Below are 72,089 nucleotides of genomic sequence, written 5' to 3'. Positions count from 1 at the left end.
AGTTGGAATTAAGGTAGGAAAAGATTAGGATAGGATAAGACAAGATAAGGTTGGATAAGGTTTGGATAAGATAAGGAAATTTGGGTAAGGTTCTTATTTTTTGCTCTTTCCTTATCTTCTTTGCACTTGGACTTCTTTCTCCAGATTTTTAGCCTTTCCTAGCATCTCTTGACTTGAATTTCGTCCATCCACATTGCTCCATAGTTAAGCTATCCAATCCATGCCCAAAACTGCTCCAAATAGCCTCAAAATGCACTTTCTTGCTCCTTTTGCCATTAGGACCTAAAAACATACGAAAATAGCTTAAAAGACTAAAATAGATAGTAATTAAGTAACTAAATGCATGGAAACAACATAACTAACTAGCATAAATATGCTCCTATCAACTACAATTGTCAAAAGAGGGTTTTAATTTGTGTGCTTATATATTTCGCATCACACATATTGAACACATAACATCAAGATAGAAGTTAAGGGTTGTAACGAGGCTAAGGTATTGGCTAACAAAGAAAGGTAAGGATAAACAAAAGTTCTTAAAGCAATAGCAAGCAAAGTAATGAATTTGACACTTAAACTCACTTCTAATGGCAAAAACCAACTTTTAAACACAAGGGAAGATTCATGCAACATTTAGGGTCAAAATCACTCTTTTGGACCCTTCCTTCAACAACCAACACTTGTGAGTTCATTCTCAATTATTTTCAACTCCTTTTCTTTCTTTTGAACACTTTTCTATTTTCTTTTGATTTTTCCACGAATTTTCTTCTCTTTTTTTTTTTTTCTTTTTTTCTTCTCTTTTCTTCTTTTGTCGTGCCCTATCATCTTCCCCCACACTCATTTTCGGCCATATATTGACCAAAGGAGTTCACTCTAAGTCATGCTTCACTATCCTTTAAGAACCAAGGTATGGAAAGTCCTAATCTAGGCTAGGTGAGGGTAATGTGGCTAACAACGAAAATAGGCTTTGAAAAGGCTCAAGAGGGTTGATCCTACAATACATATGAAAAGGGATAGGCTTTTTGGCTCTGGCTTGACTAACAACTTCATCTTATTGTATGTTATGCAATCAATACCATGCTTTGAATGAAATGGGCATGAGTTCTAGTATTTGGAACTAAAATGAAATGCATTCTAAATAGCAACCAAGCAAAGAAAGATGAGATCATGCAACGACTTTAGAAAACAAGAAATCACAGATTATACTCTCCAAAGAACGTTATAGGCTCAAGTCTCTCAAGGATGTAGCGTTAGTTTGAGTTTCTTCCTTCAAGCATGTTACAAAAACTGATTTTCTCTTTGTAATTACATGTGAATTCATAAGCTATAACCATAACCAAGCATAAACCAAAGCATAAATCAACTTCCAGCCATGTTTACAACATTTTTTAATAGTCATGCAATTAAAAACCAAATCCTCATCATTGTGTTGGAAGGTACCTAAGACACAAACAAACACACAAAAACAACTAAAAAACAACTCTTTTTGGGCTTTTCAAAACTGTTTTGCAATTTTTTTTGTAAATTTTCGGATTTTCTGATCAAAAGTCATAAAAACACTTCAAAACACTCTAAAAACACTTCAAAACGGTGAGAAACAACATTATAAGTGATAGGTGATAAAATCCCACGAAAATCATGTAAAATCATGCAAAAGCAATTTGTTTACCCCCCCCCCCCACACTTAAATCAAACATTGTCCTCAATGTTTCACACAAAGACTCACATCCAAACAAACAATATAAACGAACTAACATGACAAAATAAAAATAATAAAGAGATAGAGATTGAGGAACGCAAATCTGATTTTGTAGCATGAATTGGTGAATTGCCCACATCCTCTCTCGTTGAATGCATGGGTTGCCTCCCAAGAAGCGCTTGCTTTAACGTCGTGCAGCCGAACGAACATTCTTCTTATCCTCACTTGGAGCCCACGGCATGGAGTGTGATGTCCTCCACAACTTGCCCTTCAACATTTGCATAATAGGGCTTCAAACGATGCCCATTCACCTTGAATTCTTGGCCATTCCTCAAGCTTTGGATTTGGACTGCGCCATGTGGAAAAACATTAGTAACAACAAAAGGTCCAATCCACTTAGAAAGTAATTTACCAGGAAATAAACGAAGGCGGGAATTAAAAAGTAAAACTTTTTGCCCTATGGAGAATGTTTTGCTTCGGATCATCTTGTCATGGAAAGCTTTGGTCTTTTCCTTGTAAATGCAAGCATTCTCATATGCTTCACGCCTAAGTTCCTCAAGTTCATTCAATTGCAACTTTCTATGCATTCCCGCCGCATCTATGTCCATGTTGAATGTCTTGATCGCCCAATGAGCCTTGTGCTCTAACTCCACGGGGAGATGACATGGCTTGCCATACACTAGCCGAAAAGGGGACATGCCTATTGGTGTCTTGTATGCCGTTCTATAAGCCTATAATGCATCTTCCAAACGCACACTCCAATCTTTTCTTGTTGGTCCAACGGTCTTCTCCAAGATGTGCTTGATTTCTCTATTGGACACCTCGGCTAGGCCATTGGTTTGGGGATGGTAAGGTGTTGAAACCTTATGTGTGACTTGATACTTCTTGAGTAGTGCTTCAATGGTACGATTACAAAAGTGAGAGCCTCCATCACTAATAAGCACTCGAGGAATCCCAAATCTAGCAAAAATGTTAGTCTTTATAAAATCGGCAACAACTTTAGAATCATTAGTACGGGTGGCCTTGGCTTCCACCCATTTTGAGACATAATCCACCGCAAGCAAAATATAAGTAAAACCAAACGAACATGGGAAAGGGCCCATGAAATCAATACCCCAAACATCAAAAATTTCAACATTAAAGATAGGTATTTGCGGCATTTGGTCCCTTGCACCTATATTTCCCATTCGTTGGCAACGATCACAAGTTAAACAAAATGTTCTAGCATCTTTAAAGATTGTTGGCCAATAAAAACCACATTCTAACACTTTAAGGGTAGTGCGTTGTGTGCCAAAATGCCCACCACAAGCATAAGTATGACAAAAGGTTAGAATCAAATTAAACTCACAATCATGCACACAACGATGCACAATCTGATCTGCACAAAACTTCCACAAATAGGGGTCATCCCATACATAAAACTGTGCCTCTTTCTTTAACTTATCACGTTGGTGCCTAGCTAGGGTACTTGGAACACGTTTTGACACCAAAAAATTGACCGAATCGGCATACCAAGGTTCACATACCTTAATGGACAGCAATTGTTCATCAGGGAAAGTCGTCTCTTGGATGGGTAAGGAGTCCTCATTGCATACCAAACAACTTAAATGGTCAGCAACTACGTTCTCACTCCCTTTCTTGTCTCGAATTTCAATATCAAACTCTTGGAGAAGAAGCATCCATCTAATGAGCCGTGGTTTAGCCTCCTTTTTAGTGAATAAGTACCTAAGAGCTGCATGGTCAGAAAATACAATCACTTTAGTGCCAAGTAAATATGAACGAAACTTATCTAAAGCAAACACAACGGCAAGAAGTTCTTTTTCAGTGGTAAAATAGTTTAATTGAGCATCATTCAAGGTCCTAGAAGCATAGTAGATGGCGTGGGATTGCTTATTCTTCCTTTGACCCAAAACAGCCCCTACTGCATAATCGGATGCATCACACATGAGCTCGAAAGGCAACGTCCAATTAGGTGGAAGGATGATAGGTGCCGTGGTAAGCTTGTGCTTGAGAAGCTTGAATGCCTTCTCACACTCCTCGTTGAACTCAAACGCCACTTCTTTTTGTAGGAGACGGCATAGGGGTTGTGCAATCTTGGAGAAATCCTTGATAAATCGCCTATAAAATCCTGCATGGCCAAGAAAAGAACGAACCTCTCTAACCGAAGTAGGAGAGGGTAAGTAACGTACAAGATCTATTTTAGACTTATCAACTTCAATTCCTTTTTCAGAGATGATATGACCCAAGACTATGCCTTGTTTAACCATAAAATGACATTTTTCCCAATTTAAAACAAGGTTAGTTTCCATGCATCTTTTCAAGATTAAAGTAAGATTATGCAAGCAATCATCAAATGAGTCCCCAAAGACACTAAAATCGTCCATAAATACTTCAATTATCTTTTCAACATAATCTGAGAATATGCTTACCATGCATCGTTGGAAAGTGGCCGGTGCATTGCATAAACCAAATGGCATACGACGATATGCAAAAGTACCAAATGGACAAGTAAAGGTGGTATTTTCTTGATCATCCGGCGCTATGACAATTTGATTATAACCCGAATAACCATCAAGAAAGCAATAAAAAGAATGACCGGCTAACCTTTCAAGCATTTGATCGATGAATGGCAAAGGGAAGTGATCTGTCCTTGTTGCGGCATTTAGCTTCTTATAGTCAATGCACACCCTCCAACCGGTTTGAATGCGTGTATGTACAAGTTCATCTTCTTCATTCTTCACCACCGTGACTCTGGACTTCTTGGGGACCACTTGGACCGGTGAAACCCAACAACTATCCGAGATGGGATAGATGACGCCACAATCAAGCAATTTGATGATTTCCTTCTTCATTACTTCCATCATTGGTGGGTTGAGTCGACGTTGGGCTTCCCTTGATGGTTTGGCGCCTTCTTCCATGAGAATTCGATGCATGCATGTGGTAGGACTTATACCCTTGATATCGGCCAAAGTCCACCCAATGGCCATCTTGTGCTCTTTGAGAACCCTCACCAATTTCTCCTCCTCTTGTGTCGTGAGTGATGAAGCTATAATGACGGGCAATGTGTCTTGCTCGCCCAAAAACACATACTTCAAGTGATTTGGCAATGGTTTGAGCTCAAGTGTAGGTGGTTGTTCTATAGAAGGAAGCAACTTATTAGTCGAAATTGGAATTGAAATTGGACTAGGGGACTTACCTTGGAGCCGTGGCAATGACTCTATGGCTACCACGGTCTCAATTACATCTTCATCAAAGGCCACAGCATGGGTGTTCAATTGTGTGCCGTGGTTTGTTATGGTGACATCCATGTGATCCTTCATTTCGATGCCATTTGTAATGACCGTTTCAAGTGCATCACCATGTAATTGATCAAGGTGTGCCTGCGCCAAAGAATCAAGAATATCAATAGAGAAGCATGAGTGATCATCATTAGGAAATCTCATAGTTTCAGAAATATTAAAATCAATCACTTCCCCATCAAATTCCATTGTTAAAGTGCCTTTAAACACGTCTATCTTAGTTCGGGCCGTCTTCATGAATGGCCTCCCAAGAAGAATGGGCAAGGATGGAGCATGGGTGGTTTCCTCCATTTCAAGGACATATAAATCCGCCGGGAAGATCAAATTATTCACCTGCACTAAGACATCTTCCAATACGCCCTTTGGATAGGCATTAGATCTATCGGCCAACTGAATAATCACACCATCATTTTTCAATTCACCAAGGTTCATTGAAGCATAAATAGAGTATGGCATGACATTAATTGAAGCTCCTAAGTCTAACATAGCATGTTCGAACTTAGTTTGACCAATAATACAAGGGATTGTAAAGCTACCTGGATCTTTGCCCTTTGGTGGTAACTTTCTTTGTAAAACAGCGGAAACATTCTCACTTACCCTTACTACCTCTTTATGTGACACCCTCTTCCTTGTAGTGCACAATTCCTTCAAGAACTTAGCATATTTGGGCACTTGCCTTATGGCATCTAGGAGCGGGATATTGACTTGAACTTTCCTAAACGTCTCAAGAATGTCCTTCTCATGCTCCTCCTTCTTTGTTTGCAAAAATCTGTGAGGAAAAGGAACATTGGGTGGAACGGGGTTAGAATTAATCAAATTTGAACCCAACTTACCTTTGGTGGCCGAATGGGATGCATTGGATGAAGTAGTGTCCTTAGGTGCTTGCAGCAAAGGGGATTGTGTCTTTGCCGTGGGCTTGTTTGCAGCCTCCTCTTCATGTTGCAACGTCTCGTCTTCATTAGGACTTGTTTTGGATGATGTGGATGTAGTGCTGATGTGATATATAATAGCACTCAAATTAAACCCTCTTTTTGACAATTGTAGTATAGATATAAGTAGGGATCGTTCTAGGCCGGGGATTAGGAGGGATTGCTAATCTAATGAAAACTGACTCAAAGATACAAAAATATGCTTAAAAACACTTAAGCAAACTCAAAGACTCTTAACAAAACTTATAAGACTCAAAACAAACTTAAAAGACTCAAAACAACACAAAACAATCAAAAAGACTCAAACTAGACTCTAGGACTCAATTTGGACGAAAATAGAATTGGTTTTGACTCAAAAGACTCAAAAACACACTTTAGGACAGATTTGACACAACTAAATAAAGGGGATTGGGTTTTTGACGAATTTAAGATAAAAACAAGTAACTAAACGACTTAAACAGGATTTGGACGAATTTGGGGATATGGATGGGTGATTAGCTAGCTAGAGGGTCCTTCTCCACACATGACACACTTGCATACAAATTGATTTCCAATTGCTTTTCGATAAACCATGAACCTCAACACCCCAGATTAACCGTGACATCACTAATTAACCCTCAAATTTTCCTTAAGTTATTGTGTCACATCCCGGCCCGGCGCGGATCACTTCCCAGGCCCGGCTCCACTACCGTAGCACGATATTGTCCGCTTTGGGCTTACCATTCCCTCACGGTTTTGTTTTTGGGAACTCACGAACAACTTCCCAGTGGGTCACCCATCATGGGATTGCTCTAGCCCCCTTCTCGCTTAACTTCGGAGTTCCTACGGAACTCGAAGCCAGTGAGCTCCCAAAAGGCCTCGTGCTAGGTAGGGATGGGAATATACATTTAAGGATCACCCCTGGGCGATGTGGGATGTCACAATCCACCCCCCTTAGGGGCCCGACGTCCTCGTCGGCACACACGCGACCAGGGTTAGGCTCTGATACCAAATTGTCACACCTCAGCCCGGGGGGGACCACTTCCCGGGCTCGCTCCACCACCATAGCACGATATTGTTCGCTTTGGGCTTACCATTCCCTCACGGTTTTGTTTTTGGGAACTCACGAACAACTTCCCAGTGGGTCACCCATCATGGGATTGCTCTAGCCCCCTTCTCGCTTAACTTCGGAGTTCCTACGGAACTCGAAGCCAGTGAGCTCCCAAAAGGCCTCGTGCTAGGTAGGGATGGGAATATACATTTAAGGATCACCCCTGGGTGATGTGGGATGTCACATATTGGATTGGATGACGTCATACGACAACCCAAAGCATTCTTCAAAAGTTCCCTACATGACATCATAATAGAGATACAATCAAAGATCATTACGTTCAATGAAAATCATAAGCATTGACAAAGCACTTGTAACTATGACATCATGATACTCATGGTAGGAATTTACTTAACATGATTGTGAAAACAACCTTAACTACTTGTGAATATAAGTTTGTAACGATTATGTGAAACTCCCTTATATTCTAGCACCAAATTCAAGCATGCAAATTAAGTGTGCACCCTTAATCAACAAACAAGAATAAGTTATCCATCAAATGGTTAAGTAAATTGCATTCACAATTTATGAAATCACAACTGGAATTAATCAATTCATATTTCAAATATAATCATGGTTTCAAAGTCTCCCGTAGCCAAAACAAAATTAGTTCCTCATGGTTTCAACAAAACAAAGAGAATATAAATTAAACATTAAAAACAAAGATAGAATACACCTAGAAACACTCCAGGTGGCTCCTCCTTCCTTCCTTGCTGCCAACAATGGGGATTTGTGTGAATTTAGGCTCTTGAGGTGTGGTGGATGGTGTGGTGTGAATTTGTGGTAGGGGGTGGTGCTTTTTGAGTGTTGTGGCATCAAGTATTTATAGGGTGAAGGGGAGGCACGAATTTGGGCTGAAAAGGAGAGGAATTAGGACTCCAAATCATCAAAGAACAAGGATACTTTCAATTAGATTCCAAGGAGGACAAGGAATGGTCCTTGTGGCAGATTCTAGAACTTCTAGAAGGGTTACATGTGGCATAAACTTAATGCACGAAAATAGGGCTTCTAGAACTTGATATTTAGGTGATTTAATGTGAAAAGGAGTCCTCTTTGAAGTTGGAATTAAGGTAGGAAAAGATTAGGATAGGATAAGATAAGATAAGGTTGGATAAGATGTGGATGAGATAAGGAAATTTGGATAAGGTTTCTTATTTCTTGCTCTTTCCTTATCTTCTTTGCATTTGGACTTCTTTCTCCAGATTTTTAGCCTTTCCTAGCATCTCTTGAATTCAATTTCGTCCATCCACATTGCTCCATAGTTAAGCTATCCAATCCATGCCCAAAACTGCTCCAAATAGCCTTAAAATGCACTTTCTTGCTCCTTTTGCCATTAGGACCTAAAAACATACGAAAATAGCTTAAAAGACTAAAATAGATAGTAATTAAGTAACTAAATGCAAGGAAACAACATAACTAAGTAGCATAAATATGCTCCTATAAAGTGCCAACTTCTTTTCCACTCCTCAAAGTAATTGCTTTGGCAGATTCGAACCCTACCTTTGGATTGACAATGGTTGAACTTGGAAGCTTGCCTGGGTCTCGGAATTGTCCCACAAACTCCGCAATCTGCCCTATTTGCTTCTCTAAGTGGTCCACCCTTTTGTCTTGGTTTTGCATTGCCTTTTCTTGGTTTTGCAATACTTTGTTTTGATTTTCTTGCCCCTGAGACAAACTAGTAAGTAACTTAAGAATTGTAGCATTATCTAAAGACGTACCTTGATGGTTTTAGGCGGATTGGGGTTGGTTTTGGTCTTGGCCGTGGGTTTTGGTGTAAAACCCCGGGGGTTGCTGCCTAAAGCCTCCTTGTTGGTAAGGTTGTTGAGGCTCCCTCCACTTGAAATTTGGATGTGATGCGGACTAAGTAAGCACACAAATTAAAACCCTCTTGTGACAATTGTAGTATATGAATAAGTAGGGATCGTTCTAGACCGGGGATTATGAGGGATTGCTAAACACTTGGAAACTGACTTAAAAACTCAAAAACAAAGTTTAAAACACTAAACTCGACTCAAAGAATGCAAAACTAAAAGTTAAAACACTTAAACAAACCTAAAACCCAAAACAGCAACTAGAAGACTCAAAACTGCCTAAAAACCACTTTCTGGGCAGTTTTGAGCACCTACACTAATTTGGACGAAATTGGATGAAAACTTGAATCAAAATACTTAGAAACACAAATCAAAACACTTTCTAACTAATCTAAGACTTCAAATTAAAGGGGGATTTGTTTTGGACGAAAATTTAACATAAAACAGAAACTTTAAACTAAACAGATTGTAGAATGTTTTTGGATAAAAAGGATGGATAAAAGGCTAGTTAGGAGGTTCTTCTCCACACATGTCACACTTGCAAACAAAACAATTTTCAGTTGTTCTTCCAATAAATTATAAATACTCAACGCCCCAAATTAACCGTGAATTGCACTAATTAACCCTCAGTTTTTCCACAAGTTATTAAGTTGGATGATTGCATACGACAACCCAAAACATTCCCTACAAGTTCCCTACATGAATTGCATAATAGAGATACAAGCAAGAATCATTAAGTTCTATGAAAAACATAAGCATTGACGAAGCATTCGTTACTATGAATTGCATGAAACTTATGCTAAGAATTCATTCAACGCGATCGTTTTCAAGCGACCTTCACTACTTGTGATTATAAGATTGTAACTATTAGGTGAAACTCCCTCATAATCTAGCATCATATTCATGCATGAAAACTAAGCGTGCACTCTCAATCAACATACACAAATAAGTTATCAATCAAATAGATGAACGAATTGAATCCACAACTTATGAAATAACAACTGAATGTAATCAAATCATAGTGCAAGCATGTACATGGTTTCGAATTCCCCCCTAACCAAGGGGGTTTTAGCCTCTCATAGTCACAAAAAGAGAATTACAAATGAATGTAAACATAAAGCACAAAGGATTGATTACACCTAGAACGCCCAACGAATCCACGTAAATTGGTGCGCGACGAAGCTCCTCTATCCCCTTCTCCTTGCTGCGGCAGATTGGGTTTTGGATGATTTTGGGTGAATTTCTTGGTTATAGCTGGGTTTAGGGTTATTTGGTGGTGCGGCAAGGTGGTGGAGTGATGGAGTAAGGTTTGTATGGTGCTGGTATGGTGGAGATGGCGGCTGGAATGGAAGGGGAAGATGGAGAGGTGGCTGCGGATTAGAGAGGATTTTTGGGTTATGGAGGCTACGGCTGATGAGTGTATGGGAGAATTAGGGTGAATGGCTACGGCTTATGGGAAGGAATGGGAGATTTTGGGTGAATGGATGCACGGATTGAAGAGAATGTTTAATGATGGTGGCTGAATGTGTAGAATCCATGGGAATTAGGTGCGGCTAGGGTGAAATATGTGTATGTTGGTGGCTGAAAAATATGAATGAATGGATGAGATTCTAGGGTGAAATAAAGGGTGTGGCTGAGATGGATTTAGAGAGTTTAGGGTGAAATCTGGATGGGGACTTGCGGCTGAGAAGGAATTAGGTTCAAAATGGCTCATGGAATGCACGGTTTTGTTATGGAATTAGAGGTGAATGGGAGTGAACGGATTGGGCAGTTTTGGGTGTGAAAAATGGCTGAATGAATATGGAATGAATGAGAGGGGAGTGACGGCTAGGGGGGTTTGGTTTAGGGTTTATGAATGAATGGCTGAGATGGTTTTTGTATGAATGAATCAAATGGTCACGGCTTAAGGGGATTTTTGTGGCTGAAATGGTTTGATGAATGAGTGGATGGGGAATGGGAGTGACGGCTAGGGTGAGAATTAGGGTGAAAATCTGAAATGGAAGGAATGATAGAGCTAGGGTTCGGCTGCAAGGTTAAAGGCTAGGGTTTAAGTGCATGGAATGGGCCTAAATGCCCCCCCTTGCACGGCAAGGATAGGGACTTGGGCTAAAGCCCACGGCATTGGTTGTTAAGGGCCCTAGGGTGCGGCTGATAGAGGCAACCCATGCAATCACCAAGGAGAGGATGGCATTTACACTCCATAACCAGATTTGCGTCCCTAGCCCTTCTCTTTGTTATTTACATTCTGCCATGGTTAGTGTGTTTAGTTGCTGTTTGTGTGTTTACTTTTGTTTGGTGTGAATTTAGGCTTAAAACATTGAGGACAATGTTTGATTTAAGTGTGGGGGGGGTAACTAAATGTGTTGATGCAAATTCATGGGATTTTATCACCCATAACTTCCAATGTTGTTCCTTGCTGTTTTTAAGTGTTTTTAAGCTATTTTAGAGTGTTTTAGTGTGTGTTGTCTTAAAAATCCGAAAAACCCATAAAAATTTGAACAATTGTGTTGAAAAACCCAAAAAGAGTTGTTTTTGTGTGTTTGTTTGTGTCGTAGGTTACCTTCCAACACAATGATGAGGATTTGGTTTTTAATTGCATGATGGTTAAAGAAAGTTACAAACATGGATGGACGTTTGATATACTCTTTGGTTTATGCTTGGTTGTAGTTATAGTTTACGAATTCACATGTAATCACAAAGAAAAATTAGTTTTGTAACATGCTTGAAGGAATGAACTCAAACTAACGCTACATCCCTGTGAGACTTGAGCCTAAACGTTATTTGGAGAGTAATAATCTGTGCATCATTGTTTTCTAAAGTTGTTGCATGATCTCATTATTCATTGCTTGGTTACTACTTAGAAGGCGTTTCATCACTTAGTTCCAAATGCTAGAACTCATGCCCATTTCATTCAAAGCATGTTATTGACTTGCATAACACATATTCAAGATGAAGTTGTGTAGTGACCACCATTAAAGCCAAATAACCGTGTGCCCTTAACTCATTTTGTGTTTAAGTTTAACCCCATTGAGTCGTGTTAGCCCATGTTCTTTGTTAACCCATATTATCCTCACCTAGCCTAGAGTAGGACCATCCTTACCCTTGTTCTTGAAGAATAGTAAGCATGATTAAAAATGAATTCCTTTTGATCAATGTGTTGCAGAAAATAAGTGTGGGGGAAGGATGATGGATGTGAGTTTATGTGCCATAGGTACGGCTAGAAAAAAAAAAAAAAAAAAAGTTGTGAAAAAAAAAAGAAAGAAAAAAAAAAAGTGAAAAAAGAGTTGAAAAGAGGTGAAAAGAGTTCCAAAGTATTGTTTGTTGAAGTTAGGGTCCAAAACAATGAATTAGGCCCTAAGAGTTGTTTGAATTTCCCCTGTTTGTCTAAAAGTTGATTTCTGCATCCTAAGGGAATTCTAAGTCTTAATTTCATTACTTTGCTTGCTATTGCTTAAAGAACTTTTGTTTATCCCTATCTTTCCTTGTTAGCCAATACCCCAAGCCCCATTACAACCCTTTACTTCTATCTTGAGTGTTGTGCATTTCAATTTGTGGAGTTTGAATTTGGTATGAGCATATGGTGTCACTGGTTCTCACATCTAAGTAGTAGCATTCCATTCATGAGATCATATCTCAACACGTTTAATTACTCCAGAAATTGCGTTCTTTGTTATAACATATGTGAGTACTAGTCTTTCATGTTTACTTCAATCTTCTCACATATAACTATTGTAGGGTGTGTAGTCAGAAACTGAGTGAAAATTGAGTGCATAACTAGTGAGGAATTGAGGGAATTCTCTAAGGCATGTTACTACATTCAAAATGTGTGTTAATTGATTAAATGCGAACTAGTGAATGGTGACTATGATTAAGTATGTGCTCGAGGGGAAGGAAGACTAAAAGCTATGTGAGTAATGATCTTTGACATGTCATGTTTCATTGGAAATCCCTGAGGCAAACGTTGGAAGGTTTAGGTTATGTTTTGTTTGTTTTGTTTCGTCTTGTTTACTTTAGTTGTTTTGTTTTGCTCGAGGACTAGCAAAAGCTAAGTGTGGGGGAATTTGACAGGAGCATATTCATGCGACTTAATTAGCTTGTTCTCGTGCATTTATGTTGTGTTTCCTTAGTTATTTTAGTGTTTAAAGTCACTTTTGTGTATTTTCAGATTATAAGGCCAAAGTGTGCAAGAAGATGCAAATCGGAGCCTTTTCGAGCAAAAGAGGAATGAATGAGTTGAAGACTTGAAGAAACGATGTATTCCTACTCCAACGATGAATTCCTACCAAAACGAGGATTCCTACCCAAACAAGGATTCCTACTTGAAGTAGGAAAGTTAACCCTAGGTTTCCCGTTTTGGTAACCTTTCCTAATCTGAAACGTCCGTATTTTCTAGCCACTTTGAAGGCCTTGTAGGCACTTTAGGACACGAAACAAAGGTCCTAGGGCCCTTAAACCCCTTTGCCGTGGTTTTTCCCTTCTCCCCTTCCCTTGCCGTGCAAGGGGGGGTAGTTTTGTCCTAGGTTAGGCAATTAAACACATGCTCCTCTCCTAATTTAAAACCCTAGCCGCACCTTGCAGCCATTCCCTCTTTAATTTCTGATTTTATTTCCTAATTCTAAAAGCCTTTGATTTAATTTTAATTAACCAAAATAAGCTAGGGTTTTGTTTTCTGAAACTATATAAACTAAACCCTAAGCCGCACCCTATTCTCGCTCTTTTCTTCATTCGTTTTTCATTCTTTTCAGATTCAACCTAATTCTCTCCCTAAGCCGCAGCCACCATTCATCATTCCACCTTCAATCCGCAACTTCCATCCAATTCCAGCCATTACCCTTCTCTGCCGCAGCCACTCCACCCTTCCAGCCACCATTCCCAACCTCCATACACTTTCCCACCTCCTGGCCGCACCACCATATCCCCATAAACCCATCCCTAAACCAAAAAATCATCCAAACTCACCATAAACCTTCTCTGCCGCAGCAAGAAGAAAGGAGAAAGAAGAGCTTGAAACGTGCAGAAATTCAAAGTGGATTCGTTGGGCGTTTTAGGTGTAATCAATCTTTTGTTCTCTATGTTTAAATTCAATTTTATTTCTCTTTCTGTGAACATGAGAGGCTAAATCCCTAGTTAGCTAGGGGGTGATTCGAAACCATGTTTATGCTTGCAATATGAATTGATTACCTTTGGTTGGAATTTCATGAGTTGTGGATTCAAATTGTTTAACTGTTTGATTGATAACTTATTTGTGTATGTTTATTGAGAGTGCACGCTTAGTTTTCATGCATGAATATGATGCTAGAATATAAGTGAGTTTCACCTAATAGTTACAAACTTATATTCACAAATAGTGGAGGTTGCTTATAAACAATCGCGTTAAATGAATTCTTGGCACTAGTTTCATGCTCATCATAGTAACGAATGCCTCGCCAACACTTATAGTTTTCATGTTGCTTAATGATCTTTGATTGTATCTTTATTGTGCTTTTCACGTAAAGGACTTTTGGAGAATGTTTTGAATTGCGTATGCGCTGTCCCATCCAATTCATTAACTTAAGGAGAACTTGAAGGTTAATTTAAGCGGACCTAATTAACCCGGGGTGTTGAGTTTCATGATTCATCGAAAGACCAACTGAAAATCATCTTGTATGCAAGTGTGACATGTGTGGAGAAGAACCTTCTAGCTAGCATTCCATCCATATTTTCAAATTCGTATTTACATTCTGTTTTAATTACAATCTGTGCATTTTGTTTAATTTCGTCAAAAACTAAATCCCCCTTTACTTTGGTGTTCAATTTAGTTAGAAAGTGTCTTAGTTTCTGTTTTCTAAGTGTTTTGATTCAATTTATTACCCAAATTCGTCCAAATTAGTCAAACTGCTCAAAACTGCCCAGATTGTGTTTTTAAGGCAGTTCTGAGTGTTTAGGTGCTGTTTTGAGTCTCTTGGTTTATTTTAGTGTTTTAAGTGTTTAGTTTTGCATTCTTTGAGTCTAGTTTAGTGTTTTAACCTTTGTTTTACGTTTTTGAGTCAGTTTTCAAGTGATTTAGCAATCCCTCCTAATCCCCGGTTAAGAACGATCCATACTTATACATATACTACTGATGTTATATATAATAGCACTCAAATTAAACCCTCTTTTTGACAATTGTAGCATACATATAAGTAGGGATCGTTCTAGGCCGGGGATTAGGAGGGATTGCTAATCTAATGAAAACTGACTCAAAGATACAAAAATATGCTTTAAAACACTTAAACAAACTCAAAAGACTCTTAACTAAACTTATATGACTCAAAACAAACTTAAGAGACTCAAAACAACACAAAACAATCAAAAAGACTCAAACTAGACTCTAGGACTCAATTTGGACGAAAATAGAATTGGTTTTGACTCAAAAGACTCAAAAACACACTTTAGGACAGATTTGACACAACTAAATAAAGGGGATTGGGTTTTTAACGAATTTAAGATAAAAACAAGTAACTAAACGACTTAAACAAGGTTTGGACGAATTTGGGGATATGGATGGATGATTAGCTAGCTAGAGGGACCTTCTCCACACATGACACACTTGCATACAAATTGATTTCCAGTTGCTTTTCGATAAACCATGAACCTCAACACCCCAGATTAACCGTGACATCACTAATTAACCCTCAGATTTTCCTTAAGTTATTGGATTGGATGACATCATACGACAACCCAAAGCATTCTTCAAAAGTTCCCTACATGACATCATAATAGAGATACAATCAAAGATCATTACGTTCTATGAAAATCATAAGCATTGACAAAGCACTTGTAACTATGACATCATGATACTCATGCTAGGAATTTACTTAACATGGTTGTGAAAACAACCTTAACTACTTGTGAACATAAGTTTGTAACGATTATGTGAAACTCCCTTATATTCTAGCACCAAATTCAAGCATGCAAATTAAGTGTGCACCCTTAATCAACAAACAAGAATAAGTTATCCATCAAACGGTTAAGTAAATTGCATTCACAATTTATGAAATCACAACTGGAATTAATCAATTCATATTGCAAATATAATCATGGTTTCAAAGTCTCCTCTACCCAAAACAAAATTAGTTCCTCATGTTTACAAAACAAAGATAATTAAACTTAAACATTAAAAACAAAGATAGAATACACCTAGAAACACTCCAGGTGGCTCCTCCTTCCTTCCTTGCTGCCAACAATGGGGATTTGTGTGAATGGTGTGGTGTGAATTTGGGGTAGAGGGTGGTGGTTTTTGAGTGTTGTGGCATCAAGTATTTATAGGGTGAAGGGGAGGCACGAATTTGGGCTGAGAAGGAGAGGAATTAGGACTCCAAATCACCAAAGAACAAGGAAACTTTCAATTAGATTCCGAGGAGGACAAGGAATGGTCCTTGTGGCAGATTCTAGAACTTCTAGAAGGGTTAAATGTGGCATAAACTTAATGCACGAAAATAGGGCTTCTAGAACTTGATATTTAGGTGATTTAATGTGAAAAGGAGTCCTCTTTGAAGTTGGAATTAAGGTAGGAAAAGATTAGGATAGGATAAGATAAGATAAGGTTGGATAAGGTTTGGATAAGATAAGGAAATTTGGATAAGGTTCCTTATTTCTTGCTCTTTCCTTATCTTCTTTGCATTTGGACTTCTTTCTCTAGATTTTTAGCCTTTCCTAGCATCTCTTGACTTGAATTTCGTCCATTCACATTGCTCCATAGTTAAGCTATCCAATCCATGCCCAAAACTGCTCCAAATAGCCTCAAAATGCACTTTCTTGCTCCTTTTTCCATTAGGACCTAAAAACATACGAAAATAGCTTAAAAGACTAAAATAGATAGTAATTAAGTAACTAAATGCAAGGAAACAACATAACTAACTAGCATAAATATGCTCCTATCAACTACAATTGTCAAAAGAGGGTTTTAATTTGTGTGCTTATATATTTCGCATCACACATATTGAACACATAACATCAAGATAGAAGTTAAGGGTTGTAACGAGGCTAAGGTATTGGCTAACAAAGAAAGGTAAGGATAAACAAAAGTTCTTAAAGCAATAGCAAGCAAAGTAATGAATTTGACACTTAAATTCACTTCTAATGGCAAAAAGCAACTTTTAAACACAAGGGAACATTCATGCAACATTTAGGGTCAAAATCACTCTTTTGGACCCTTCCTTCAACAACCAACACTTGTGAGTTCATTCTCAATTATTTTCAACTCCTTTTCTTTCTTTTGAACACTTTTCTATTTTCTTTTGATTTTTCCACGAATTTTCTTCTCTTTTTTTTTTTCTTTTTTTCTTCTCTTTTCTTCTTTTGTCGTGCCCTATCATCTTCCCCCACACTCATTTTTTGCCATATATTGACCAAAGGAGTTCACTCTAAGTCGTGCTTCACTATCCTTTAAGAACCAAGGTATGGAAAGTCCTAATCTAGGCTAGGTGAGGGTAATGTGGCTAACAACGAAAATAGGCTTTGAAAAGGCTCAAGAGGGTTGATCCTACAATACATATGAAAAGGGATAGGCTTTTTGGCTCTGGCTTGACTAACAACTTCATCTTATTGTATGTTATGCAATCAATACCATGCTTTGAATGAAATGGGCATGAGTTCTAGTATTTGGAACTAAAATGAAATGCATTCTAAATAGCAACCAAGCAAAGAAAGATGAGATCATGGAACGACTTTAGAAAACAAGAAATCACAGATTATACTCTCCAAAGAACGTTATAGGCTCAAGTCTCTCAAGGATGTAGCGTTAGTTTGAGTTTCTTCCTTCAAGCATGTTACAAAAACTGATTTTCTCTTTGTAATTACATGTGAATTCATAAGCTATAACCATAACCAAGCATAAACCAAAGCATAAATCAACTTCCAGCCATGTTTACAACATTTTTTAATAGTCAAGCAATTAAAAACCAAATCCTCATCATTGTGTTGGAAGGTACCTAAGACACAAACAAACACACAAAAACAACTTAAAAACAACTCTTTTTGGGTTTTTCAAAACTGTTTTGCAATTGTTTTTGTAAATTTTCGGATTTTCTGATCAAAAGTCATAAAAACACTTCAAAACACTCTAAAAACACTTCAAAACGGTGAGAAACAACATTATAAGTGATAGGTGATAAAATCCCACGAAAATCATGTAAAATCATGCAAAAGCAATTTGTTTACCCCCCCACACTTAAATCAAACATTGTCCTCAATGTTTCACACAAAGACTCACATCCAAACAAACAATATAAACGAACTAACATGACAAAATAAAAATAATAAAGAGATAGAGATTGAGGAACGCAAATCTTATTTTGTAGCTTGAATTGGTGAATTGCCCACATCCTCTCTCGTTGAATGCATGGGTTGCCTCCCAAGAAGCGCTTGCTTTAACGTCGTGCAGCCGGACGAACATTCTTCTTATCCTCACTTGGAGCCCACGGCATGGAGTGTGATGTCCTCCACAACTTGCCCTTCAACATTTGCATAATAGGGCTTCAAACGATGCCCATTCACCTTAAATTCTTGGCCATTCCTCAAGCTTTGGATTTGAACTGCGCCATGTGGAAAAACATTAGTAACAACAAAAGGTCCAATCCACTTAGAACGTAACTTACCAGGAAATAAACGAAGGCGGGAATTAAAAAGTAAAACTTTTTGCCCTATGGAGAATGTTTTGCTTCGGATCATCTTGTCATGGAAAGCTTTGGTCTTTTCCTTGTAAATGCAAGCATTCTCATATGCTTCACGCCTAAGTTCCTCAAGTTCATTCAATTGCAACTTTCTATGCATTCCCGCCGCATCTATGTCCATGTTGAATGTCTTGATCGCCCAATGAGCCTTGTGCTCTAACTCCATGGGAAGATGACATGGCTTGCCATACACTAGCTGAAAAGGGGACATGCCTATTGGTGTCTTGTATGCCGTTCTATAAGCCCATAATGCATCTTCCAAACGCACACTCCAATCTTTTCTTGTTGGTCCAACGGTCTTCTCCAAGATGTGCTTGATTTCTCTATTGGACACCTTGGCTTGGCCATTGGTTTGGGGATGGTAAGGTGTTGAAACCTTATGTGTGACTTGATACTTCTTGAGTAGTGCTTCAATGGTACGATTACAAAAGTGAGAGCCTCCATCACTAATAAGCACTTGAGGCATCCCAAATCTAGCAAAAATGTTAGTCTTTATAAAATCTGATACAACTCTAGAATCATTAGTACGGGTGGCCTTGGCTTCCACCCATTTTGAGACATAATCCACCACAAGCAAAATATAAGTAAAACCACACGAAGATGGGAAAGGGCCCATGAAATCAATACCCCAAACATAAAAAATTTCAACATTAAAGATAGGTGTTTGCGGCATTTGGTCCCTTGCACCTATATTTCCCATTCGTTGGCAACGATCACAAGTTAAACAAAATGTTCTAGCATCTTTAAAGATTGTTGGCCAATAAAAACCACATTCTAACACTTTAAGGGCAGTGTGTTGTGTGCCAAAATGCCCACCACAAGCATAAGTATGACAAAAGGTTAGAATCGAATTAAACTCACAATCATGCACACAACGACGCACAATCTGATCTGCACAAAACTTCCACAAATAGGGGTCATCCCATACATAAAACCGTGCCTCTTTCTTTAACTTATCACATTGGTGCCTAGCTAGGGTACTTGGAACACGTTTTGACACCAAAAAATTGACCAAATAGGCATACCAAGGTTCACATACCTTAATGGACAGCAATTGTTCATCAAGGAAAGTCTCTTGGATGGGTAAGGAGTCCTCATTGCACACCAAACGACTTAAATGGTCAGCAACTACGTTCTCACTCCCTTTCTTGTCTCGAATTTCAATATCAAACTCTTGGAGAAGAAGCATCCATCTAATGAGCCGTGGTTTAGCCTCATTTTTTGTGAATAAGTACCTAAGAGCTGCATGGTCAGAAAATACAATCACTTTAGTGCCAAGTAAATATGAACAAAACTTATCTAAAGCAAACACAACGGCAAGAAGTTCTTTTTCAGTGGTAGAATAGTTTAATTGAGCATCATTCAAGGTCCTAGAAGCATAGTAGATGGCGTGGGATTGCTTATTCTTCCTTTGACCCAAAACAGCCCCTATTGCATAATCGGATGCATCACACATGAGCTCGAAAGGCAACGTCCAATCAGGTGGAAGGATGATAGGTGCCGTGGTAAGCTTGTGCTTGAGAAGCTTGAATGCCTTCTCACACTCCTCGTTGAACTCAAACACCACTTCTTTTTGTAGGAGACGGCATAGGGGTTGTGCAATCTTGGAGAAATCCTTGATAAATCACCTATAGAATCCTGCATGGCCAAGAAAAGAACGAACCTCTCTAACCGAAGTAGGAGAGGGTAAGTAACGTACAAGATCTATTTTAGACTTATCAACTTCAATTCCTTTTTCAGAGATGATATGACCCACAACTATGCCTTGTTTAACCATAAAATGACATTTTTCCCAATTTAAAACAAGGTTAGTTTCCATGCATTTTTCAAGATTAAAGTAAGATTATGCAAGCAATCATCAAATGAGTCCCCAAAGACACTAAAATCGTCCATAAATACTTCAATTATCTTTTCAACATAATATGAGAATATACTTACCATGCATCGTTGGAAAGTGGCCGGTGCATTGCATAAACCAAATGGCATACGACGATATGCAAAAGTACCAAATGGACAAGTAAAGGTGGTCTTTTCTTGATCCACCAACGCTCCTCCCGCCGAAGCATCAAGCATTTGCCTTTCAATAGGAAGAAGACCTTCATAGAAGTATTGAAGTAGAAGCTCCTCCTTTATTTGATGTTGAGGATATGATGCAACAAGGGCTTTAAAACGCTCGTAGTATGTTGGAAAAGACTCCCCTTGACTTTGTTGGATTCCGCTAATCTTCTTTCTCAGGAGAATGACTCTTGAAGTAGGAAAGAACTTTTCAAGAAACGCCCTCTTCATGCTCTCCCAAGAAGTGACCGTTCCGAGTGCTAACTCGTATAACCAATCCTTGGCCTTCTCCAAAAGTGAGAACGGGAAAGCCTTCATCTTCAAAATACTACCATCAATGTTAATTGGAGTCATGCTCGAACACACCACCTCGAACTCCTTCAAATGCTTGTTGGGATCCTCCATAGACAGTCCATGGAACTTTGGAATTTGGTGCAACAAACTTGACTTCAATTCAAATTCGTCGGTCTTGTCTTGAGCCGCCCTTGGGTATTGGATGCACAAGGGTGCAGCATTGGCCATTCCCGAAGCGGAAAGCTCCTTGATTGTACGGTTGTCCGCTGCCATGGGTTGGACTTCTTCCTCCTCCCTTGCCGTGGGTTCCTCACCCTCTTCAAGATTGGAAGCCGAGCTAGAACTTGTTGGATGAAGTTCTGGGTTCTTCTTCTTCTTTCTCAAAGTGCGCTCAAAATCGTCGTCAAAATCCAAGATGTTTGCACTAACAGGTTGAGAACTACGAGTCATAAACTAGTACCTACAAACAAACAAAGAAATAAGGTCAGTAGCTAAAACAAAAAGAAAACAAAAAGAAACAAAAAGAAACAACGGGGGATTTGAAATTTGCTAATCCCCGGCAACGGCGCCAAAAATTTGATGCGAAATATATAAGCACACAAATTAAAACCCTCTTTTGACAATTGTAGTATATGTATAAGTAGGGATCGTTCTAAACCAGGGATTAGGAGGGATTGCTAATTCACTTGAAAACTGACTCAAAAACGTAAAACAAAGGTTAAAACACTAAACTAGACTCAAAGAGTGCAAAACTAAGCACTAGAACACTAAAACAAACCAAAAGACTCAAAACAGCAACAAAACACTCAAAACTGCCTTAAAAACACAATCTGGGCAGTTTTGAACACCTAACACTAATTTGGACGAAAATAGGTTTGGTTTTGACTCAAAAGACTCTAAAACACACTTTTGGACAGATTTGGAACAAGTAAAAAAAGGGGATTTGTTTTTGGACGAATTTAAAAGAAAACAAGTAACTTAAAACTTAAAACAGATTTTTTGGACGAATTTGAATAAAACCAATGGATGATGGACTAGCCAAGGGATACTTCTCCACACATGATACATTCAAACATAAGTTGATTTCCAGTTGCTTTTCGATAAACCATGAACCTCAACACCCCAGATTAACCGTGACATCACTAATTAACCCTCAGATTTCCCTTAAGTTATTGGATTGGATGACATCATACGACAACCCAAAGCATTCTTCAAAAGTCCCCTACATGACATCATAATAGAGATACAATCAAAGATCATTACGTTTAATGGAAATCATAAGTATTGACAAAGCACTTGTAACTATGACATCATGATACGCATGCTAGGAATTTACTTAACATGATTGTGAAAACAACCTTAACTACTTGTGAATATAAAGTTGAAACGATTATGTGAAACTCCCTTATATTCTAGCACCAAATCGTTTCATCTGTGGTGAATCCTCCCCTAGGGTTTCTCGATTTGAAACTTCTACTTGGCCACTGGTTTGGGGGTGATAAGGTGTGGAAACCTTATGCAACACGTTGTACTTCTCGAGCAACGCCGCAATGGTACGGTTGCAAAAATGTGACCCACCATCGCTTATGAGCACTCGAGGCATCCCAAATCTAGAGAAAATGTTAGATTTTACAAAATCTGCAACAACTCTAGAATCGTTAGTTCGGGTGGCTTTAGCTTCCACCCACTTTGACACATAATCAACGGCAAGTAAAATGTACGTAAAACCAAAAGACATAGGGAACGGACCCATAAAATTAATACCCCAAACATCAAAGATTTCAACAACAAGGATTGGGGTTTGCGGCATTTGGTCTCTTTGGCCTACGTTGTTTAGAGATGCTAGGGCTTTTTGCTTAACATGTGATAGATGTCAAAAGACGTCAAAAATTTGATGCGAACTAAGTAAGCACACAAATTAAAACCCTCTTGTGACAATTGTAGTATATGAATAAGTAGGGATCGTTCTTAACCAGGGATTAGGAGGGATTGCAAAATCACTTGGAAACTGACTCAAAAACGTAGAATAAAGTTTAAAACACTAAACTCGACTCAAAGAATGCAAAACTAAACAATAAAACACTAAAACAAATCAAAAGACTCAAAACAGCCCCAAAACACTCAAAACTGCCTTAAAAACACTTTCTGGGCAGTTTTGAGCACTTTGGTGAATTTGGACGAATTTATGTAATCAAATGAATCAAAACACTTATAAACACAAACTAAGACACTTTCTAACTAAATTGGACACTAAAGTAAAGGGGGATTGAGGTTTTGACGAAATTAAAATAAATGCACAGATTGTAATTTAAAGGTAGAATGTAAATATGAATGTGATGAAAATATGGATGAATGCTAGCTAGAAGGTTCTTCTCCACACAATCACACTTGCATACAAGATGATTTTCGGTTGGTCTTTCGATGAATTATGAAACTCAACACCCCGGGTTAATTAGGTCCGCTTAAATTAACCGTCAAGTTTTCCTTAAGTTAATGAATTGGATGGGTTAGCGCAACGCAATTCAAAACATTCTCTAAAAGTCCTTTACGTGAAAAGCACAATAAAGATACAATCAAAGATCATTAAGCATCATGAAAACTATAAGTGTTGACGAGGCATTCGTTACTATGATGAGCATGAAACTAGTGCCAAGAATTCATTTAACGCGATTGTTTATAAGCAACCTCCACTACTTGTGAAAATAAGTTCATAACTATTAGGTGAAATTCACTTATATTCTAGCGTCATATTCATGCATGAAAATTAAGCGTGCACTCTCAATCAACATACATAAATAAGTTATCGATCAAGCAGTTAAACAAATTGAATTCACCATTCATGAAATTCCAACCAAAAGTAATCAATTCATATTGCAAGCATAAACATGGTTTCGAATCACCCCTAGCTAAATAGGGATTTAGCCTCTCATGTTCACGAAAAGAAAAATACAATTGAATTTAAACATAAAGCACAAAAGATTGATTACACCTAGAACGCCTAACGAATCCACGTGAATTTCGGCGCGTCCAAGCTCCTCTTTCTCCTTTCTTCTTGCTGCGGCAGTGAGGTTAAATGGTGTTGGTGGATGATTTGCGGGTTTAGGGATGGATTTATGGAGGTTGGGTGGTGCGGCAAGGTGGTGGAGTGATGGAGGAAGGATGGTATGGTGGCTGGAAGGGTGGAGGAAAGGTGCGGCTGTGTTGGATGGTGGCTGCACTGGCTGGGGAAAGGCACGGCAATAATGGGAATTGGCTGATGGGATGCACGGTTGATGGGGGAGAATAAGGGGAGTTGCGGCTTAGGATGAATAATGGGATTGTAGTGACGGCTATGGGAGAATAATTAGAACGCTTAGGGTTTGGATGATGGATGGGAGATGCGGCTTAGAGAAAAATATGTGAATGTTGAAGTCCCCATATGGTGCGGCTGCATGGGGAAATATGAATGAATGGAATCAAAAATTGCGGCTGCTAGCTTTTTTTGTCAATATGTGGCTGAATGGTTTAAAAATATGAATGCATGCAATGAATTAGGTCGGCTAGGTGATGCGAACTAATTAAGCACACAAATTTAAAACCCTCTTGTGACAATTGTAGTAAAGATGCAAGTAGGGATCGTTCTAGACCGGGGATTAGGAGGGATTACTAAATCACTTGGACACTGACTCAAAAACGTAAAACAAACGTTAAAAACACTAAACTAGACTCAAAGAATGCAAAACTAAACAATAAAACACTAAAACAAACCAAAAGACTCAAAGAATACAAAACACTTATAAACACAAACTAAGACACTTTCTAACTAAATTGGACACTAAAGTAAAGGGGGTTTGAGATTTTTACGAAAATAAATCAAATGCACAAATTGTAATTTAAAGGCAGAACTTAAATATGAATGTGATGAAATATGGAATGAATGCTAGCTAGAAGGTTCTTCTCCACACATGTCACACTTGCATACAAAATGACTTTAAGTTGGTCTTTCGATAAATTATGGAACTCGACACTCCAAGTTAATTAGGTCCGCTTAAATTAACCTTCAAATTTCCCTAGAATCATTGAATTGGATGAATATGCATCGCAAACAAATTATTCCTAACAAGTTTTCTATATGAATAGCATGATAAAGATACAAGTTAGAATCATTACGTTCTTTGGAAATTATAAGCATCGACAAGGCATTTGTAACTATGAAAAGCATGATACTCTTGCCAGGAATTCAATTAACGCGATTGTTTATAAGCAACCTCCACTACTTGTGAATATAAGTTCATAACTATTAGGTGAAACTCACTTATATTCTAGCGTCAAATTCATGCATGAACATTAAGCGTGCACTCTCAATAAACATACACAAACAAGTTATCAATCAAACAGTTAAATGAATTGAATCCAACATTCATGAAATTCCAACCAAAAGTAATCAATTCATATTGCAAGTATAACCATGGTTTCGAATCACCCCCTAGCTAACTAGGGGGATTTAGCCTCTCATGTTCGCAAAAAGAGAAATACAATTGAATTTAAACATAAAGAACAAAGGATGGATTACACCTCGATAGCCCAACGAATCTACTTGAATTTCTGCGCGTCTAAGTCCTCTTTCCTCTTCTCCTTGCTGCGGCAGTGAGGTTAAATGAATGATTTGGATGTTATTTTGGGTTGGGGATGGATTTAGGGAGGATTGGTGGTGCGGCAAGGTGGTGGAGTGATGGGGGAAAGCTGGAATGGTCGCTGGAAGGTGGAGGAAAAGCTGCGGCAGTGATGGGAAAATGTGGAAGATGGCTGCGGCTGATTGTGAAAAATATGTGGAAGATGTCTTGCGGCAGCAAGGAATTATATGATATATTGGCTGATTATTGTATTAGGTTTAATATGGAGGAATTAGGGTGTGAATGGATGCACGGATTGATGGGAAAATATGGGAAAAAGTGGCTGAATAAAGAATGGAATGAATGGGATATGGTAAGGTGGCTGCGGCAATGGGATAAATTGGGAGAGAATGAGTGTTAGGGTATGGAATGCACGGTTTTGGAATGAATAATGGGAGAGAGTGCATGCGGCTAAAGGCCAAAAAAATGGGATAATGGGCTGCATAAAAAAATATGAATGAATGGGATATTAGCGGCTCATTTGGAATGGATGGATGCGGATTGAATTAGGGTGAATGGTTGATGGGGGGGGGGGCCACGGGCAGAGATGGGAGAAAAGGTATAAAGTGGCTGCATGATGTGAGAAAAAGGATGGGGTTTTGCGGCTAGGGTTAGGAAAATGTATGATTTCAGAAAACTAATCCTAGCTTATTTAAAATTAAATCAAAGGCTTACGAAAATAGGAAATTAAAACATAAATATAAAGGTGCGGCTAGGATAATTAGGGTGATTAGGGTCTTGGTTTTGTGTCCTAAAGTGCCTATAAGGCCATCAAAGTGGCTAGAAAATACGGACGTTTAAGTTTAGGAAAGGTTACCAAAACGGGAAACTTAGGGTTAACTTTCCTAAAATAGGAAGCCTTGTTTGAGTAGGATTCTTCGTTTTGGTAAGAATTCATCGTTGGCGTAGGAATTCGTCGTTTCTTCAAGTCTTCAACTCATTCATTCCTCTTTCGCTCCAAAAGACTCCAATTTGCATCTTCTTGCACACTTTGGCCTTATAATCTGAAAATACACAAAAGTGGCCTTAAACACTAAAACAACTAAGTAAACACAACATAAATGCACGAGAACAAGCTAATTAAGTCGCATGAATATGCTCCTATCACTAGGGTCCAACTAAAAGGGTACGGCTGAGATTATAATTAGGGTGATTAAGGTTAGGGTTTAAGTGAATGATATTGGACACAAATGCCCCCCCCTTGCACGGCAAGGGAAGGAAAAGAAAGTGCAAAGGCACGGCTTGGGCTTTAAAGTGGGCTAGGGCCTTGGTCTTGTGTACTAAAGTGTATACAAGGCCTACAAAGTGGCTAGAAAATACGGACGTTTAAGTTTAGGAAAGGTTACCAAAACGGGAAACTTAGGGTTAACTTTCCTACTTCAAGTAGGAAAGTTTGTTTGAGTAGGATTCCTCGTTTTGGTAAGAATTCATCGTTGGAGTAGGAATTCGTCGTTTCTTCAAATCTTCAACTCATTCATTCCTCTTTCGCTCCAAAAGACTCCAATTTGCATCTTCTTGCACACTTTGGACTTATAATCTGAAAATACACAAAAGTAGCCTTAAACACTAAAATAGCTAAGTAAACACAACATAAATGCACGAGAACAAGCTAATTAAGTCGCATGAATATGCTCCTATCAAATTCCCCCACACTTAACTTTTGCTAGTCCTCGAGCAAAACAAAACAACTAAACTAAACAAAACGAAACAAAACAAACAAAACATAACCTAAACCTTCCAACGTTTGCCTCAGGGATTTCCAATGAAACATGACATATCAAAGATCATTACTCACATAGCTTTTAGTCTTCCTTCCCCTCGAGCACATACTTAATCATAGTCACCATTCACTAGTTCGCATTTAATCAATTAAAACACATTTTGAAAGTAGTAACATGCCTTAGAGAATTCCCTCAATTCCTCACTAGTTATGCACTCAATTTTCACTCAGATTTTGTGACTACACACCCTACACTAGTTATATGTGAGAAGATTGATGTAAACATGAAAGACTAGTACTCACATACATTAGAACAAAGAGCACAATTTCTGGAGTAATTAAACATGTTTAGATATGATCTCATGAATGGAATGCTACTACTTAGATGCGAGAACCAGTGACACCATATGCTCATACCAAATTCAATCTCCACAATTGAAATGCACAACACTCAAGATAGAAGTCAAGGGTTGTAACGGGGCTTGGGGTATTGGCTAACAAGGAAAGGTAGGGATAAACAAAAGTTCTTTAAGCAATAGCAAGCAAAGTATTGAAATTAAGTTCTAGAATTCCCTTAGAATGCAGAAATCAACTTTTTGACAAATAGGGAAGATTCAAACAACTCTTAGGGCCTAATTCATTGTTTTGGGCCCTTACTTCAACAAACAATACTTTTCAACTCTTTTTTTTTTTTCACTTTTTTATTTTTTTTTTTTTTTTTTTTTTTTTTTTTTTTTTTTTGCAATTCTAGCCGTGCCTATGGCACATAACTCACCTCCATCATCCTTCCCCCACACTTATTTTCTGCAACACATTAATCAAAAGGAATTTATTGCTTACTATGCTTCAAGAACAAGGGTAAGGATGGTCCTATTCTAGGCTAGGTGAGGATGATGTGGGTTAACAAAGAACATGGCTAACACGGCTCAAGGGGGTTAAACTTAACCACAAAATGAGTGAAGGGCACATGGCTATTTGGCTTAGATGGTGGTCACTACACAACTTCATCTTGAATATGTGTTATGCAAATCAATAACATGCTTTGAATGAAATGGGCATGAGTTCTAGCATTTGGAACTAAGTGATGAAACGCCTTCTAAGTAGTAACCAAGCAATGAATAATGAGATCATGCAACGACTTTAGAAAACATTAATGCACAGATTTTAACTCTCCAAATAACGTTTAGGCTCAAGTCTCACCGGGATGTAGCGTTTGTTTAAGTTCCTTCCTTCAAGCATGTTACAAAAACTAATTTTTATCATTTGTGATTACATGTGAATTCGTAAACTATAACTACAAACAAGCATAAACCAAAGAGTATATCAAACGTCCATCCATGTTTGTAACTTTCTTTAACCATCATGCAATTAAAAACCAAATCCTCATCATTGTGTTGGAAGGTACCCTACGACACAAACAAACACACAAAAACAACTCTTTTTGGGTTTTTCAAAACAATTTTTCAAATTTTTATGGGATTTTCGGATTTTTAAGTCAACACACTCTAAAACACTCTAAAATGGCTTAAAAACACTTAAAAACAGTGGGAAACAAGTTTAGACATGTTAGGTGGTAAAACCCTACGAATTTCATGCAAAACTATATTAAAATAGAATGTTACCCCCCCACACTTAAACTAAACATTGTCCTCAATGTTTTAGACACAATAAAAAACATTACACAAAACATAAAGTAAGCAACAAAGGAAAGGGTTTAGGGACGCAAATCTGAGTGTGGAGCGATTCCCAAGTTCTTCCTTTGTTGATTGCATGGGTTGCCTCCCAAGTAGCGCTTTCTTTTACGTCTTGCAGCCGGACGACCTTCTTTTAATCTCCACTAGGGCTCACGGCATGGAATGGGATCTTCTCCACAACATGCCCTTCAACACTTCCATAATACGGCTCAATGAATGGGCGGGGATAATGATCCTCCCTGATGGTGGTGCTTCGGTTCCGAACATCCATGTAACTGCTCCCACCACCTTTAAATCGGTTGCTCACCTGCATCACAGAAAGTAACAACCTATTATTTGAAATGGGTATTGGAATTGGGCTTGGCAACTTACAAACATATTGTAGTGAAAGCTCAAAATCGGCAGCCCTATCAACAATGTCCCCATTTGAAGTTTCGGCCATATTGGGTGGTTGTAGGGCAATCACTCCAAGTTCTTCTCCACTGGTGGTGCTTGATACATCCTTCATGGTAAGTGTGGATCCTTTCGGCCCTTTGTCCTTATGCACATCTACAACAAAACAAGAATGACTATCGTTAGGATTCTTACTAGAGTCATAAACATTGAATTTAATTATTTCACCACCAAACTGCATTGTTAGTGCTCCCTTGGCCACATCGATCTTTGTTTGAGCTGTTTTCATGAACAGACGGCCTAGCAAGAGTGGCAATGATGGAGCATCGCTCGAATCCTCCATTTCTAAGACATAAAAATCTGCAGGAAAGATGAGATGATTGACCTGCACTAAAACATCCTCAAGGACTCCCTTGGGATAAACATTAGAACGATCGGCCAACTGAATTATAACACCATCTTGTTTTAACTCACCAAGGTTCATAGATGCATAAATGGAATATGGCATGACATTAATAGAAGCACCTAAATCTAACATGCATTGTTTAAATCTCATGTTTCCAATTGTGCATGGGATAGTAAAGCTCCCTGGATCCTTACATTTTGGAGGCAACTTTCGTTGCAAAACCGCAGATACATTTTCACTTACTTTCACAACTTCTTTGTTTGAAATCCTTTTCCTAGTTGTGCATAACTCTTTTAAAAACTTTGCATACCTGGGCACTTGCTTAATGGCATCAAGTAAAGGAATGTTTACTTGGACCTTCCTAAACGTCTCCAGAATGTCCTTCTCCTGGTCCTCCTTCTTTGTTTGCATGAACCTACTAGGAAAAGGCACATTGAAAGGAAAAACATTAGTCGGAACCGAATTTGACACATTCTTACCCTTTTTGGCCGAATTAGACAATTTGGAGTCATTTGAAACTTGCGGCAAGGGTGTTTCCACCTTTGCCGTGGGTTGGCTTGCTTTTTCCTCTTCAATTCTCCGTCTTTCATCCTCTTCGGGGCTTGATGGTGATGGTTTGGATGTAATGCCAACTTCCTTGCCACTTCTCAAGGTAATTGCGTTGGCCATTTCGAACCCTCCCTTTGGGTTTGGAATGGTTGAGCTTGGGAGTTGGCCTTGCTCACGAAACTTCCCCACAAAATCTGCAATCTGCCCAATTTGTCTCTCTAATTGCTCCACCCTATTATCTTGGTTTTGCATGGCTTTGGCTTGATTTTCTTGTCCCTGAGACAAATTCGTTAGTAACTTAAGAAGTGTATCATTATCTAAAGTGTTACCTGAACTTGTTTGGGCAGATTGTGGAGGTGCTTGTGTGGGGACGTATGGCTTGGTGAAGAAGCCCGGGGGTTGTTGCCTAAAGCCTCCTTGTTGTGGTGGTTGTTGGGGCTCCCTCCACTTGAAGTTCGGGTGGTCTCTCCAACCTGGATTATAAGTGTTCGAGTACGGATCGTTCCTTGGTTGGTTTTGGCCCTGAAATCCAATTGCGTTGGCGCTTTCCCATCCACCATTTTCTATGAGTTGTGGACACTTCTCAGAAGCATGTCCTTGGATCGAACACACCCCGCATACAATTGGTCCTTGCATCCTCATGCCTTCGGCCATCTGAGACACAATGGAAGTAAGATTAGCTAACTGTGAATGAATATCGGGGGTGGAACTTACCTCATGCACTTGCTGCCGTGGGGGTCCTCTTTGGCCTACTCCTTCGTATTGTTGAGTGTTCAACGCTCGGTTAGCAATCAACACCTTGGCATCCATGGGCGTCTTGTCCACCAATGCTCCACCCGCCGAGGCATCGAGCATTTGACGTTCGATAGGTAGGAGCCCCTCGTAGAAGTATTGCAGAAGCAACTCCTCCTTCATCTGATGCTGTGGACAAGAAGCAACAAGAGATTTAAAACGTTCGTAATACGTAGGAAAAGACTCACCATCTTCTTGCTGTATACCACTTATCCTTTTACGTAAAAGGATGATTCGAGAAGTTGGGAAGAACTTCTCCAAATATGCCCTCTTCATGCTTTCCCATGATGTGACGGTTCCGGGAGCTAGCTCGTACAACCAATCTTTGGCTTTGTCCATCAAAGAAAATGGAAAAGCCTTCATCTTCAATTAACTTCCGTCAACGTTGACGGGAGTCATGCTTAAGCACACCACCTCAAATTCCTTCAGGTGCTTATTCGGATCCTCCATGGCCAACCCATGGTATTTCGGAATATGGTGGAGCAAGCTTGACTTCAACTCGAACTCCTCTGTCTTCCCTTCGACAGGTGGGGGATATTGGATACACAAAGGTGCTGCATTACCCAATCCCGAAGCCGCAAGCTGCTTGAGTGTCCGGGTGTCCACGGCCATGACTTGTGGTTCTTCAAATACTCTTGCTGTGGGTTCCTCCTCCTCCTCTAGGACTTGTTCCTCGAGGTCAGATTCCGGGCTTGGTGGATTTGGTTCGTGTTGCTTCCTCGTCCGTCTCAAAGTCCTCTCAAAATCGCTGTCAAAGTCTGAGATATGCTCACGAATCGGTTGAGAACTCCGAGTCATACACTAGTACCTAAAACAAGGAAAACAAAACAAGGTCAGAATCTTTAACAAAAACTAAATTAAACAGAAAATAACAATCCAAGGGATTAGCAAAGTTGCTAATCCCCGGCAACGGCGCCAAAAATTTGATGCGAACTAAGTAAGCACACAAATTAAAACCCTCTTGTGACAATTGTAGTATATGAATAAGTAGGGATCGTTCTTAACCGGGGATTATGAGGGATTGCAAAATCACTTGGAAACTGACTAAAAAACGTAGAATAAAGTTTAAAACACTAAACTAGACTCAAAGAATGCAAAACTAAACAATAAAACACTAAAACAAATCAAAAGACTCAAAACAGCCCCAAAACACTCAAAACTGCCTTAAAAACACTTTGGTGAATTTGGACGAATTTATGTAATCAAATGAATCAAAACACTTATAAACACAAACTAAGACACTTTCTAACTAAATTGGACACTAAAGTAAAGGGGGATTGAGGTTTTGACGAAATTAAAATAAATGCACAGATTGTAATTTAAAGGCAGAATGTAAATATGAATGTGATGAAAATATGGATGAATGCTAGCTAGAAGGTTCTTCTCCACACATGTCACACTTGCATACAAGATGATTTTCGGTTGGTCTTTCGATGAATTATGAAACTCAACACCCCGGGTTAATTAGGTCCGCTTAAATTAACCGTCAAGTTTTCCTTAAGTTAATGAATTGGATGGGTTAGCGCAACGCAATTCAAAACATTCTCTAAAAGTCCTTTACGTGAAAAGCACAATAAAGATACAATCAAAGATCATTAAGCATCATGAAAACTATAAGTGTTGACGAGGCATTCGTTACTATGATGAGCATGAAACTAGTGCCAAGAATTCATTTAACGCGATTGTTTATAAGCAACCTCCACTACTTGTGAAAATAAGTTCATAACTATTAGGTGAAATTCACTTATATTCTAGCGTCATATTCATGCATGAAAATTAAGCGTGCACTCTCAATCAACATACATAAATAAGTTATCGATCAAGCAGTTAAACAAATTGAATTCACCATTCATGAAATTCCAACCAAAAGTAATCAATTCATATTGCAAGCATAAACATGGTTTCGAATCACCCCTAGCTAAATAGGGATTTAGCCTCTCATGTTCACGAAAAGAAAAATACAATTGAATTTAAACATAAAGCACAAAAGATTGATTACACCTAGAACGCCTAACGAATCCACGTGAATTTCGGCGCGTCCAAGCTCCTCTTTCTCCTTTCTTCTTGCTGCGGCAGTGAGGTTAAATGGTGTTGGTGGATGATTTGCGGGTTTAGGGATGGATTTATGGAGGTTGGGTGGTGCGGCAAGGTGGTGGAGTGATGGAGGAAGGATGGTATGGTGGCTGGAAGGGTGGAAGAAAGGTGCGGCTGTGTTGGATGGTGGCTGCACTGGCTGGGGAAAGGCACGGCAATAATGGGAATTGGCTGATGGGATGCACGGTTGATGGGGGAGAATAAGGGGAGTTGCAGCTTAGGATGAATAATGGGATTGTAGTGATGGCTATGGGAGAATAATTAGAAGGCTTAGGGTTTGGATGATGGATGGGAGATGCGGCTTAGAGAAAAATATGTGAATGTTGAAGTCCCCATATGGTGCGGCTGCATGGGGAAATATGAATGAATGGAATCAAAAATTGCGGCTGCTAGCTTTTTTTGTCAATATGTGGCTGAATGGTTTAAAAATATGAATGCATGCAATGAATTAGGTCGGCTAGGGTCCAACTAAAAGGGTACGGCTGAGATTATAATTAGGGTGATTAGGGTTAGGGTTTAAGTGAATGATATTGGACACAAATGCCCCCCCTTGCACGGCAAGGGAAGGAAAAGAAAGTGCAAAGGCACGGCTTGGGCTTTAAAGTGGGCTAGGGCCTTGGTCTTGTGTACTAAAGTGTATACAAGGCCTACAAAGTGGCTAGAAAATACGGACGTTTAAGTTTAGGAAAGGTTACCAAAACGGGAAACTTAGGGTTAACTTTCCTACTTCAAGTAGGAAAGTTTGTTTGAGTAGGATTCCTCGTTTTGGTAAGAATTCATCGTTGGAGTAGGAATTTGTCGTTTCTTCAAATCTTCAACTCATTCATTCCTCTTTCGCTCCAAAAGACTCCAATTTGCATCTTCTTGCACACTTTGGACTTATAATCTGAAAATACACAAAAGTAGCCTTAAACACTAAAATAGCTAAGTAAACACAACATAAATGCACGAGAACAAGCTAATTAAGTCGCATGAATATGCTCCTATCAAATTCCCCCACACTTAACTTTTGCTAGTCCTCGAATTTGAACAAGGGGATGCCCGAATTTGAACAAAGTAAGGAATGTCCGAATTTGAACAAAGTGAATAAAGTCCAAATAAAATCAGAAAAAGGGGATGCCCGAATTTGAACAAGTAAGGAATGTCCTTGCCTTGCAAGGAATCAGAAATTAAACCCCTTGCATAGTAAGGAAAGGAAATTTAAGGTAAGTTATGAAATTAGTGCAAAAGAAGGAAAATTCAATTCCTTGCAAGAAATCAGAAATTAGGACTTTAGGGAAAGTTTTAGAACTAGGAAAGTGAATTAAACTAGGAAATAAGAATTTAAAATCTGGAAACACAAGGGAAGGTGCGGCATAAAGTTTAGGGAAAGGTAAGGCACAAAACAAGAGGTATTGGAATAAGGGAAAGGTCCTAACACATATGGAAAATAGGGAAGTTTACACAAAGAAGGGGAAACAAGCTTCTTTGCACGGCAAGGAAGGGAAAGTTTGCAAAGAGCCTTTGTTTGTTGTCCAAGGGTGCTCGGGAGCCATTGTGAACACGAAAGTTCCTTGAAACAAGAAACAAGAATAACGTGTACAAAATAATATTTTGTGTTTATTGATTTTGGGGTTACGATCTCTTTGTAATTTGATCCTCTGATTCTATCTCCGTAAGATGTAGATTTGTTGATCCAAGGGCCGTCGAGGCTTGATCTTGGATGAACAGTTGTAAGTTTCTTCAAGGGCCGTCGGGGCTTGATCTTGAAGGTTGATGGAAGTTTCTTCAAGGGCCTTCAGGGCTTGATCTTGAATGTTGATGGATGAGCGGATCTTCAAGGGCTTTTGGGCTTGATCTTGAAGAACGGTTGGTTTTCTTCAAGGGCCGTCGAGGCTTGATCTTGAATGAACAGTTGGTTTTCTTCAAGGGGGGCTTTTGGGCTTGATCTTGAAGAATGGGTGTATGGGTTTGTGGATGAGTTGTTGATCCAAAGGGCCGTCGGGGCTTGATCTAAGGATGAACAGTTAATGAATGATGAACACTTTCTTCAAGGGCCGTCGGGGCTTGATCTTGAAAAATGGTTGTGTGGATTTCTTCAAGGGCCGTTGGGGCTTGATCTTGAAGGAAGATTTAACGAAGAACGAAGAGTGCTTTCTTGATCCTTCAGAATTCTTGGGAATTTGGATGCTTGAGAGCTTTGGAGTTTCAAAGTTTCAAGGATTTGGGGAATTCTCTCCCAATTTTGGAGTAGAGAAATGTATTTGTGAATTCCTTGATGCTTGATACCTTGATGGAGAAGCCTATTTATAGGCTTTGAGAATGAATCACCACCACAAAATATTTTTTTCTTTTCCAAGCACCATTGCCTAATTTTCCCACTTAATGCAATATTGAAATTGAAGTGGTGTAACTTATTGCCTAATTTCCCACTTAATACCATTTAAAACTTGAAGTGGTGTAACTTATGGTCTAATTTCCCACTTAATACCATTTTAAACTTGAAGTGGTGTAACTTATGGCTTAATTTCCCACTTAACACCATTTTAAACTTGAAATGTGTATGCTTTGTCATTGCCCAAATGAGAAAAACTTGCTTTGATCCGTAATGGATTGAAGTATGCTTGCCTTGTCATTGCCCAACATGAGAAGAAAAACTTGTTTTGATCCTCAATGGATTGAAATGTACTTGCCTTGTCATTGCCCAAAATGAGAAGAAAAACTTGTTTAATCCTTCAAGGGTATTTCTCCCTATTTTGTTGAGTCACACGCCACGTGTATAATTTGTACAACACGTGGCGTATGCCATGTATGCCTTGACACGTCAAAACTTTAATGCATTGGTGAACATTTGTTTTACTGAAATTTCGATGTCTACAAATGCCCCCACTTCAAGGCGCGTCGTAGACATGTGCTTGACACGTGTAGAAGATGCGTTTTGAAGTCCCTTAATGTAGATGTCAACCAAGGGCCGTCGAGGCTTGATCTTGAATTGGGCTGGAAATTTCTTCAAGGGCCATTGAGGCTTGATCTTGAGTTCGACTGGAAGATTTTCTGGTTTCCTCCAATCGTTGATTTTTCGCAGGCTTACTCTTGAACTGGGTGCAGGATTATTTTGGTCTCCTCCACTCGTTGATTTTCCTTTGTGCTACTCTTGAACTGGGCAGCAGGATTCTTTTGGTCTCCTCCGAAGGTCTGAGCTTACTCCTTTTTTTCTGTTTCTTTGTTCAATCTCTCCAATTTGTATTGAAGAGGGTTAGAGGATAGCTCAGCATATGCAGTTGCAGCTTGTCTCCACATGCTTCAATGTATCATTTTCACTTGCCTTACTTGCTCCCCTTTGCAGAAGTGGTATTTCCTTATGCAGGTTTAGCATCTTCTCTTGTAGTATTTGTTCCTGATGCAGGAGTTGAATGCAAACCTTGCATTTGAATGGACCATCACTTCTTGGTGGCAGCGCAAGTTTGAGTGGAGGTTCCGACATATTGCTTTCTCTGTCCTTGTCTTGGCAGGTGAGAACAAGGGCAAAGGAAAAGATAGGGGAAAAGCATGATATGAGATACCTTTGCTTTCGCCCTTGATGATATGAGATACTTTTGCCTTGGTGTCATTTGTTTGCAAGGGCATTCCCGGAGAGGAAGAAAACTGAGCATTTTGAGATGCTTTGCTGGGAGTGTACTCTCGGAGGTGAGGAAGAGTTGGGCATTTTTTTTTTTTGTTTGCAGGTCTGCCTTGCCATAAAAGATGAAGGTCGACATATATAGGGATTTCCCAATAGCAAGTGGTGGTACTGTTCTTTTACCCTTGTCGACAAACGTTTTTGATCCCGCAAATCCGGCTTTTTGAAATAGTGACGACTCTTCGATCTTTGAATACGCCTCTTTGATTTCTGAACGACGCCTCTTCGATTTCTGAACGAGCGCCTCTTTTGACAAAGCTGCACGCGTTTTCTGAAAAGCAGAGAAAGCGCCACCGAACTTTGCGCTTGTCGGCTAAAGATGTGTAGCTGCGATGATGACCTCCACGTGATCTTTTGACAAAGTGGCACTCGTGTTCTGAAAAGCTGAGAAAGCGTCGCCAACTTACGCCGGAAAACCCAGCTTTTGAGATTTGCAGAGCGATGTCTCTTCACTTTTTGAATAAGCGGCCCCTCGATTTCTGAACCAACGTCTCTTTGATTTCTGAGCAAGCGCCTCTTCGATTTTATAGAGGTATTGATCACCTCTAACATGCACACTTTGAAGGTTGCTCATTCCTGAAAATCATCTCCGACCTTTTGAGTTTTAACTCCATCCACCCATCTCTTTTAACACCTTTGAAAAAAATGGCTAACCCATCGAACCTTAGCTTAGAATTGAGTCTCAGCAGTGATCCGGTTGCGCCGCGTCAAGGTAATGTATGGTGCCCGTCTTTCTTATCTTCTAACGGTCCTCTTACAGGTGAAGACTCAGTGATGCAGAATGCAACAACAGCTACAATAGTAGCTAGGAACCTACTCACACCAAAATATAGTAGGTTGCTTTCAGGACGGTCCGATGAGTTTGCCGTTCAAGAGTCCATCGCTCTCAGTGTTCAGTGTGCGAGCTCTGTGTCCAATATGGGTCAACGCCTGCTTGCTCGGTCTCGTCAAGTGGAATCATTGATGGCAGAGGTGGAAGATCTTAAGCAGGAGATTAAACAGCTTAAGTACGAGAATAGAAGTTTGCATGTGCTTGCAAATAACTATTCGTCGGGCATGAAGAGGAAGCTTGATGAGATGCAAGAATCTCAAGGTCGAATGCAAAGTGACCGTCAAAGGCTTGCGTCTTTCTTCCAGAGGCACCTTTTTCCTGGGTCATCCAGCGTTCCGCCAAGTATTGAGGCCTCGAATGCTCTATCTCCGATGCCTCTTGCTCCGATGCCTTCTGCTCCGATGCCTCCTGCTCCGATGCCTCCTGCTCCGAGAGTGTTGCCATGTAGTGGGGCTTCACGTACACATCCTTTGTAAAAGCTTCATTTTTTTTTTTTTTTTTTTTTTTTTTTTGGTACACACTTGTAATTTCTCGGAGATCAATGTACATGCTTTATTTTATTCAGTGTATTGTGCTAAATACAGATAAAACATATACATCACCAAGATGTGTTTTTTCCCTTTTTTTTTCTATTTTTTTTATTTTGATGATGTGACTGTACTTGAAGTTTTGAAGTTTCAAGTTGCCTACGTACCCTTGGTTGAGGAGGGATCAAGTCATGACGTAGTTCAAATGAGTGATGGTTTTTTTTTTTTTTTTTTTTTTGATGATTTTGCCGTACACAATTTATGCTCTTGCGGGCCAGGAGCTTGATACATGGAAGACTTGTGCTGCTTGAACTTGTATTTGTCGCAAAGCTCGTCCACGAGTCGGTTGGAGAACTGCTTTCCGTTGTCAGTGATAATGTAGCGAGGCACCCCATATCGGTGGATGATATGCTCCTTGATGAAACGAACAACAGTTTCCTTTTTTACTTCCCTTAAAGGGATGGCTTCAGCCCACTTGGAGAAGTAATCTGTTGCAGCTAGGATGTAAGCTTCCCCTGCAAATGACTTTGGCGTAATTGGTCCTACAACGTCCAATCCCCATGCGTCGAACGGCCATGAAGCAACTGTAGGGTGTAATGGTTTAGGCGGTTGATGTATGAAGTTGGCGTGGAATTGGCAGGCTTGGCACCTTTTGGCGTGTTCCAGGCAATCCTTTACCATGCTCGGCTAGTAGTAACTCATTCTTTTAAGCCAGAAATGTAGCTTTGGTCCAGACTGATGTGCCCCACACACACCTGAATGTGCTTCTTCCATGGCTAGATTAACTTCTTCCTCACCTAGGCATCTCAGGAGCACTCCTTCAAAAGAGCGTCGATAGAGTGTTCCTTTGTAGTAAAGGAAGCGAGATGCTCGTCGACGTATTTCGGAACGGTGTCTGAGATCATCTGGAAGCTTTTCGTGCTCTAAGTAGTCGATCAGCGGCTGTCTCCACTCTTCAGCATCGACTGGAAGTACTGAGATGACATTTGTATCATCTAGTGACATTTCATTAACGAGCGGAATCACCCATCTTTGGAAAACTGGCACGTCTGCAACTTCATCTTTTCCTAGTGTCATACTCGAGGCTAGATTGGCGAGAGCGTCTACCATTTGATTTTCCTTTCTTGGCACATGTTCCAGTGTCACAGCTTCGAACTTTTGTAGCAGTTGGGTCGCTAGCCGGAAGTATGGGACGAGATCATCTTTCCTCACCTCATATTCAGTTCAGAGTTGATTGATTATGAGCTTGGAATCGCCATATACCTCAAGAGCTGTGATTTCCATGTTGATCGCCATTTGGAACCCGATGATCAATGCTTGGTACTCAGCAACATTGTTGGAGCATAGCTCATTCAGTTGGAAGGAGTAAGGTAGTATTTGCTTTTGTGGCGACATGAATACTACTCCTGCCCCCGCTCCGTCTGCTCGTGCGGATCCGTCGAAGAACATCGTCCATGTTGGGAAGATGTCGATGTAGAACACCTCCTCGTCAGGCAAGTCGTCTGAGATTTTCCAATCAGCCGGGATTGGATGATCGGCAAGGAAGTCTGCTAGCGCTTGTCCCTTGACGGCTTTAGCTGGGACGTAGATGATCTCATATTGATTAAGAAGCAAAGCCCATTTAGCGAGTCGCCCTGTCAAGACTGGCTTAGTCATAACGTATTTGACAGGGTCGGCTTTAGCAACCAAGTGGATGGTGTAAGCATGCATGTAATGTCTGAGTTTCTGAATGGCAAACACCAAAGCGAGGCACATCTTTTCTATTGGGGAATAGTTCAACTCAGCGCCGGTGAGAGTTCGACTGAGGTAGTAAAGTGCTCCTTCTTTTTGGGATTCATTCTTTTGCGCCAAGAGTGCTCCGATTGAACTTTCCTGAGCAGCAATATACAATATGAGTGGTTTCCCGGGCACAGGTGCCCCCAGGACAGGTGGACTTGACAAATATTTCTTTATGCTTTCAAAAGCATTATGGCATGCTTTGTCCCATACGAATGGAACATCTTTCTTCATAAGGTGACTAAACGGTTGACAACGCCCTGCGAGGTTGGAGATGAAGCGTCTGATGAAGGCTAGCCGTCCTTGTAGACTTTTCAGCTCGTGCAGGTTTCTTGGCTCGGGCATGCTTTGAATGGCCTTGATCTTTGATTGGTCTACTTCAATACCACGGTGCTTGACGATGAAGCCGAGGAATTTTCCAGAGGTGACGCCAAACGCACATTTTAACGGGTTCATCTTGAGGTTGTATTTTCGCAACCTTTCGAACACTATTCGCAGATCCTTCAAGTGGTCTAATCTTTTCTTCGTCTTAACCACCACATCATCTACGTAACATTCTACATTTTTGTGTAGCATGTCATTGAAGATTTTCTGCATTGCGCGTTGATACGTAGCTCCAGCGTTCTTTAGACCAAAGGGCATCACCTTGTAGCAGTAGATACCTTTTGGAGTACGAAAGGCTGTTAGTTCCTCGTCTTCGAGGGCCATGCGAATTTGATTGTACCCAGAAGAGCCATCCATGAATGATAATGCCTCATGGCCAGTGGTTGCATCCACCATGATTTCAATGATTGGCAAGGGGAAGTCGTCCTTTGGGCAAGCATCGTTGAGGTCCCGGAAGTCTACGCAAACACGTATTTGTCCTGATTTCTTGAGGACAATGACGATGTTGGAGATCCATTTGGGGTATTGCACTTCTCGAATAAAGCCTGCTTCGATTAGCTTGTCGATCTCAACCTCGATTTGTGGGATAAGCTCAGATCGATAGCGTCTTTGAGTTTGCTTTATCGGTCGTGTTCCAGGCCTGACCGCAAGATGATGAACAGCGATGATAGGGTCCAGGCCGGGCATTTCTTTGTAGGTCCAGGCAAAGACGTCTTTGTACTCTAACAACAGCTGATAATACTCCTCTATCTCATCTGTTCTTAATAATGCACTTACGAAGATAGGTTTTGGTTCCTTGCCTGTACCTAAGTTGAGTTCCTTGAGATCATCGACCGTGGCTTGCCCCCCATCTTCGAGCTGTGGTGGTGCAGCAGTGACATCTTCCTCGGGGATTTCGTCTTCTTCACCTTCTTGAACCGTAATGTGGAAAACATCTTGGATCTCCTCTTCAGTGCTGTCTTCTCGGGCTTGTTGGCATAAAGATTGTCTGGTGTTCTGAGAGAGGCGTTCCTTGCAATCTTCATAGGAAGGAGCCTTGACCGAGTAATTGAAGAAGTCTTCTGGGAAGAGGTCGCACATTGTGATGGGGATGGACGATCTTTGTGTCGAAATTTCATTATCTCCAGCACTTTCACATTGTTCTGGAGGTTGACAAGAGCTGTTTTGCCCTATTTTTGACTGGTAAACTTGTGGACAAGATGGTTGCTGCTTGTCCAATTTCGTCGAAGCGACCTTCGAACTGCTTTCCTCACAATCTTCATAGCAAGGAGCCTTGATCGAGTAATTGAAGACGTCTTCGAGGAAGAAAAGATCCCGCATGAGCGATCTTTGTGTTGTAATTTCATCATCCTCAACATTTTCATGTAGCTTTGAAGGTTGACGGTAGCTGCTTTGCCCCCTTTCCGATTGGTGCACTTGTGGAGAAGACATATGTTTCTCGTGCAGTTTCTTCGGAGTGACATGAGTCCATCCTTCAATTTCACTTGACTTGGAGCATGCCCCCAACAGTCGAGGTGAAGACTTTGAGTCGAAAGAGCCAGAAGTGACATCTTTCTTAGGGATTTCATCTTCAGTGTCGTTCTCTTGGGTTTGTTGGCATGAAGATTTGCCAGTGTGGATGATGATGCGCCTCCTTACCTTCAGTGGTCCTTTTGTGTCGACCTCTAGGATTGCTTGGCGCTTTATCCTTGAAGGAATCAAGCTTCGAACGTCGCCTTTTTCTGCTAACCCATTGAACCTTTCTTCCTTTGGTGTTGTCTTCCTCTTCCCAAAAGGCTTCTCATTATTTTCAAATTTTTCCGAAGCTGATCGTCGCAGAGGATAGATGGTTGTGTTGCTTTGTTTCTTAGGCTTTAACAACCTTTTAAAAACAGAGCTTTGGGATGTTGGCGCGCTAAGCCTCTTGAAGACAGAGGTTCGGCCTTGATTACCAATGCGATTAAGCACTGAAATTCTGGAGCTTGAATGGCTCATCCTATCGAAGACCGACGTCCGAGGGGCGGGTTTAGGCTCTTTTTGGTCTTGTTCAATGCTCACGCTGATGTGTTGAGCGCTAGCTTTCTTCACTTTGCTTGAAATCTTCACGGGTGCATTTGGTGTGAAGCCAAGTCCGGCTTTGTTGTTGTCAACTCCGTAACCATGCTCCTTCAACTTCTTTTGAGTTTTGGTGAGGTTACGTTCTTTGTCATTGACAGTGTTTGAAACCTTCTTTCCAGCCGCCTCAGAAGAAGCGAAGTCGTACCCGGCCTTTGACATGAGTTTGTAGGCGTTTGGGTCGAATCCTTCCTCGGTCCTCTTGGTTGGAAGAAAGCTTGATTCCACCTTCTTTGGTAGAGCTTTTATGAAGCCTTGTGGTAGTCTTGCGGCCTTAGCACCCCCTAACTGTGTCAGAGGCAAAACTGCATTCGTCTTGAGCAACTTCACATTATCCGTGTGCCACTGTGTGTCGACTTTTCTTGTTCCAGTTTCGAATGGAGATTGACCATTCTTTCTTCTTGACATCGGGATATACCGGAATATGGGTGCGTTTGGTCCTTCTGACGGCATCCTACTCCCTTTGGTTGTTGCAGGTTTAGCAAACTCGTCATCATCTTTGCTTGAAGATGGCACGGCCTGCTCTTTTTGCTTTTTAGGCATGGCTTGCCACTCCTGCTTTTTAGGTGCTGCTTTGCCCGTGGATTTGATCTCTTCCGGAAGAGCTTCGGGTACCATGTCTTCGTCCATGTAGAACTTGGCGTCTGCAAAGTGTGATTCGGCTTCGGTGAATGGCTTAGTGTCACCTTGGATCACCTTCACTCCTTCTCGGTAAAATTTTAGGCATTGGTGAAGGGTGGACGGCACTACCCCATTTGCGTGGATCCAAGGTCTTCCTAAGAGCAAGCTGTAGGAAGTTCTTGCATCAATCACGTGGAATATCGTGCTTGATTTGAGCTCACCAATGGTCATCTCTACTCGGATCGTGCCCATCGCCCTTTGTCCTCCTTGGTTAAAACCCTGGATCAGCAGACGGCTCAGGGATAGCTCATTCACCTTGATGCCGATTATGGTCATTGTTGATTTCGGCATGATGTTTATGGCCGACCCACCATCCACAAGCATGCGGTTGACTTTGTATTCCCTTACGTACCCTGAGACGAAGAGAGGACGGTTGTGAGGCTTTGATCCCAGCAGTAGGTCTTCGTCAGTGAAGTTAATTGTGTCATGAGTGGCACAACATGTGGCACATTCATGTGGCTGAAGCTTCGAGCCTTCGTCGTTACTTTCTCGCACTTCGTGGTCGCCGGGACCTGCCAGGACTGCTGCTAGTGCTCTTCGTATCTTTTTTGGCAATGGTAGCGCTTCCTCGATGCTAAAGTGTGTTGGTAGACCTTCTTCGGGTGTGAGGGTCTTTTCTACCTCAGTGGCGATAGCTTTGCCTTTTGAGGGCTTTTCTATTTCTACTTCAACCATGTGACAGGCCACAGTAGTGCACTGTTGGAAAAAGTCATTCGGGAAGTATTCACGCAAGGAAACGGGAATGCGTGGCTCCTGCTCCATAGGTTCCCCAGCATATGTTGTCTTATCATGCTTTATGCTTCTTTTAGGCTTCGCATTGTTGCGGCCGTGGTGATTTCTTCTTTGTTCCACCTTTGGCTGTATGACTCGTGGTCTTGGTTTCCTTGTCTTTTTGTAGGTTACCAATATCCATCCTTCTTCATCATCAGCATGTGCATCTTGGTCGCTTCTCTCCAGTGATGGTTGTGTAGGAGGTGCCGTGCAACTTGAGCATTCACGGGAACGGTCAGGTGTCGTTTGGAGAGGTACAGGATTAAACGATCCAAACGCAATTGTAGTGGTATGCGTTGCGGCCGTGTCTTCAAGGTCGAGCTCAATTTGCCCTTGTTGTGCTAGCTTCATGATGAGTTCTTTAAGAACGAAGCACTTGCCAACAGGATGGCTCACGATACGATGGTACTTGCAGTACCTAGGATCGTTTGTGCGATTCATTTCTTCAGGACGCTTGCATTCGGGTAGCTCAATCACCTTTTTTTCCAGCAAGTCATCTAACATGGCAGCCATGTCAGAGTCAGGAAAAGGGTACGTTTTCTGTTCCAACTCTCTCAAAGTGCTCTTGTATCTGTCTTGGGTGCGAGAAGGCTCACTTGTCTTTATCTCCTTCCCTTTCTTCTTGGAGGAGATCTTGATGGGCGCTGAGGAGGTCTTGATGGGTGCTGAGGAGGTCTTGACGGGGGTAGTGTTGATGGTGAAAGCTTCCTTAGCGGGTTTCTTCCCAGCCTTGTCTATATTTGGGGCGAATACTTTATCCTTATTGAAGTTAGTAATCGGCTCCTTTTTCCCGTGATTAGCGATACTCAGCTCCATGTCGTGGGAGCGAGTTGCTAGCTCTTCGAATGTTCTTGGTTTTATGCCTTGGAGGATGTAATGTAACCCCCAGTGCATGCCTTGAACGCACATCTCAATGGCAGAGGTTTCAGAAAGCCGATCTTTGCAATCCAGACTTAAGGAGCGCCATCTATTTATGTAGTCGACGACAGGTTCATCTCTCCACTGTTTCGTACTGGTCAGCTCTAGCATGCTTACAGTACGACGAGTGCTGTAGAAACGGTTGAGAAATTCCCTTTCTAGCTGGTCCCAACTGTTGATAGACTCAGGTTCGAGGTCAGTGTACCAGTCAAAAGCGTTACTTTTCAGCGAACGCACGAACTGTTTGACGAGGTAGTCTCCCTCTGTCCCAGCATTGTTGCAAGTTTCAATGAAATGGGCGACATGTTGCTTCGGGTTGCCTTTTCCATCGAACTGCATGAACTTTGGGGGCTGATAACCCCTTGGCATTTTCAAAGCATCAATCTTCTTGGAGTAAGGCTTTGAGTACAGTACGGAGTCATGTGAGCTTCCTTCGTACTGTGTCTTGATAGTGTTTGCGATCAACTCCTGTAGCTGCTGGATAGAGAGAGATCCCATGAATACCGTTGCTTGGTCTAGCTTCGGCTTCTCTTCAACTTTCTCCGCTGGTGGCTCCTCTTCTTCGTCGTCTTCTTTCTTTAATAGGCCAACATCTGGGTCGACTTTCACGTCGGGCAGCGCATCTAGTTGGCTGACAAGTGCGGCAATCTGCAAGTCCTTCTCTTCCACAGTCCGTGTGAGCTTTGCGATTGCTTCATTCATCTGAGCTAGCTGCTCCTCGATTGAAGTTGCTCCAGTGGTCATGACTTGCATGGTTGTACTGCCGCTCGAATCAGCGTCGGAGAGTAGGGACTCTGAGTATTTCCTCGGGCTTTCTCCCCTTGATGCCCTTAGCGAGGCTAGGGTGATCACAGGCTCGTACCTCAGGTGCTCTTGTTCCTTTGACAGAGTTAATGCAGGGGCGGAAGCCGCGGCAAAAAGAGCTCTTGCTTTACTTCGGGTTGTGATGCCCGAAATACCACCACTTGCGGCGATGATGTTCTTGTTCTTTGCTTTGATTGCAGGAACAGCTTGATCCTTTCTTGATGCCATTTGCGTTTTTTTCGATGATTTGAGGATAGAGATGAGAGGTAGAGATGTCCCACCGGGCGTGCCAAATTTGTGAACACGAAAGTTCCTTGAAACAAGAAACAAGAATAACGTGTACAAAATAATATTTTGTGTTTATTGATTTTGGGGTTACGATCTCTTTGTAATTTGATCCTCTGATTCTATCTCCGTAAGATGTAGATTTGTTGATCCAAGGGCCGTCGAGGCTTGATCTTGGATGAACAGTTGTAAGTTTCTTCAAGGGCCGTCGGGGCTTGATCTTGAAGGTTGATGGAAGTTTCTTCAAGGGCCTTCAGGGCTTGATCTTGAATGTTGATGGATGAGCGGATCTTCAAGGGCTTTTGGGCTTGATCTTGAAGAACGGTTGGTTTTCTTCAAGGGCCGTCGAGGCTTGATCTTGAATGAACAGTTGGTTTTCTTCAAGGGGGGCTTTTGGGCTTGATCTTGAAGAATGGGTGTATGGGTTTGTGGATGAGTTGTTGATCCAAAGGGCCGTCGGGGCTTGATCTAAGGATGAACAGTTAATGAATGATGAACACTTTCTTCAAGGGCCGTCGGGGCTTGATCTTGAAAAATGGTTGTGTGGATTTCTTCAAGGGCCGTTGGGGCTTGATCTTGAAGGAAGATTTAACGAAGAACGAAGAGTGCTTTCTTGATCCTTCGGAATTCTTGGGAATTTGGATGCTTGAGAGCTTTGGAGTTTCAAAGTTTCAAGGATTTGGGGAATTCTCTCCCAATTTTGGAGTAGAGAAATGTATTTGTGAATTCCTTGATGCTTGATACCTTGATGGAGAAGCCTATTTATAGGCTTTGAGAATGAATCACCACCACAAAATATTTTTTTCTTTTCCAAGCACCATTGCCTAATTTTCCCACTTAATGCAATATTGAAATTGAAGTGGTGTAACTTATTGCCTAATTTCCCACTTAATACCATTTAAAACTTGAAGTGGTGTAACTTATGGTCTAATTTCCCACTTAATACCATTTTAAACTTGAAGTGGTGTAACTTATGGCTTAATTTCCCACTTAACACCATTTTAAACTTGAAATGTGTATGCTTTGTCATTGCCCAAATGAGAAAAACTTGCTTTGATCCGTAATGGATTGAAGTATGCTTGCCTTGTCATTGCCCAACATGAGAAGAAAAACTTGTTTTGATCCTCAATGGATTGAAATGTACTTGCCTTGTCATTGCCCAAAATGAGAAGAAAAACTTGTTTAATCCTTCAAGGGTATTTCTCCCTATTTTGTTGAGTCACACGCCACGTGTATAATTTGTACAACACGTGGCGTATGCCATGTATGCCTTGACACGTCAAAACTTTAATGCATTGGTGAACATTTGTTTTACTGAAATTTCGATGTCTACAGCCATCTTAAGTGCTAAAACTTAGAGCATTCTTGATTTAGGAAAGGTCAACCAAAATAGGGAACTTTGGCTTAACTTTCCTACTTCAAGTAGGAATCCTTGTGTGATTAGGAATCCTCGTCCAACTAGGAATCCTCATGTGAGTGGGAAACCTCCTTCAATTTGGAAACCTTCTTGTAATTGGAATCCTCGTCGTAGTAGGAATCCTTGCGACATCAACTCTTCAATTTCGTCCATTCCTTTTGCTCCAAGCATAAGCTATCCAATTTGTGCCCAAAAGTGCTCCAAAAGGCTCCAAAATGCATCCTTTCGCCAAATACGTCTTATGAACCTGAAAACACACAAAAGAAGCTTAAAGAACTAAAATAACTAAGAACTAATAACATAAATGCACGAAAACAAGCAAACTAAGTCGCATAAATATGCTCCTATCATCTTACAACGTAAAATGCCCCCTAAATGCAAAGATTCGGGTAGTTTTACAATTCCTTGTGTTATTGGCAATAATCGTTTTGAACATGCCATGCTAGACTTAGGTGCATCTATTAATGTCATGCCTTACTCAATTTATGCATCTATGAACCTAGGTGAGTTAAAAAATGATGGTGTGATTATTCAATTGGCCGATAGATCTAATGCCTATCTAGACTTAGGTGCATCTATTAATGTCATGCCTTACTCAATTTATGCATCTATGAACCTAGGTGAGTTAAAAAATGATGGTGTGATTATTCAATTGGCCGATAGATCTAATGCCTATCCAAAGGGTGTTTTGGAAGATGTTTTAGTGCAGGTCAATCATTTAATCTTTCTGGCTGATTTTTATGTGCTTGAAATGGAAGACTCGGTTCATTCTCCACCCTTGCCACTCCTACTAGGATGACCATTCGTGAAAACAGCTCAAACAAAGATTGATGTGGCCAAGGGAGTATTAACAATGGAGTTTGGTGGTGATATAATTAAATTCAGTGTTTATGACTCTATTAAAAAGCCTAATGATGTTCGCTCTTGTTTTGCCATTGATGTGCATAAGGATATAGGGCAGGAACAATCCACACCTATTAAGAAGGATGCATCAAGAACCACCACTGAAGAGGGAATTGGAGTGGTTGCCCTAAAACCACCCAATTTAGCCGAGAGTAGCCATAGTGACATTGTTGATAGGGCTGCCACTTTTGAGTCGCCATCACAATATGTTTGTAAGTCTCCAACCCCAATTCTAATTCCCATTTCAACTAATAGGTTGTTACCTTCTTTGGTGCAGGTACCCAATCGATTTCAAGGTGGTGGGAGCATTTACATGGACTTTAGGAACCAAAACACCACAATCAGGGAGGATCACTATCCCCTTCCATTCATAGAGCCATACTATGAGAATTTTGAGGAGCATGTTGTGGATGATGTACCCCTCCATGCCGTGGGTACTAGTGAAGGTTAGCATGGCATATTCATCCGGCTGGAAGACGTTAAAGCAAGCGCTTCTTGGGAGGCAACCCATGCATTCAACAAGGAGAAGATGGAACTTCCACTCCAAACCCAGATTTTTGTTTCTAGACCCTTCTCTTTTTGCTGCCTTATTTTATTATGCTTAGGTGTTTGTTATTTGTTTGCTTTTGGGTGAGTCTTTATGTGAAACATTGAGGACAATGTTTGATTTAAGTGTGGGGGGGGGGGGGGGGTAAACAAGTGTTTTTATGCAAAATTCGTGGGATTCTACCGCCTATCACTTCTAATGTTGTTTCTCACTGTTTTTAAGTGTTTTTAGTGCATTTTGAGCTGTTTTGGTGTGTTTTGAAGTAAAAATCCGAAAATTTGAAAAAAATTGAAAAAAAAAAGTGTTTTGAAAAAGCCAAAAAGAGTTGTTTTTGTGTGTTTGTTTGTGTCTTAGGGTACCTTCCAACACAATGATGAGGATTTGGTTTTTAATGCATGACTGTTAAAGGGAGTTACAAACAATGATGGAAGTTTGATTTGCTCTTTGGTTTATGCTTGGTTGTAGTTATAGTTTACGAATTCACATGTAATCACAAAGGATAAAATCAGTTTTTGTAACATGCTTGAAGGAAGGAACTCAAACAAACACTACATCCCTGAGAGACTTGAGCCTAAACGTTTATTTGGAGAGTTATTAATGTGTGCATTCTTTTTTTCTAAAGTCGTTGCATGATCTCATTATTCTTTGCTTGGTTGCTACTTAGAATGTGTTTCATCACTATAGTTCCAAATACTAGAACTCATACCCGTTTTATTCAAAGCATGAAATTGATTAGCATAACAAATAACAAGATGAAGTTGTGTAGTAGTCACCACCATAGCCAGATAGCTGAATCCACCCTTGTCATTTGTATTGTAGGTTTAAACCCCTTTGAGCTTTATTTAGCCTATTTTCTTGTTAACCACATCACCCTTACCTAGCCTAGAATAGGACTTTCCATACCCTTGTTCTTGAAGTATACTGGAGCATAACTTAGAAGGAATTCCTTTTGAGTGACATTCTTGCAGAAAACAAGTGTGGGGGAAGGGATTTTTGTGTCTATGTGTGTGCCAAAGTCTTAAAGGAAGCACAGGAAAAAGAAAAAAAAAAAAGAAAGGAAAAAATGTGAAAAAGAAGAAAAAGAGGAAGAAAAGAAAGAAAAGGAGTAAAAATAAGTGAGAATGAACTCACAAGTGTTGATTGTTGAAGAAAGGGTCCAAAAAGTTTGAATATGGCCCTAAGTTTTGTGTGACTTCCCCTTGGGTGTTCAAAGTTGACTTCTGCATTCTAAAGGGAATTCTAAGTGCCTAATTCAATACTTTGCTCACTATTGCTTTAAGAATGTTTGTTTATCCTTTACCTTTCGTTGTTAGCCAATACCCTAGCCCCGTTACAACCCTTTGACTTCTATCTTGATTGTTATGTGTTTCAATATGTGGAGTTTAAAATGGGTCTGAGCATATGGTATCCCTAGTTCTCGCGTCTAAGTAGTGGCATTCCATTCATGAGATCATATATATACATGTTAATAATTCCAGAAAATGCTTTTCTTGTTATAACATATGTGAGTGTTCGTCTATATGTTTACATCAATCTTCTCACATATACCTAGTGTAGGGAGTGTAGTAAGAAAATCTGAGTGAAAATTGAGAGTACATCTAGTAAGGAATTAAGAGAATTCTCTAAGGCATGTTACTACATTCAAAATGTTGTTGTAATTGATTAGATGCGAGCTAGTGAATGGTGATTATGATTAAGTATGCTCAAGGGTAAGGATTGCTTAAATCTATGTGAGTAGTGATCTTTGACATGTTATGTTCATTGGAAATCCCTGAGGCGAACGTTGGAAGGTTTAGATTGTTTGTTTTGTTACTTTTATTTGTTTGTTTTGCTTGAGGACTGGCAAAAGATAAGTGTGAGGGAATTTGATAGGAGCATATTTAGGCGACTTAGCTAGGTTATTCTTGTGCATTTGTGCTATTATTTCCTAGTTAATATCGTATTACAACTCAATTTCGTGTGTTTGTAGGTCCTATGGGTCAAAGTACCAAGAAAGTGCATTTTGATGCATTTTGGAGCAGTTTTGGGCACTATGTGGATAGCTTGTATATGGGCCAACATGCATGGACGAATTTGGAGTTCAAGAGGCTAGAAATATGATGAGAAGAGGAAGGAACTAAGCTCAAGACAAAGTGGATAAGGAAGTAGCTCAAAAGAGGAAACCCTATCCAAAACTTTATCTAAAACCTTATCCAACATTATCGAAAACCTTATCTCATCTTATCCTATCCTAACCTTATCATGTCTTAATCCTAGCTGCAAGTGGACCTAAAAACATGATTTCTAGAAGCCTTATCTAACCCTAAAAGGGTGCCACACCCTTCTCCCTTTTATCTCTTCTAGAAAACCCAAAATCAGCCACAAAACACCTAGTTTCTAGAAGGCCCAATTTTGGACGAATTTCCTAAACCTTTTTCCTCTTGGATTCTGATTTGTTAGGCCTCATTCCTTGGCCCAATTTTGGCGCGTATGCACTGATTATAGGAAGAGAAATGCCACCACGAGGAAGGACCACTTCCCATTGCCGTTCCTAGATCAAATGCTTGAAAGGTTAGCGGGTCATTCATTTTATTGTTTTCTTGATGGATATTCTGGTTATAATCAAATTGTTATTGCCCCGGATGATCAAGAAAATACCACTTGTACATGCCCCTTTGGTACATTTGCTTATCGTCGTATGCCATTTGGTTTATGTAATGCACCTGCCACATTTCAAAGATGCATGATGAGCATATTTTCAGATTATGTTGAGAAAATTATTGAGGTTTTTATGGATGATTTCAGTGTTTTTGGTAATTCATTTGATGGTTGTTTGAATAATCTTAGTTTGATTTTGAACCGTTGTGTTGAAACAAACCTTGTGCTTAATTGGGAAAAATGTCACTTCATGGTTAAGCAAGGTATTGTTCTAGGACATATTATCTCTGAAAAAGGCATTGAAGTAGATAAATCTAAGGTAGACCTTGTTCGTCACTTACCCTCTCCAACTTCGGTTAGAGAGGTTCGTTCGTTTCTTGGTCATGGAGGTTTTTATAGGCGGTTCATAAAGGATTTCTCCAAGATTGCGCAGCCACTATGCCGATTGCTTCAAAAAGAGGTGGTTTTCGAGTTCAACGAGGCGTGTGAGAAAGCATTCAACCATCTCAAGGACCTCCTCACCACGGCACCAATCATCACTCCACCAGATTGGTCCATTCCCTTTGAGTTGATGTGTGATGCATCGGATTACGCCCTTGGAGCTGTTTTGGGCCAAAGGAAAAACAAACAGCCACATGTTACGCACTTTAAATGATGCTCAATTGAATTATTCTACAATCGAAAAAGAACTTTTGGCGGTTGTATTTGCATTAGATAAGTTTAGATCATATCTCATAGGTACTAAAGTAATTGTTTTCACTAACCATGCAGCCTTGAAGTATCTTCTCACCAAAAAGGAGGCCAAACCAAGGCTCATTCGTTGGATGCTCCTACTTCAAGAATTCGACATTGAAATTAGGGACAAGAAGGGATGTGAAAACGTGGTGGCTGACCACCTAAGTCGAATGGTGCGTGAAAAAGAGGACCTTCCCATTTTAGAAACGTTTCCGGATGAACAACTTCTGTCCGTTGAGGTAAGTACCCCTTGGTATGCCGATTTGGTTAATTTTTTGGTGTCTAAGCAAGTTCCTAACACTTTAAGCAAGGCTCAACGTGATAAATTAAAAAAGGATGCACGTTTTTATGTTTGGGACGACCCTTATTTGTGGAAAATATGCCCGAATCAGATTGTGCGTCGTTGTGTTCATGAATCTGAATTTAATTCCATTTTGAGTTTTTGCCATACATATGCATATGGTGGACACTTTGGCACACAACGCACAGCGTTTAAGGTTCTTGAAAGTGGTTTTTATTGGCCTACATTGTTTAGAGATGCTAGGGCTTTTTGCTTAACATGTGATTGATGTCAAAAGACCGGAAGTTTAGGCCAAAGAGACCAAATGCTGCAAACCCCAATCCTTGTTGTTGAAATCTTTGATGTTTGGGGTATTGATTTTATGGGTTCATTCCCTATGTCTTTTGGTTTTACTTACATTTTACTTGCCGTTGATTATGTGTCAAAGTGGGTGGAAGCTAAAGCCACCCGAACTAACGATTCTAGAGTTGTTGCAGATTTTGTAAAATCTAACATTTTCTCTAGATTTGGGATGCCTCGAGTGCTCATAAGCGATGGTGGGTCACATTTTTGCAACCGCACCATTGCGGCGTTGCTCAAGAAGTACAAAGTGATGCATAAGGTCTCCACACCTTATCACCCCCAAACAAGTGGCCAAGCCGAGGTTTCAAATCGAGAAATCAAGCAAATCCTGGAAAAGACCGTTGGGCCGAATAGAAAAGATTGGAGCTTGCGTTTGGAGGATGCACTGTGGACCTATCGAACGGCTTACAAAACGCCCTTTGGTATGTCCACATTTCGGCTAGTCTATGGCAAGCCGTGCCATCTCCCCGTGGAGCTTGAACACAAGGCACATTGGGCGGTCAAAACCTTCAATATGGATGTGGACACGGCTGGAAACCATAGGAAGCTACAATTGAGCGAGCTTGAAGAGATTAGGCATGAGGCGTATGAGAATGCCTGGATTTACAAGGAGAAGACCAAGGCCGTGAAGGGAAAATATGAGATTTATGTGGGATTTCTAGTGACTAGCATGCATATACAATTCAAAATTTATATACGAAAGCAACGGAAGCATGTCATACATTTTATCAAAGCTATAGTCATGCAAATCCCCTTCAAGATGCATAGGTTTATATAAGATGCATCAAAAACAATTTATTGAAGAACAAAGTTTAGGAGTAGTTTTGTACCTCTTGATCTAGATCTAAGACCAAGGATTGACCACCTCCAAGCTCTTTGCTCCTTGAACTCCTTGAGCCTAGCCTCCCTCCTTGCCTCCTCCACTTTGTTGAGAATGAGTGCTCCTAGGTCCTCTTCAAGTTTCCAAAGATATGAAAACCTCTAAAGATCCTCACCCACTTTGTAATGAGAAAGATGAAGGAATTAACCAAAGGGTGATAAGATGATTAGCTAGTTCATCCCCTTGGTGGCCGGCCTTTGAAGATTAGAGAGAGAATGGTTTTTCTTTTGTGTATTCTCAATCACCTAACACACTCACACACACTTTCATTATATTATGTCCCTTTTATTTCTTAAAGAAACAAATCAACAATTGACTTACTTTCTCTCCCTTCTCATATGGCCGGCCTATTGTGTTTAATTTGGGCTTTGGGCTTTTAATTATTTCAAGTCATCCAATGCTTGAATAAAAGCCCAATGGGTTTTGGCCCAATGGGCCCGATTAAACCCGAACGTTTCTTTAAGCCCAAAACGATCTTTATCGCTTTTATGATTTCTTTAGACTTTCTAAATTAATCAAAACACTTAATTAATCCAATTAATTATTTCCTTCATCCATTAGTTACTCACTACAAGAGTGTATCGGTGAACAATCTTTTAGGTTCTAATTAGCAAGGCAGTGAGGTGATTGGCACCAATCCAATTGATTATCCAATCACTTAGTGATTTAAAACTTACTTTTAATTCACCTTCCTTTTAATGACTACATTTAATCATCTAGAAGAACTCACAAGCCATGAGTGACATCTAATCATATATCATGGCTACCCAAGCTAATGTAGAAGTTATTCGGAGAACCTATTCAGTTGGAATTACAATGTAATTCGATCCTTCTCTAAAACAATACTCTCAATCACATTACTAGGGTATGGATTTATAATGTCAAACCCCTAATGTGATTATTCCTTCTTATACGATTCATTTGAGACGTATAGGAACGCTTTCCTTTATTACGCTCGATACTTCGGCCGAAGATTCCCGAATCATATCTTAGAGTATTCATCCTCTCTTATCGAAGATTAGAGATTCCTTGTTGCGCATTCACTTGCCTTCATGGCTAAGTGGCTTAACCCCAACGATGCCTTGGACACTCTCGAATGGAATGACTTTAACATAATCAAAGATTAAGTACTTAACCACAAGACAACGAGATGCCTCAGGTCAAAGGATTACTTACATTATTCCAACCATTAGAGTTACTTGCTTGACATGTGAGTAGACCTCCATGCAAGTACTCTCGTTCGATTGTGTTCAGTGAACTCATTCCCTTAATGAGCACCTACATGCTTGTCTTAGTGTCGCTACACGAATGGGATGAGACTTTCCATCCTTCCAATTGAAGCGGACATAGTATGTACCAGTCTATGGATTGTCAGTATCCCTCCGACAATCCTTATGACCAGGAACCTTTTTGGACATGATGGTTATGAGAAGAAGGTCTCTGTAATCTAACATCATTAGGTTACTTCTTCCATCGATCCATTGTCCATGGATTCACTATTTAGGACATATTTCGTTCATTGAGATAGTCCCAATTAGTATCTTTGCCTTCCGATGTATAAGAGTCATATATACATCAATTCATTGTCCTGAAAGGTTTCTTCCAAAGATTGACTTTCAGGGCATATTTCCAACAATCTCCCACTTGCACTAAAGTCAATCACTAGTGTATCTTATACATCCAACAATCTCCTTCTCTTATGCTCGTAGGTTAACTTGGTTATGTATTTAATCGCCTTTTAATTTAAAAGGGATTTACTTATCAAATGTTTCTAAAACATTTTGATGATGTCTCTTTCTTGTGTTCGAATACTTTGATGAGACCTTGATTCCATGGCTTGAGCTATCGCCCCATTACGTCGTAGTATCCTACTAACGACCTTATGGTTTGGATTCAATCATTGGTTCTAAAAGAACCCCTTCCATTCAAAACACCTTTTGAAGCAGTTTCTAAAACAATATATCGATATATATATTTCGTTTGTATACTTTATACAAACTTTGCTCCAACCTTGAGACCATTGTAGTACGATACTAACAATACATTCATATGATTAGTACTTCATCCATTATGAAGTTCCATTTGTTAAAATGGGTTATTTTCACTTTGGTTCGTAACCTAAGTGAATGCACGCTTCCAAAGTCCCACTTTGATGTTCCTTTCTAAAAGGCAATAATACTCTATCAGTTGCTTTGGTTCTGATCCTGGGATATAGTAATATCTTAAAGTGATAACCCATGGTCTTTCACTTTTGGATATCTACTCACAAGTCCATACATGTGTCCCTTTTGTGATTTTATGACACATATGAAAATGATTTTCTATCATATAAGAAAATTTTATGATTTGAACCATGAGGTGACGGATTTGAATTGTCTTGTTGTTAAACTATATGTTGTGACTCATTTTGAAACTATTCCCTTTTGTTTCATCAACTTGTCCATATGCTTTGTTATTAGCTTGTTCTCATAAAAGAGAATGATGGACAACTTCCAACATATAACCATTTTATGCTAGGTTGACGAAACCAACATTCAAAGACTATTCTTTAGAATGTTACACAACATAGATTTTTAACGTTTTGAAGAGCTTGAGTCTTTTAACAATTTAAAATTTCAAACTCTTAATAATAGTCAAATACTATTATTATTTAGACAACTATAAACCAATCATATTCAAGTTTATATTCATTTTAACACCTCCCACTATTTCTTATGACTTTAATGAGAAATGATTTCATACATTCAAAAAAATGTATAAACGTGGAATGTACGAGTAGAGGACATTGTGTAGTAGCTTTAAAACCTTTCAAGCTCATCTGTTTCAACCTTCATTAAGTTGATGCCTTGTTATTAAGTGATTAAAATCTTTAAACCTTTTATAGATTTAGACACTTCTTTCTTGGTTTTAATCACTAACACACTTAACATTTTAAAACAATTTTAAGAATGCCCAATTAGTTGTTCAAAACTACTAATTGAATCAAGAGTGACCTTGATTATTGTGTTTTAAGTGATAACCCTAGAAAACGTTTTTCTTATTACTTATATCATTATAATGTGATATAAATCTTGTATCTCAACTAGGATACAACAAGACAATATTCAATTCATAACACTACTTTAAGGAAATAATATATTAGAAGGCATTCATCACATTACATTAATATGATAACACAAACATTCACAATGTTTAACTTAAAAGGAATTAGCTCTAAACATTTAGAGACTTATTTAAGTACCTTCAAACATTTAGGCATTAATAGTGGTCTTCCATCATATGAAGCCACATAATAAGTTCTTAACATAATAAGAAAGTTTAAAGACAATCTTTAAATGCCTAAACAAACTTCCCAAGTAGTAAGCAAAATCATGGTGACCGAACCCTTCTTCACTCTTTTATTTGCTTGTTCCTCTTCTACTTAGCTCCTCCACCTATATACATTTATACAAGTGATTAGCACTTTATATCAAATATAAATATTTAGAAGATCTAACAATTAGAATTGAAGATGAGAACATAAACCATACCTTGTGGCTTGTCCTTAAGAGTTGCAAGGTAAAACTTGCAATTCCTCCTCCAATGCCCCTCCTTTCCACAGTGGTGGCAAGTCCCCTTGGGCTCCATTTCCTTTTTCTTTTTCTTCACTCCTCCTTTTGGCTTAGGAGTGGGAGACTTTATCTCCTTCCCCTTTCCTTTGCCATACGGCTTAGGATTGGAAGAGGATGGCTTGTTGTAGGCTACTGCAACAGTCCCTACAACGTTCTCTTTCATAGTCTTCTCAGCAGTTACTAACATGTTTAGTAACTCAGAGAGAGTACTATCTATTTTATTCATATTGTAGTTCATTACGAACTGTGAGAATGAATCAGAAAGAGAAGCCAATATAAAGTCCTGGGCCAATTCCCCGTCAAGTGGAGTACCTAGGTTCTCCAGTTGTTCAATGAATCCTATCATCTTCAGTGCATGTAGATGCACTGGAGCCCCTTTGACCATCTTGGTCTTCACAAGTTCACAAACAGTGTTAAAGCGACGGTTGCGCGTCCCTTCACCATATAACTCCGTAAGATGGAGTATTATGGAAAATGCACTGTCCATGCCCTCGTGCTGTCTCTGTAGCTCCTCATTCATGGAGGCCAACAGATAGCACTTGGCTTGTGTATCATCCTCAACGTGCTTGTCATACTTAGCACGTTCATCCTCTGTGGCCTCAGGGCCAAGAGGTATGTCAGGAAGAGGCTTATCAAGTACGTAAATAATCTTCTCCAACGTTAGGAGAATCTTGACATTACGATACCATGATGGGAAATTGTGCCCCTCTAGGCAATGTTTGTCGAGTATTTTCGCGAATGTGCTTCCAACCATATCTAAATACATAAACAATAAAATAAATTAGTTTGATTGTTGTTTAAGTCACACGATTCGGGTCTTTAAACCGAATGACACCACCCACCATTTTTGGCAAATTCCATATCCCTCAAGATGGAATCCGGGAGATTTCAAAGAAAGCTCCTAGCAGGTTATAGGAGGCTCACTATTACCAAGCCCACCTCACGATGATACGATGTTGGCTAGCAAAAATAATAATGAGAGGGTACACTTACCCATTTACAACTCTTGTAATTACCCATCTAGTTTGGCCTCTAGAGAATGTTGCCTCACGATGATACGATGTTGGCATTATTGCACTTAGTTAAGTTATTCCCACCATGCTTAGTTCATGTAGGGGTTCAAGAATAACCTCACGATGATACGATGTTGGCTATCCTCGTTGCCTACACTTACCTCATCATATGTTCATGGACTCCTCCTGAGTGTAAGCATGCACTTTGTACTCCCCCATGATAGGGTGAAGCCGGTGTACAAGTCACAAACGATTGGAGCCCACCACGGTGGAAGGCCTACGAAGAAATGTTCAAAAACATCTCTCGTTTATCAACTTAATATTCGTTTGTTGAGGGATTTTAAGGTCTCATCAATTTTATTTATTTAAACATATTCAAATAAATTGTCCTATTACAACTACTAGTCCAAAGTTAATGAAATTAGTAGCATATGATATCCCCACTATTCGTTTTCATAAAACAAATCAATATCAAAACATTTTTCAAAATATTGGAGATATATATAACTACTAATTGAAATCATTATAGTTTAGTAGCGTATGATACTCCCACTATTTGTTTTGAGAAAAACAAATCAATATCAAAAACGAATTTTTCAAATATTGGAAGTAACTACTACTACTACGGGTTTTGCAATCCTTTGAAATTGGACTTTATAGTTATCTTAGGCTCTTGGATGACCATGGACTTATTGGGTTATTGCAACAACGAGCCAACATTGTTGAATAAGATCTCGGGGAGGTTGTGTCAATTTAATTACGTGCTTTTCAATCCAATTAAAACATTTTCATTGAGCCATTAGAAATGAAAGACAATCATTCATTGCTTATTAGGGCGTTGGACCCATTTAATCTTGAATCTCATGTCAAAACCCTCTTTTAGTTATGTCTCCTTACCAATAGTTAAAGAAACTCTAGTCTAGCACTAGAGGGAATCAACTAACTAAAAGAGATTAAGAAGTAATAAGAATTACAAACCGATTTGTACAAATTCCTACAAATTACATATACTAAGAGGGAGAGATAGATTAATGTCGAAACGTGACAAGGTCCAATTGAAACAGTAATTAAAACACATTCCCAAGGTTCAAACAATTTGATTTTAGCGCCTTATCTCATAGCTCAATTATCGTTTAAGGCATAAGTCCATAGTCACCCATTTACTAATTACTCAATCATATTAAATAATCAAATGGAATGCAACATATAAACAATTAGATTTAGTGCATATGGGCATAATTCAATGATGAGTTTAAACATTAAATAAAATTAAAATCAAACATTTCAATTTTTAAATAGTAGGGGTCTAAATGCAAATATGAAAAAGTTAGGGGTCAAACCATAAATACTAAAAGTAATACCAAACTTTTCATGATTACAAAAGGACCCTCAAGTGGGTAAACCATTGAGGATGGCCGGCCATATTAAGGGGAAGGTGGGTAGGTCTCACCCACCTTGCATTATTTCAACTTAAAGAAGAAAAAATCTTGTTTGCCACTTAGTTTTGTTTTAAGGACTTTAAGAAAAAGAATGATTGAAATATATATCTAGACAATTCTAGGTATTAATTTAAATTTTGGTGTAGGCTATGGATGGTATGTACATCATCCATAACCACAAAACAATGCATGTAAAACCATTTTCACCAAAAACCAAACCATGAACACCAAGAACAAAACCATGAACATATTTTCAAGATTTGTATGTTCTTGGTGATTTTTCAAACCCAAAAAACAAAAGTGACAAGATCACTACTTTCTAGCTTCAAAGTGTGTGTGTGAGGTTCAAAACAAAACACAAACACTAACAAAAAATCCCCATTTAGCCGAACCCCCTTTGAAGAATAAAACCCCAAAAATTTTTGTTTCTAAACCCTCTTTTCATTCATGCATCCAAAACATTTTTGCATACATATCTTTCTCAACTATTGATACACCTTTTCAACATTTGAAAAAGACAAAAGATAAACATATTTTGAATGAAAAACAATTTAAACTCAAACTTCATTCATGCATCAAAAACACTTTTCTTGCATATCCTTTTTCAACTTTTGATTTACAATTTTCAACAATTTGAAAAAACAAAAGATAAACATATTTTGAATGAAGCAATAATATGACATACATAAAATTAAAACCCATATGCATAAAATCTAAAAGGACACATCATACATAAACCTTTGGCTCTGATACCACTTGAAGGGAAAATATGAGATTTATGTGGGATTTCTAGTGACTAGCATGCATATACAATTCAAAATTTATATACGAAAGCAACGGAAGCATGTCATACATTTTATCAAAGCTATAGTCATGCAAATCCCCTTCAAGATGCATAGGTTTATATAAGATGCATCAAAAACAATTTATTGAAGAACAAAGTTTAGGAGTAGTTTTGTACCTCTTGATCTAGATCTAAGACCAAGGATTGACCACCTCCAAGCTCTTTGCTCCTTGAACTCCTTGAGCCTAGCCTCCCTCCTTGCCTCCTCCACTTTGTTGAGAATGAGTGCTCCTAGGTCCTCTTCAAGTTTCCAAAGATATGAAAACCTCTAAAGATCCTCACCCACTTTGTAATGAGAAAGATGAAGGAATTAACCAAAGGGTGATAAGATGATTAGCTAGTTCATCCCCTTGGTGGCCGGCCTTTGAAGATTAGAGAGAGAATGGTTTTTCTTTTGTGTATTCTCAATCACCTAACACACTCACACACACTTTCATTATATTATGTCCCTTTTATTTCTTAAAGAAACAAATCAACAATTGACTTACTTTCTCTCCCTTCTCATATGGCCGGCCTATTGTGTTTAATTTGGGCTTTGGGCTTTTAATTATTTCAAGTCATCCAATGCTTGAATAAAAGCCCAATGGGTTTTGGCCCAATGGGCCCGATTAAACCCGAACGTTTCTTTAAGCCCAAAACGATCTTTATCGCTTTTATGATTTCTTTAGACTTTCTAAATTAATCAAAACACTTAATTAATCCAATTAATTATTTCCTTCATCCATTAGTTACTCACTACAAGAGTGTATCGGTGAACAATCTTTTAGGTTCTAATTAGCAAGGCAGTGAGGTGATTGGCACCAATCCAATTGATTATCCAATCACTTAGTGATTTAAAACTTACTTTTAATTCACCTTCCTTTTAATGACTACATTTAATCATCTAGAAGAACTCACAAGCCATGAGTGACATCTAATCATATATCATGGCTACCCAAGCTAATGTAGAAGTTATTCGGAGAACCTATTCAGTTGGAATTACAATGTAATTCGATCCTTCTCTAAAACAATACTCTCAATCACATTACTAGGGTATGGATTTATAATGTCAAACCCCTAATGTGATTATTCCTTCTTATACGATTCATTTGAGACGTATAGGAACGCTTTCCTTTATTACGCTCGATACTTCGGCCGAAGATTCCCGAATCATATCTTAGAGTATTCATCCTCTCTTATCGAAGATTAGAGATTCCTTGTTGCGCATTCACTTGCCTTCATGGCTAAGTGGCTTAACCCCAACGATGCCTTGGACACTCTCGAATGGAATGACTTTAACATAATCAAAGATTAAGTACTTAACCACAAGACAACGAGATGCCTCAGGTCAAAGGATTACTTACATTATTCCAACCATTAGAGTTACTTGCTTGACATGTGAGTAGACCTCCATGCAAGTACTCTCGTTCGATTGTGTTCAGTGAACTCATTCCCTTAATGAGCACCTACATGCTTGTCTTAGTGTCGCTACACGAATGGGATGAGACTTTCCATCCTTCCAATTGAAGCGGACATAGTATGTACCAGTCTATGGATTGTCAGTATCCCTCCGACAATCCTTATGACCAGGAACCTTTTTGGACATGATGGTTATGAGAAGAAGGTCTCTGTAATCTAACATCATTAGGTTACTTCTTCCATCGATCCATTGTCCATGGATTCACTATTTAGGACATATTTCGTTCATTGAGATAGTCCCAATTAGTATCTTTGCCTTCCGATGTATAAGAGTCATATATACATCAATTCATTGTCCTGAAAGGTTTCTTCCAAAGATTGACTTTCAGGGCATATTTCCAACAGGCCGTCCATGACAAGATGATTAGAGGCAAAACCTTCTCAATCGGGCAGAAAGTGTTGTTATTCAATTCCCGTCTTCGATTATTCCCCGGTAAGTTACGTTCTAAGTGGGCTGGTCCATTTGTTATCACTAATGTTTTTGTGCATGGTGCAGTCCAAATACAAAGTTTGAAAACTGGACAAGAATTCAAGGTGAATGGCCATAGGTTGAAACCCTACAACGAGAACTTTGTTGAGCATGTTGTGGAGGAGATCCCATTGCATGCCGTGGGCTCTAATGGGGAATGAGCATAACGTCGTCCGACTGCAAGACGTTAAAGCAAGCGCTTCGTGGGAGGCAACCCATGCAATCACCAAGGAGAAGATGGAATTTACACTCCATAACCAGATTTGCGTTCCTAACCTCTTCTCTTTGTTATTTACATTCTGCCTTGCTTAGTATGTTTAGTTGCTGTTTGTGTGTTTACTTTTGTTTGGTGTGATTTTAGGCTTAAAACATTGAGGACAATGTTTGATTCAAGTGTGGGGGGGGGTAACTAAATGTGTTGATGCAAATTCGTGGGATTTTATCACCCATAACTTCCAATGTTGTTCCTTGCTGTTTTTAAGTGTTTTTAAGCTATTTTAGAGTGTTTTAGTGTGTGTTGACTTAAAAATCCGAAAAACCCATAAAAATTTGAAAAATTGTGTTGAAAAACCCAAAAAGAGTTGTTTTTGTGTGTTTGTTTGTGTCGTAGGTTACCTTCCAACACAATGATGAGGATTTGGTTTTTAATTGCATGATGGTTAAAGAAAGTTACAAACATGGATGGACGTTTGATATACTCTTTGGTTTATGCTTAGTTGTAGTTATAGTTTACGAATTCACATGTAATCACAAAGAAAAAAATTAGTTTTTGTAACATGCTTGAAGGAATGAACTCAAATTAACGCTACATCCCTGTGAGACTTGAGCCTAAACGTTATTTGGAGAGTAATAATCTGTGCATCATTGTTTTCTAAAGTCATTGCATGATCTCATTATTCTTTGCTTGGTTACTACTTAGAAGGCGTGTCATCACTTAGTTCCAAATGCTAGAACTCATGCCCATTTCATTCAAAGCATGTCATTGATTTACATAACACGTATTCAAGATGAAGTTGTGTAGTGACCACCATCAAAGCCAAATAAGCCGTATGCCTTTCACTCATTTTGTGTTTAAGTTTAACCCCATTGAGCCTTGTTAGCCCATGTTCTTTGTTAACCCATATTATCCTCGCCTAGCCTAGATTAGGACCATCCTTACCCTTGTTCTTGAAGCATAGTAAGCATGACTAAAAGTGACTTCCTTTTTATCAATGTGTTGCAGAAAATAAGTGTGGGGGAAGAATGATGGATGTGAGTTTATGTGCCATAGGCACGGTTAAAAAAAAAAAAAAAAAAAAAAAAAAAAAAAAAAAAAAAAGGAAGAAAAGAAGAAAGAAAGAAAAGAAAAGAAAAAAAAAATGAAAAAACAGTTGAAAAGAGTTCCAAAGTATTGGTTGTTGAAGTAAGGGCCCAAAACAATGAATTAGGCCCTAAGAGTTGTTGAATTTCCCCCTTATGTCTAAAAGTTGATTTCTGCATGCCAAGTGAATTCTAAGTCTTAATTTCATTACTTTGCTCGCTATTGCTTAAAGAACTTTTGTTTATCCCTACCTTTCCTTGTTAGCCAATACCCCAAGCCCCATTACAACCCTTGACTTCTATCTTGAGTGTTGTGCATTTCAATTTGTGGAGTTTGAATTTGGTATGAGCATATGGTGTCACTGGTTCTCGCATCTAAGTAGTAGCATTCCATTCATGAGATCATATCTAAACACGTTTAATTACTCCAGAAATTGCTTTCTTTGTTATAACATATGTGAGTACTAGTCTTTCATGTTTACATCAATCTTCTCACATATAACTAGTGTAGGGTGTGTAGTCAGAAAATCTGAGTGAAAATTGAGTGCATAACTAGTGAGGAATTGAGGGAATTCTCTAAGGCATGTTACTACATTCAAAATGTGTTTTAATTGATTAAATGCGAACTAGTGAATGGTGACTATGATTAAGTATGTGCTTGAGGGGAAGGAAGACTAAAAGCTATGTGAGTAATGATCTTTGACATGTCATGTTTCATTGGAAATCCCTGAGGCAAACGTTGGAAGGTTTAGGTTTTATTTTGTTTGTTTTGCTTCATCTTATTTTCTTTAGTTGTTTTGTTTTGCTCGAGGACTAGCAAAAGCTAAGTGTGGGGGAATTTGATAGGAGCATATTCATGCAACTTAATTAGCTTGTTCTCATGCATTTATGTTGTGTTTCCTTAGTTATTTTAGTGTTTAAGGTCACTTTTGTGTATTTTCAGATTATAAGGCCAAAGTGTGCAAGAAGATGCAAATTGGAGCCTTTTGGAGCAAAAGAGGAATAAATGAGTTGAAGACTTGAAGAAACGATGAATTCCTACTCCAACGATGAATTCCTACCAAAACGAGGATTCCTACTCAAACAAGGTTTCCTACTTGAAGTAGGAAAGTTAACCCTAGGTTTCCCGTTGGTAACCTTTCCTAATCTTAAACGTCCGTATTTTCTAGCCACTTTGAAGGCCTTGTAGGCACTTTAGGACACAAAACGAAGGCCCTAGGGCCCTTAAAACCCTTTGCCGTGCCCAATCCCTTTCTTTCCTTCCCTTGCCGTGCAAGGGGGGGTATTTAGGTCCAATGTCATGCACTTAAACCCTATTTCCCTCTCCTAACCTAAACCCTAGCCGCACCTTGCAGCCATCCCCTTTAATTTCTGATTTAATTCCCTAATTCTAGCAGCTTTTAATTTAATTTTAGTTAATAAAAATAAGCTAGGGTTTTATTTTTCTAAACCCTATATAAACTAAAGCTTGCCGCACCCTAGTTTCTCTTCCAATCATTCACTCTTTTCATCTTGCAGCCACCCTTCCATATTCTCCCTTGAATCCTTAGCCTCCCATTAATCCATCATCCATATCAGCCGCAAATTCCATCCCTTTTCTCTCATCATTCAGCCACCATAAACCTAATTCCCCCTAAGCCGCACCTATTTCTTTCACCCTAGAGCCTTTTCATTCATTCACTCTTCATCATTCACCCTATTCAACCTAAGCCGCAGCCACCATCCCATTATTCTTCTCTGCCGCAGCCTTCCCCCTCCATTCCAGCAACCTCCCATCCTTGCCGCAGCTTCCCATACATCACCCACACCATTCCCAACCTCCATACACCTTCCCACTTCCTTGCCGCACCACCACACCTCCCTAAATCCATCCCCAACCCAAAATAACATCCAAAAACTCCCTAAACCATCTCTGCCGCAGCAAGGAGAAGAAGAAAGAGGAGCTTAGACGCAGAGAAATTCAAGTGGATTCGTTGGGCGTTCTAGGTGTAATCAATCTTTTGTTCTTTATGTTTAATTTCAATTTTGTTTCTCTTTCTGTGAACATGAGAGGCTAAATCCCTAGTTAGCTAGGGGGTGATTCGAAACCGTGTTTATGCTTGCAATATGAATTGATTACCTTTGGTTGGAATTTCATGAGTTGTGGATTCAATTTGTTTAACTGCTTGATTGATAACTTATTTGTGTATGTTTATTGAGAGTGCACGCTTAATTTTCATGCATGAATATGATGCTAGAATATAAGTGAGTTTCACCTAATAGTTACAAACTTATATTCACAAGTAGTGGAGGTTGCTTATAAACAATCGCGTTAAACGAATTCTTGGCACTAGTTTCATGCTCATTATAGTAACTAATGCCTCGTCAACACTTATAGTTTTCATGTTGCTTAATGATCTTTGAATGTATCTTTATTGTGCTTTTCACGTAAAGGACTTTTGGAGAATGTTTTGAATTGCGTATGCGCTGCCCCATCCAATTCATTAACTTAAGGAGAACTTGAAGGTTAATTTAAGCGAACCTAATTAACCCGGGGTGTTGAGTTTCATGATTCATCGAAAGACCAACTGAAAATCATCTTGTATGCAAGTGTAACATGTGTGGAGAAGAACCTTCTAGCTAGCATTCATCCATATTTTCATCAAATTCATATTTAAAATCTGTTTGAATTACATTCTGTGCATTTTATTTAATTTCGTCAAAAACTCAATCCCCCTTTACCTTAGTGTCCAATTTAGTTAGAAAGTGTCTTAGTTTGTGTTTCTAAGTGTTTTGATTCAATTTATTACCCAAATTCGTCCAAAGTAGTCAAAGTGCTCAAAACTGCCCAGATTGTGTTTTTAAGGCAGTTTTGAGTGTTTTGGTGCTGTTTTGAGTCTTTTGGTTTGTTTTAGTGTTTTAAGTGTTTAGTTTTGTATTCTTTAAGTCTAGTTTAGTGTTTTAACCTTTGTTTTACGTTTTTGAGTCAGTTTTCAAGTGATGTAGCAATCCCTCCTAATCCCCGGTTAAGAACGATCCCTACTTATACATATACTACAATTGTCAAAAGAGGGTTTCAATTTGTGTGCTTATTTAGTTCGCATCAAATTTTTGGCGCCGTTGCCGGGGATTAGCAACTTTGCTAATCCCTTGGATTGTTTACTTTCTGTTTATTTGTTTATTTTGTTAAAGTTTCTGACCTTGTTTTGTTTTCTTGTTTTAGGTACTAGTGTATGACTCGGAGTTCTCAACCGATTCGTGAGGATATCTTGGACTTTGACAGCGATTTTGAGAGGACTTTGAGACGAAAGAAGAAGCAACACGAATCAAATCCACCAAGCCCAGAACCTGACCTTGAAGAACAAGTCCTAGAAGAGGAAGAAGAGGCCACGGCAGGGATATTTGAAGAGGCCACGGCAAGGGTATTTGAAGAACCACAAGGCATGGCCGTGGACAACCGGACACTCAAGGAGCTTTCTGCTTCGGGATTGGATAATGCCGCACCTTTGTGTATCCAATATCCCCCATCGGCCGAAGGTAAGACCGAGGAGTTTGAGTTGAAGTCAAGTTTGCTTCACCACATTCCGAAATACCATGGGTTGTCCATGGAGGATCCGAACAAGCATCTGAAGGAATTCGAGGTGGTGTGTTCAAGTATGACTCCCGTCAACGTCGATGGAAGTATTTTGAAGATGAAGGCTTTTCCATTCTCTTTAATGGACAAAGCCAACGATTGGTTGTAGGAATTAGCTCCCGGAACCGTCACTTCATGGGAGAGTATGAAGAGGGCATTTTTGGAGAAGTTTTTCCCAACTTCTCGAATCATCCTTTTACGTAAAAGGATAAGTGGAATTCAGCAAGATGAAGGTGAGTCTTTTCCTACGTATTATGAACGTTTTAAATCCCTTGTTACTTCTACGAGGGGCTCCTACCAATTGAACGTCAAATGCTCGATGCCTCGGCGGGTGGAGCATTAGTGGACAAGACGCCCATGGCTGCCAAGGTCTTGATTGCTAATCGAGCATTGAACGCTCAACAATACGAAGGAGTAGGCCAAAGAGGACCCCCACGGCAACACGTGCATGAGGTAAGTTCCACACCCGACATTCATTCCCAATTAGCTAATCTTACTTCCATTGTGTCTCAGATGGCCGAAGGAATGAGGATGCAAGGACCAATTGTATGCGGAGTGTGTTCTATCCAAGGACATGCTTCTGATAAGTGCCCACAACTCATTGAAAATGGTGGATGGGAAAGCGCAAATGCAATTGGATTCCAAGGCCAAAACCAACCAAGGAACGATCCGTATTCTAACACCTATAATCCAGGTTGGAGAGACCACCCAAACTTCAAATGGAGGGAGCCCCAACAACCACCACAACAAGGAGGCTTTAGGCAACAACCCCCGGGCTTCTACAACAAGCCATACGCACCCACACAAGCACCTCCACAATCTGCCCAAACAAGTTAAGGTAACACTTTAAACAATGATACACTTCTTAAGTTACTAACTAATTTGTCTCAGGGGCAAGAAAATCAAGCCAAAGCCATGCAAAACCAAGATAAGAGGGTGGAGCAATTGGAGAAACAAATTGGGCAGATTGCAGATTTTGTAGGGAAGTTTCGTGAGCAAGGCCAACTTCCTAGTTCTACCATTCCAAACCCCAAGGGAGGCTTCGAAAGTGCAAAGGCCATACTCTTGAGAAGTGGAAAAGAAGTCGGGGCAGGTCCTACACCATCACCATCAGGTCTTCACGAGGACGAAAAACTGAGAATTGAAGAGGAGGAAATAGGCCAACCCACGGCAAAGGTGGAAACCCCTTTGCCGCAAGCTTTGAGTGACCCCAAAGTGTCCAATTCGGCCAAAAAGGGTAAGAATGTGTCAAATTCGGTTCCTACTAATGTTTTTCCTTCGAATGTGCCTTTTCCTAGTAGGTTCATTCTAACAAAGAAAGAAGAAGCCGAGAAGGACATCCTTGAGACATTTCAGAAAGTTCAAGTAAACATACCCCTTTTGGATGCAATCAAGCAAGTCCCGAGGTACGCCAAGTTTCTAAAGGAGCTTTGCACCACTAGGAAGAGGATGTCGACCAAAGAAGTGGTAAAGGTAGGTGAAAATGTCTCCGCCATCTTGCAACGCAAACTACCCCCCAAATGCAAAGATCCGGGTAGTTTTACCATTCCTTGTGTGATAGGTAATACTCGTTTTGAATCTGTCATGTTAGACCTAGGTGCTTCTATAAATGTCATGCCATATTCAATTTATGCATCTATGAACCTAGGAGTATTGAAAAATGATGGTGTAATTATACAATTGGCCGATAGATCTAATGCTTATCCAAAGGGAGTTTTGGAAGATGTGTTAGTGCAGGTAAATCATTTAATCTTTCCGGCAGATTTCTATGTGCTCGAGATGGATGAATCTGACCATGCCCCTTCGTTGCCAATCTTACTTGGCCGGCCATTTATAAAGACGGCTCGGTGATAGGAGCATATTTATGCTACTTAGTTATGATGTTTCCTTGCACTTAATGAGTTAATTACTATATATTTCAGTCTTTTAAAGTATTTTCGTATGTTTTTAGGTCCTAATGGCAAAGGGAGCAATAAAGTGCATTTTGAGGCTATTTGGAGCATTTTTGGGCATGGATTGGATAGCTTAACCATGGAGCAAAGAGGATGGACGAAATTGAAGACTAGAAGAGCTAGGAAAGGCTACAAATCTGGTGGAAGAAGCTCTAATGCAATGAGGATAAGGAAGAAGCAAGAAACAAGGAACCTTATCCAACCTTATCCAACCTTATCTTATCCTATTCTAGAAACCTTATCCTATCCTATCTCTAACATTATCCTATTCTATCCTATCCAAATCAGGTGGGGACTTAAACCTAGCTAATTAGGGGGAATCAATTACACATTTAAACACCTATTTCAGTTTCTAGAAGACTTATCCACTCAATTGCCGCAAGAACTCCATTCCTTGTAGGTTTAGGACTCACAATCCTTTTCCTACTCTTATATCACATGTCCTAGGCCCTTTAGGAGTAGGAATCTGCCTTAAACACAGTTTCTAGAACACCTTATCCTATCCCTACATGTGTGCCGCACCTAGCCTTCTAGAATCCCTAAATCTTAGCCGAACTCCCTATTCCAATTCCCATTTGATTTCTGCCTTGAATTAACCCTTTTTCAATGGGATTGTGCAATCCTTTTCCTTCACTAAGTGTGCCAAACTAGCCTATATAAACAACCTTGCCGTGCCATTTAATCACACCACCCCTTCACACAACATTCATTCATCCATTGAGAGAACCAACCTTTGCCGTGACCTTACAACCACCCATCCATCATTCCCCTACTTCCACACCTCCATCCCAACCTCCATACACCACCATTAACCCTTGCCGCACCACCATACATACCTAAATCCATCCAAAACCCAGAAAATCATCCACAAACCCACCATAGACCTTGTGCCGTGACTTAGCAAGGAAGAGGAGAAGGAAGACCAAGCCTTGGGCGTTTGTGCATTCAAGTTGGAGTGTTGGACGTTTCTAGGTGCAATCTATCTTTTATTTTCAATGTTTAATTCTATGTTGCTTTGTTTTGTCATGAACATGAGAGGCTAAACTCGTTTTAGCCTAGGGATGCTTTGAAACCATGATTGCATTTATAATATGAGTTGATTAAGTCCAGTTGTGATTTCATAAATTGTGAACGCAATTTACTTAACCGTTTGATGGATAACTTATTCTTGTATGTTTATTAGGGAGGCCTACTTAATTTGCATGCTTGAATTTGGGGCTAGAATATAAGGGTGTTTCACATAATCGTTACAAACTTATGTTCACAAGTAGTTAAGGTTGTTTTCACAATCATGTTAAGTAAATTCCTAGCATGAGTATCATGATGTCATAGTTACAAGTGCTTTGTCAATACTTATGATTTCCATTGAACGTAATGATCTTTGACCGTATCTCTATTATGATGTCATGTAGGGGACGTTTTGAAGAATGCTTTGGGTTGTCGTATGATGTCATCCAATCCACTAACTTAAGGGAAATCTGAGGGTTAATTAGTGATGTCACGGTTAATCTGGGGTCTTGAGGTTCATGGTTTATCGAAAAAGCAACTTGAAATCAATTTATGTTAGAAAGTATCATGTGTGGAGAAGTATCCGTTGGCTATCCCATCATCCATTAGTTTTTCTCAAATTCGTCCAAAATCTGTTTTAAAGTTTTAAGTTACTTGTTTTCTTTTAAATTCATCCAAAATCAAAACCCCTTTTCTTACTTGTTCCAAATCTGTCCAAAAGAGTCTTTTTGAGTCTTTAGAGTCAAAACTAAGTGTATTTTCGTCCAAACTAAGTCCTAGAGTCTAAATTGAGTCTTTTTGGTTGTTTTGAGTTGTTTTGAGTCTTTAAAGTTTGTTTTGAGTCATATAAGTTAGTAAGAGTCTTGTGAGTCCATTTAAAGTGTTTTAAAACATATTTTTACATCTTTGAGTCAAGTTTCATTAGATTAGCAATCCCTCCTAATCCCCGACCTAGAACGATCCCTACTTATATCTATACTACAATTGTCAAAAAGAGGGTTTAATTTGAGTGCTATCTTTTATCACATCAAATTTTTGGCGCCGTTGCCGGGGATTAGCAATTTTGCTAATCCCCCGTTGTTTCTTTTTGTTTTCTTTTTGTTTTAGCTACTGACCTAGTTTCTTTTCTTGTTTGTAGGTACTAGTTTATGACTCGTAGTTCTCAACCTTTAAGTGCAAACATCTTGGATTTTGACGACGATTTTGAGCGCACTTTGAGAAAGAAGAAGAAGAATCCAGAACTTCACACATCAAGTTCTAGTACGGCTCCCAACCTTGAGGAGGAAGAAGAGCCCACGGCACAAAGGGAGGAAGAAACCATGGCAGTGGACAACCGTACAATCAAGGAGCTTTCTGCTTCGGGAATGGCCAATGCCGCACCCTTGTGCATCCAATACCCAAGGGCGGCTGAAGACAAGACCGACGAATTTGAATTGAAGTCAAGCTTGTTGCACCACATTCCAAAGTTCCATGGACTGTCCATGGAGGATCCCAACAAGCATTTGAAGGAGTTCGAGGTAGTGTGTTCGAGCATGACTCCAGTTAACGTTGATGGTAGTATTTTGAAGATGAAGGCCTTCCCGTTCTCACTTTTGGAGAAAGCCAAGGATTGGTTATACGAGTTAGCACCCGGAACTGTCACTTCTTGGGAGAGCATGAAGATGGCGTTTCTTGAAAAGTTCTTTCCTACTTCAAGAGTCATTCTCTTGAGAAAGAAGATTAGCG

The 72,089-nt window shown here is 39.7% G+C and overlaps 1 protein-coding gene across 1 annotated transcript; it reads right to left on the bottom strand.

The window, feature by feature from the left end:
- Positions 1-29,065: 29,065 nt before the first annotated feature.
- LOC103943722 lies at positions 29,066-60,715 on the bottom strand. Its single transcript, XM_048591696.1, has 3 exons — positions 60,683-60,715; positions 57,637-58,025; positions 29,066-29,239 (listed from the first exon to the last, which is right to left on the bottom strand). The coding sequence occupies exons 2-3, from the start codon at positions 58,021-58,023 to the stop codon at positions 29,066-29,068; spliced, it is 561 nt and encodes a 186-aa protein (XP_048447653.1). The 5' UTR covers positions 58,024-58,025; positions 60,683-60,715.
- Between the last annotated feature and the right edge of the window lie 11,374 nt (positions 60,716-72,089).

Source organism: the organism of the source record quoted next, unplaced genomic scaffold (assembly GCF_019419815.1).
Source record: "Pyrus x bretschneideri cultivar Hongxiangsu unplaced genomic scaffold, Pyrus_bretschneideri_v1 Contig35, whole genome shotgun sequence".
Taxonomy (NCBI): Eukaryota; Viridiplantae; Streptophyta; class Magnoliopsida; order Rosales; family Rosaceae; genus Pyrus; species Pyrus x bretschneideri.
This window is presented reverse-complemented; position numbering and strand designations above follow the sequence as displayed.

Bases quoted from the DNA above. Each gene is read 5' to 3' on its own strand.
- LOC103943722 (XM_048591696.1), bottom strand. From the start codon at position 58,023: ATGGTTGGAAGCACATTCGCGAAAATACTCGACAAACATTGCCTAGAG. The intron at 29,240-57,636 runs GTGCATCTACAT...TCTGTGATGCAG, and splicing joins AGATGGTCAAAGGGGCTCCA to GTGAGCAACCGATTTAAAGG.